The sequence below is a fragment of the Prosopis cineraria genome, unplaced genomic scaffold (assembly GCF_029017545.1).
Source record: "Prosopis cineraria cultivar Desert tree isolate PC_DT_omini unplaced genomic scaffold, ASM2901754v1 PC6, whole genome shotgun sequence".
NCBI lineage: Eukaryota > Viridiplantae > Streptophyta > Magnoliopsida > Fabales > Fabaceae > Prosopis > Prosopis cineraria.
The window spans coordinates 21632972-21705060 of record NW_026555337.1 but is presented as its reverse complement, the minus strand read 5'-3'; the positions used below and the strand labels follow the sequence as shown (position 1 = coordinate 21705060).

Genomic DNA, 72089 nt, shown 5'->3' with positions numbered 1-72089 from the left:
TAATTAATGAAAGTGTGTTGTATTTCCAAGTCATATGTCCTTGGCATGGAGGAAGTGGGGCAATAATTATGTGGCCTTTGTGTCTTTCCAACAAGTTGATAACTGCGCCAATATCTTCTCCAACATTGTAAATGCAAAGAGTTTCTTGTACGCTTCATCGTTACATTCATATAATGTTAATTAGCCTAATTCCTATCATTTTCTTAGGTGATATTTATTGATCTGTTGAATCAAAGCTCTCATAATAACAAAAAGAATAAATGGTATGTATTTGATCAGTTGGAATTGGTCAAAATGTAGTTTTGATCAAAATAATGAGAGTATAATTATTATTATTATTATTTAAAATATTTCACATATCATTTTACAAGTCAAATTTTCAATTAATAATTAATTTTTGTGCAAGAAAAAAAAAATACTGATACACTTTATCCATTTTAAGGGTCTAGCATATTTGACCACAAATTTCAGGGAGTTATTGCTACAAGTAGAAACTATAGAGACCTATTTCATAACTTTTCTAAAAAATTGAAACCAAAGATTTAATTTTTCCTATGATTTTGTTGGGAACTGGAAAAAGAACCGGCCGCGTTGGGGAGATGCCCATCAAAGTAATTAAGTTGACAGAAGAGAAGATAGTAGACGTAAGTCAAAATGTTCATATATTTTTTTCTTCATACCTTTTCCCCAATTTTTTTTAACAATTTCTCATGGAATTCACTCACAGAACTTGCGCTTGAAAATATGGTTCTAGTTTCATGCGGTAATTATGCATATTAAGCTTCATATGATCTAATCGGTGATAAATATAAAGGGAAAAATATCCACATCCCCAATAGTGAACCAATTATTGTATCTAATTATAAGTCTAACTATTATTTTTTGAATTATATTTTTGGTATACTTAAATATTTGTTATTTATGATTGGAAAGTTAAATAAATTTTTAAAATCCTTTTTAATCTTTGTAATTCTTTTGGGCTATGTTTTGTGGAATTCTTTTTGTAATTAAGTTCATATATCAATATATATTATAAAATAAAATAACATTTTCTTTCATTAATAGCACTATATCAAATTTAATTTTTTATTGGGTTAAATGATATTTTTTAACTCTCAACTATTCACATAAGAGGCATGATGATATCCCAACTTTTTGTGGCATAATGTACCGTTCAACATTTAGAAAATGGTACATGGCAAAGATTCAAAAAATTATAAACAAGGACATCAACAATTACAAAAAAAAAGATTCAAAAGATTGTAAATATGTATCCTATAATAAAATTAATATCAATTAAATTTTCTAAATTATAAATAAATCACAAAAGACTAATGTTATTTCTTACCCATGTAAAAGATAAAAAATATCATTTTAACCGGCTCCTAGGTAATTATTTAATCATCATTTCAGGCAAAAACACTAGTAAGTGATTCAAAAATATTATATATTTTAATAATATCTTATTAATTCAAATATTAATACTTAAATATTTAATAATTTAATTATTAATATTATTTTATAATCTTCACATATACTTTACAATTTAAATTTTTATATTTATATATTCACCATAAATTTATAACTGAACTAATATTTATGTGATTTATAAATAAATACATTTTTTAACAAAAACTGAAAATTTTTTAAGGATGACTTATAAACTTTTCAAATATATCACTACATGGAAATTGTTTTCCTTCACAAATTAACTAGAAGAAAATCACTAGAAATGATTATAATTTTGACAAGTTTTTCTTTTATAAATTTATCAAATTTCACTTACAATTTATTGTTTTTATGGTTGTAAATTATGGGATAAAAGTAGCGAATTTTTAGATCCATTTACTAAAGTAACTTTGGTCCTTATTTTGGATTTCCAAATCCTTTTGGTCCTTGTTTAAGCTTGATTCAATCTTTTGGTCTTCTAATTTCATTTACCCATTTTATTTCTCTTGCAAATAAACTATAGTTGATTTAAAAATGAGTTATAGATTTTTTTTTTGACTGGCTTAAAGGTAAGTATGCAATGCATATTAAAATTATTTCGTTAATGGAAAAATCATTATGTTCTATCAATGAGATTGTTGATTATTTTCACAACTCATTGATTTGGTGAAATTTTTTAAGTCATTCAATTCGTATGCGTGTTAAAATGGCACAATAATGCAGAGTTGATGAAATATGAAGAGCATTCAGAAATATTGAGGTTCAGTAAATGCAGAAATTTTGAAGTCATATGGATTGTGATAATTTTTTCATTTGTCTATATATTTTTCTTCGTCAAGCCAAATCAACTCAAATACCCACCACATCGTGGAAAAATGGCACAATAATGATTCTTTGTTAGAATTTGACTAGTTGGCACATTATTTTTCCCAACCAATACTTAAAATATTATCTTTAAATGGAGCAAATTTGTGTTATTTAAAAAAAAAAAAGCAACATCAAAATAAGAATTAATTTTCCAATTCCAATTACCGCTTGTTAAGCATGCAAAACTCATTGATGAGAAATTTCCTAGTCATTTTACAACTCATTGTAGTGACCACAAGGAAAAAATATCCATAACATTAATACAGTGGCAAAATATAGTCTTTCATAGAATATAATCTGTCCATATTTCTATTAAAGAACTCACATATGTGGTTGTATTTTATTAAAGGGTAAAATAGATGTTATTTCATATGTAAATTAACCAAAGCTAATTCAAAATTTATTGCAAACCTATATATTCACTTTTTTTTCCTGGGCCAATTACTAACTTATTTGTTCACACCAAACATAATTCTATGCTGCAGGAGAATTTCATAATAAATTTCCCTATTTGAACATGCAATTAAATATGGAAAGATAAGATATAAAATCAAGTAAAAATCTGTGAAATATTTCAATTATAATCTCGAAGTCACAACCATTTAAATGAATAAAATGTATTTATCAAGATGTTTCTCCGTTTGTATGTAAATAATTAAAGATTTTAAAATTATTACATGTCTTTTTAATGAAGATTTGGGAATAAATCTTTTTGAGGAGATCTGAGTGTGAAGAAATTTCTTGGCTCTAATTGGATCAACCTACTTTTATTTCATGAATGAGACCTCTCTCAGTGTTTCATTTTCAATTGTTGTTTCTGTACAGAAAAAAAAGGAGACATTTAATTTGTTTTAGTCATTTCAATGATAATGTGGAGGTTCTATGAATTGGGGTGTTTTCTTGTCTTCTTACACAACTCATTAATATGGTCAAAGAGAAACACAAATCGTGAATGGCGACAATTCATATTATATACATAATTTTCCCAGTCAAGATGATCCATATACTTATGTTGTGGAAAAACAATACACAATGATGTGGATTGATTACTTTTTTGTTAGAATAATTTGACTATGGCACACATTAGTCTTTAACAATTCTTTGCATAAATTTAATTTTATATTCAAAGAGTGTTGTATTTCAAAGTCAAGTAAACTCATGTCCATGACATAGAGGAAGTGGCGCAATAAAATGTGGTCTTTGTATCTTCTCCAACAATTTGATAAATGTGCTAATATCTTCTCCAACATTGTGAATGCGAGTAAAGAGTTTCTTGTATGCTTCATCATTACATTCATGTAATGTTATTTAACCTAATTCCAACAACTTCCTTTGGTGACTTCATAGCTACTTATTGGTTTGTTGAATCAAAGGCTCTCATAATAACAAAAAAAAAAAAAAGAAATGGTATGTGTTTGATTAGCTGGATTTGGTCAAAATGTAGTTTTGATCAAAATCGTAATGTGAGAGTTATAAAATGTAAAATCACCTTTTTATGTATAGAAAATAATGGGAAAAATTAATTTAGTTTATATGATAAAATAAAAATAGAACAGAAAAAAGATAAAAACATATAAAAACAATTCTTTAACATAAAAAGAAAAGAAAAGAACGGAAAAGAAAATTATATTATCTTATTGTAATAAATGCCTAAGAGAAATTATGAAAATTCAATTTATAGCTCTCCTATTATACGGATATAATATGTGTGTGTATACACACACACATATCTATTTCATGTGGCTATGATGGAAAGGCATGGAACACTATACGGAAAAAGATACATTGAGAAATTCCATCTTCAATAGACTACCAAATTTGACCCAAAGGTCCTTTAAGTGATTAGAACTTAAAAGTAAGATTATCTAAAATCCAAATAAATTCGGCATTAAAAGTTAATTTTCATGCTTCCCACTTAAATTTGAAAGGTAGGTTCCAAATTATTTTTTAACAGGTGACAACTTTTTAGAAAAATCATCATGCTAGCAGCTATATTTGAACTTACATTCTTATAGAAAATAAACTAACTCCTTATTAGTTTGGATCACCTTAATTTGTTGACTTTGATCACCTACTAGAGGCAGAAAGAAGTGATCGTGATGTTGGCTGATTTTTATTTTTATTTTTATTTTTTTTATGTTCTTCTTTTGTTTGATTTTGTTTGTTTCGAGCTGACTATTTTGGGACTTGTGTTTAGGGTTCATCAATATGAACGGTTATTTCTTTGGCAAAAAAAAAAAAAAAACAGAGAGCCAACATGTTATTTCCCCAAAATTTTACGTTATAACTACAAACCATCAAGCCCTTTCCTTGCCATCCATCTTTGGTCATTCTTCAACAGTTTTACTACAATTGCTTTCTTTCATTAATAATCTAAATATGCATTTATTTTGAGCCTATATAATAAGAAAACATTGAGGTTTTAAATACTCTAAGTCGTGAATGATAATGAAAGTTTATAAAATAGGCCATAAAATCCCTCTTCCAAGTGTCTTACAAATATAAATGGAGAAGTAAAATTTTAAATAATGTGATAATGGTTGTCATATTTTTCTATGCTGATGCATAATTTCAAAGTCTAAGTCAATTCATAGTGTAGAGAAAATGACACAAAAATAGCATAAAAATAAGAACAAGTCATGTATATTCAAGTCATTCCATTCTAACCATTAAGATCACATAGAGAAGACGGCACAATAAAAGCAGTCTTGCTCTTCCCAGCCCATTACTGAAGCCAGCAATAACAAGAAGCTATTAATGATGATAATTAATCCTTTTAGTCAGTGTCCACATTTTTCCTTGGTCATGCCAGCTCAAGTTTGTACTTATCTCTTAGGAATTGAATAGTTGGGACATTATTTTTGTCAAGTTAAAATATTTAAAATATGATTTTATAAATGGAGCACAGTGATATTTAAAAAAGATAACCATTTAAAATAATAATAATAATATTTAATTTTCAAATTCCCATGCATGTGTGCATCTATATATATTAAGCCGTGCAGACACTTTATTCTATTTTGTATGTGTAAAATATTATTAACCAATTCATATAATTCCATTGGGCGAGTTTGTTGAATGGTGGTGAAGAACTTGTGGCTTATCGACGGGTAAAGAAAAAGAATCTCATCATTTTTATTCATGCTCATTTATTTCCAAGATAATTTTAAATTTTGTTTTTTTAAATATAGTTTCAAAATATTTGATTTGTGAAATGTGTGATGATGTAGACTTACAAATGTACAGGGCAACTGTAGTAATAGTACTTTAAACCATCCTTCCCTCAAGAGATTCCACCCCCACCTATCCCTAAACACTATTGAGTTGTTATCACATCAACATTGTTGGTTAGTCAATGTTTTAAATTAATAATTAATTTCACACAAATTTATAAGTCAATGTTTTTAATTTGTAATGAATTTTCATGCAAGAAATAAAAAGGAAAAATTAATAATTAGTCCTTATAGTTTTGACTTAGTTATAACTAAATTATTAAATTTTAACTCGTCATAACTCAATCTTTCTAATTTTAACTCATTATAACTCAATTTTTTTGACTTGGTACAACTCAATTCTTATAATTTTAATAATTTAAAATATTAGTCCTTATATTTTAAACATAAAATTATAAATATTACAATTATTTTAAAATTTATGAACTAATATTAAAATCCTTGGGCTGATGCAGAGAGCTTGGCAAAACTTTTAATTTTTACAAATATTATAAAAATTAAAATTTTAAACTAATTAATAATAATTTATTATTTTCTAAAATAATTTTAATATTAATAATTTTATTTTTTAATATATAGACATATATTTTAAATGAATAAAACTATAGGGATTGAATTGAGTCAAAGTTTGAGAAATGAGTTGTAATTGAGTTAAAACTATAAGGATTGAATTACAAAGAGTTAAAATTCAAAAACTGAATTATAACTAAGTCAAAATTTCAAGGATTAAATCATTAATTTTCCCAACAAAAAATATCACTAAAAATGCATATATAGATACACTATATCCACTTTAAGAATCTATTTGGATGGAGAGAAGCTAGATGAGAGAAAACAAAATCTGAAGAGAAATATTTTTTTTCCCTATGTTTTAGGGCTCATTTATTTAAGATTAAAAAAATAAGTGATTTTTAGATACTTTAGAGATTATATAAAAAGGGATTAATTTTGTAGAGATTTTATAAAATACAAACGTTATTTTACCTTTAGTTACAATAATTAAAGAGTGATTATTAGTTAGTTATTTATAATTTTATTATATCTTCTTTTTTGTTTTATAAAAATGATATATTATTTAATTATTTTAAAATTTTATGACATGCATATCTTGTCTTTTAAACATTATCTCTTATCTACCGCATCAAATTATTTTTAGAAGTTACTCAGTGTAGCATCTTAAAATAATTAAAAATTTATTTTTTTGGATTTTATTATTTTCAAAAGTTTAAACAACATAATAAAAACTTACAAAATAAATTTCTTAAAAAAAAGTAATTTTTCATAAAATAAGCTAAAATAAATGGGCCCTTAATCATTGTGATATTTGCTTATTTTCTTTTTCTTTATATTTTTTTCCTATTCATCCAAACACACAAAGTGATGACATTTTTTTCAGTTCACCATTCACTCCATATTTTCACCTCTCCTTTTCTTTCCTTCAACTTCTCTTCCCATCCAAACAAAAGGTATGGGATTAACGCATTTGGCCTTACAAACTTCAGGGATCATTTCTCAAAATGTAATTAACCTACAAAGACTTAGTAAAATTTGCCAAAAGATTGGCACCAAATATTCAGTTTTTCCTATAGTTTATTGGAAGTGTGGAGAGAATCAAGGTGGGAAGATGCATGGTGAGTACTTAAGCCGACAGGAGGAGAAGATATATCTGAAAAACGCAAGTTATATTATAAGTCCTATTTGTTATTATATTTAAAATTATTTTTAAAATTCAATAATGACCAACCTCCTATATATTTTTTAATTACAAAAATTGAACTGAAAACATGCATCCACCCAAATACTAAGTAATTGTTAATAAAAATTATAAATTATGTTTTCTTTTTCTTATATAAATAAAAGTTTAGGTGAGTTGAATTCTGAATGGTCTTCCTTCCATTATTGTAATTCATAGAAAGATAAATCTTTCTATCAATACAATTCATATCAATTCATATATTCACTGCACAAAGAAAATGGCACAATGACAGGTCAATGGAATAAAAATAATTTATGAATATTAATTCTAGTCATCATTTCATTGATAATGTGGAGGTTCTATGAATTTGAGTGATTTCTTGTCTTTTACACAATTCAATAATATGGGCAAAGAGAAAAAGAAGCGAATGGTGACAATTCATATTTGATCAATAATTTGATTAGTCAATAGTCAAGATAACTCATATATCTACATTGTGGGAAAAAAAAAATACACAATGATATTGATTTTTTTTTTGTTAGGATTTGACTATGCCACACATTATTCTCTAATAAGTTTTAAAATAATTTTGATTTTTACAATCAAAGAGTGGTGTATTTCAAAGTTAAGTAAACTAATATGTGCTTGGCATGGAGGAAGTGGGAATATAATATGTATTTGTCAATGTATGAGTGCAATTCATGTGTTAAGTAAATTCATTTCAATTCATATACTTATTGTATAAAGCAGGGGTGGAACCGACTTTTGAACTTAAGGGGGGCCAAGTATAATTGCGAAATCAATATATATTATTAATTAAAGTTTTTTATAACTTAAAAAATCAAATCAGAATAAAAAAATCAAATATTTAAGCTTATACATACATTGTATTTTAATAAAATCATATTATATTTTCTGGAAAAAAATGTATGGTTTTTTCACCCATCGCTTAATCTATAACTTTCTCTTATCATTAACATTTTCTATTTTTTATTTAAAATCCAATTCTACTTATTTGATTGAAAAATGCATGAAATACATAAATTTAATACCTGGGTTTTTCCTATGATAAATTATGTAAAATTTTGAACCACTAGAATATTCATGATTTGGGGGGATAATAAATATTTAACATTTGTGAAAAAATTAAATCAATATATATTATGAAAATTTAAAAAAAATATCGGGCATGCTTATAATAATATTAATTAATATTATATGAAAATTAAATAACTAAACAAATCTATATTAATGAAAAAGATAAATATTTATAATAATTAATAATTTTTTAGAATAATTTAATTAAAATAAAAAAGCTTTTATGTATATATAAATATTAAGTTTCACTGTTTTTTTATTGATTTAAAGTTAATGTTAATTTACAAAATTATTTTTATAAACTAGTAAATTATATATTTTTATAATGTTCAGAAGAACTATATAGTTATTATATATATAACATGTACAATACATAAGGAATGGATCACCGTGGGATGGGGGTGCTAAACCAAATAGGGAATTAATAGGAACAAGTCATAGGAGCCTAATTTCACAGGTCTACCCCTAGCATAAACAAAATAGTATAATGACAGGTCAATAGAACAAAAATAATTTATGAATATTAATTTTAGCCACTTCATTGACAATGTAGAGGTTCTAAGAATTTGGGTGTTTTCTTGTCTTTCTGCACAACTCATTAATATGTCCAAAGAGAAAAGGATGTCATAAATGGTAACAATTCATTTAATTTTATTAATAATTTTCCTAGTCAAGACAATTCATATACCTATATTTTGAAAAACATTACACAATGCTGTAGATTTTTTTTTTTTGGATAGAATCTGACAATGACACAGTAGCCTCTAAGAATTCTTATAAAAAATTTTATTCTATAGGTAAAGAGTGTTGTATTTCCAAGTCATGTAAACTCATGTTCCTTGGCATAGAGGAAGTGGCACATTTACATGTTTAAGTGTCATGGTTTTTTTAAGATAATAGCTCTCCCACTTGTCATGGGTTTGAATTGACACTAACAATGGAGAAGAAAATAATTTTATTTCACATGCAAACTAACAAAAATAAATAAATAATTGCTCATCTATAATTTGTTTGCTCCTAATGTAATGTTATAGTAATTTCAATGCTCCAAAGTCAATTAATATTATCGAAATATTGAAATTATGTGAATTAGATGCTCGTATGTCATTTTAGGGTTTCATTGACGTTGCAATCAAAGAGGAAATTAGTTATATATCCATAATCTTTTAACTGGCAACATTATGGATTTTTCAGGAATCTGAATAGTATGCGCATTAATTCATAACGAATTTATTTTTAACATCCAATTTTGTAATTTGTGTAAAATAAAGGTTTATAAAAATACTTAAAATTGATTTTAAAATGATTCTCATTCATGTTCTTTTTTATGTTGTTGTCATCATTTCAAAATTGCAAAAAGGGATGATTTTTCCCTAGCCAAGGAAAAGAAAATGAATCCCTTGCTAGAATCTGATGAATAGTTCATATATTCCCATCAAAAATAACTCTAAATCATTAATAAAATATGGCAACAGCAATGCAAGTCAATAAAAAACTTCTCAACAGCATATGGATGAACATTCATAAGTAGAGACCACTATATTATAAGTCCGATTTGCTATTATATTTAAATTCATCTTTTTTTTTTGTAATCTATTTAAATTCATCTTTAAAATACACAAATGAATGACCTCTTATCTATTTTGTTTTAATTACAAAAATTTAATAGAAAACATGCATCCACCCATCTACTAAGTAATTGTTAAATCATATTATTAAAAAAATATAAATTATAAATGATGGTTATTTCTATCAGTATGATTTATATCAATTCAAAGCATAAAAAAATGGCATAATGATATATGTGTGTGTGAATGGAATAAGAACAATTTCTGTACATTTATTTTAATTGTTTCATTGATGATATTGAAGTTCTATGGATTGAGTGTTTTTGTTTTTTTTTTGTTTTTTACACAACCAATTAATATGGCCAAAGACTAAAAGAAGTGATGAGTGGTGACAATTCATGTTTTCAACATAATTCTCCTAGCCATGACAACTCTATATTGTGGGAAAAAAAAACATAATGATATAATTTTTTTTTTGTTAGGATATGATAGTGCCACTCATTATTAACTAACAATTCTTATAAGACATTTTTTTACCATGAATCCGTATAATAAATTTGATTTTTATAATTAATGAGTGCTGTATTTTCAAATCAAGTCAACTCATAAGTCCTTGGTATACAGGAAGTGTGGGCAAATAACATGTGGTCTTTGTAACTTCTTTAACAAGTTGATAAATAAGCCAATATTGCCAATATTGTCAAGCTCACGACAAGAATACTAATTAGTTGTGAAAAGTTGACATCAGTCAAAGACTAGTTATTGTTAAAACTCAAATGAAAAAAAAAAGTTTGAATGGACTATTGTTAATTTAAAATAGGTTGTTATTAAAATTCGAATAGATACTTATTTCTAAAGACTAACTTGAATCAATAAGTATCTATTTTGATTTTGACAATAAGTAATCCTTAATTGATATAAATTTTTTTCAGTTGTCCTTGATTGATATTTTCCCTTATTTTTTTTGTAGTGACACTTTCAGGATCAATATACAAAAATGGAGGGAGTGTAACCAGTATATTATGTTTGTTAATAGTATGTACAACATTAAAATGTTTTCAGATGTTAAAAGAAGAAATTTCATTACAAAAAATTTAAAACACTAAACACTTTATGCAAATAATTGTGAGGAAAAAATATCTTTATTCAAAATAAATTTTCTGTCATTTTATTTGAAATTCACTTCGATGCATGCATATTGATATGAGGTCTTGTCTTTTCTCCCCTCATTATTGCAGTTATGGAAAGAAAAATAAGTCATGAATGGTGACAGTTTATTTTTCTACTCATGTCCATGTTTTTATTAATCTAGTGAGAACTCAAATACTTATTCACGAAAAAATGGCACAATCAAGGAGATTGTTTGTTTTGAAGCAGAGAAAAATTTCCCCATCTTTTTTAAAAAAGAATCTCATCACTTTCCATATCATATGCTCATAGTCCTCTTATATATCCATGACGTAAATAGAGTGGCACAATAGTTAATAATTAGAGGAAGATAACGAGTCATCAAATGATTTTTCAGTTAACGTGTAAAATTAGAAGATTATTTCATCTTTTTTTTCGTTACCTTATAATCAAAATCACTTTTTATACACATAAATAAGATAAGTGTAGTATAGTTTTAAGAACTTATGTTTGTGATTATATTTTTTCATTATTGGAGAAAAATAAATATTATTTCACATATACCAGTTTATAAAAAATAAAATGAAAATGATTACTGATGCATTTATATTACCATTTTTTAAACAAAAATTTAAGTAAATTGGATTATTGAAGTTCTCCCATTTTAGGGCATGTTTTATGGTTCAAGCAATGCTCACAAATATAACTATAAATACTTATAGATTACTTTTTAACAAACTCTACTTCAAATCACTATTTAGTTGGATCAGTCTTGTTGACCTCAATTTTTCTATTTTATCAATAATATTAATACCAAATAAAGTTAGTATAAATGGTAAGAGCTCTCATCTAGAGTCAATTATAAATACAGTAATTTAGTTGGGAGAAATCTACATGTGAAGCTTATTTGTACTTTAAAATAATAATGATTATTATTGATGATAATAATAATAACAAATAACCATTATTGTTGAAATTTTGTGTATCTAGTTGTTGCCACGTCTTTTCACAATTTATTGATATAGTAGAAGAGACAAAGGATTTATGAATGGACATTCTTATATTTATTTTTTATCATCTATATAATTTTTGCTAATGAAACTACATATTTTCCCACAAAAGAAAAACATTTCCAGGGGCAATTAGGTAATTCTAAATATCCATGTATGTGGAGCCAGTATATGCAATAAGCTGTGATAGTGATTTGTCATCACATCTTTGCAGAGAAGACATCTCTTGCCAGCGTCCTTCATACGCACATGGGACATGGCCTTCATTAGAGACACATTACATGACAATAAATCCATCAATAAATTCTTGGTAGAGGTGAAATGAAACAAATCCTTTCTTTTCTTTTTTGCCAACGAAACTAGTGCTTTCTTTCTGGACCCTGTCAAGAGAAAATTAATGTGTAAAGAATTATAATTTATGTATGTTTTAATTTCGTGTTTGGAATAAAGAAATTTCTTGGAGGTAAGAATAAGAAATGGCATTGTGTTTGGTTGGCAACAATTTGATAAAGTTAACTTAATTCATTTAATATTGCACCAAAATAATTAGATTTTTAATAGATAATGCGTATATAGATATATTATTTTGTCATTTTTCTTTATTATATCAAAATATATTGAGGTTCTATAATTGATGAAATTTCCTAGAGATTTTCCATATCATTGATGTAGCCCTAGGAAAGGAATTTCCTCTTATTTTTCTATACCAACGCTTTAAATCAAGTCAACTTGAATATCTTTAGCGTTGAGAAAGGGGCAGAATAATTCCAATCTTACATAAAAATATTTCTGTAATTTATTATTCATTTTATTCTTTATGTTCTCTCCCTTAATTTCTGATTCCTTTTATTCCGTTTTTTAGAAAATTTATAGAATGAGAAATATAGGTGAATTTTATAATAAAATTTCCTATTTAATCCTGCAACTCACTTGTTTTAATCAGAAAAATTTATTGGCTCCCTTCTGTTTGGCTCTAATTGCATGGACCTACTTTCATTTCATGAATAGGATCTCTCTTAGTATTTCACTTTTAATTGTACTCTCTACTAAAAAAGATTACATTTAATTATTGACTGAATTTGAATAGTCCACTTCTTTTCCAGCCATAAATATGAATACTTTTATTAGATTCACAATTTATTCCACTTTTATTATTATTGAAGTTATTATCGAAGACCAGTGCTAGCTTATCAATATATATATATATATAGCATGACCTTCTTGACTATCCACTTCAATGTTAGAGGCCTTGAACCAATTCATGATGGCGAACCTTTGGTTTCGGTTTCATTTTTCCTTCTCCATGTTCTCACTGCTTTGCTATCTCATGGTCTGTCCAACTTTATGTCACACCGATTTCACCAAAAATGATGAATTGGCACTTCTTGCTCTCAAAATTTTTGTGAGAGACCCATTCAACCACTTGGCTAACTGGTCTAACTCTTCCTCCATTTGCAACTGGGTTGGGGTTACTTGTGATTCTGAAGGCGAGAGAGTAAGTGTATTGAATCTTGCTCACATGAGTCTCATGGGCACCTTACCATCACAATTGGGGAATATGTCCTCCCTTGTTGAACTTGACCTTCATAATAACAACTTTCATGGTGAGTTACCGAAGGAGCTGCTGCAGTTACACAAGTTGAAAATTCTCAACCTTAGCTATAATGAATTTGATGGGAAAATTCCAGCTTGGATTGGAAGTTTATTTGCTCTTCAACACCTAATCTTTCAAGATAATAGTTTTCGGGGTGTTATTCCTCCAAGCATATCAAATTTGTCAAAATTAGAGACCTTGGATTGGAATAATAATTTCATCCATGGATCTATTCCACTTGAGATTGGAAGGCTTCAATATTTAAAGATTTTTACGTATAGCAGAGAATAATCTTTCAGGAAATATACCTCCAACTATTTCTAGCTTATCCTCACTTGAGCTGATGTCTTTGTCATGGAACTCCTTAAAAGGTATGCCTTTCACAGTATCAGATAAATTTATATTTGCTCCAAGTCATTTCAAACAATTTTGTGTTGGTGTTAGTGCATCTTAGGATAAGCTTTTAATTACCGTCTCTTGTTTAACCTTCATTTGCCCAATTTTGTTCATTATTCAAAAAGAACACACACACACACACACACATAAAGCAAATAGATATATAATAGGAATGAAGGGAAGCTCCACTAAAGAATTATGATAATGTTTGGATTGGTGGATTTGAATTTAAATTTTAGATTTAAAATCTTGCATTTCAAATCTCACATTTAAAATTCATGTATTTAAATTCCTTGGTTTGGGTAGTTTAAAAAAAATCAAATGAGATTAAAAAAAAAAAAAGACATGAGAGTCATAGGGACATCAATAGTAAAACACGAAAAGAACGATATGTTTGAAGTGGCTAGAATTTCAAATGATTAGGATGTATAGGAAATTTGAAATTACAAAGAAAATATAATAAGAAATAGATTTGGATCTATAAATTTTTTTATATCTAAAAGAGAAATTTGATCCAAATCTAAATCCTTGTTAATCCAAGCACAACATAAAAATAAGACTTCTATAAAAAGCCAGTGGAAACAGAGAAACATGTATTGAGTGTAAATTTTTAGGTGAATTCTATGTTTGTTCTTATTGACTATAAACATCATTGTAATTTTAACTGAGATGCATAAAAGGTGTAAGGCACATAATTTTCAGCTTCTGATTGGATGGTGACTAATGTTTAAGAGGAACCAGCTTTGGATATTATAATTAACTATTGTATAAAAAGGTGTAGGTTTGTGGGCTGTATAGATTGATTAGTGTGTGGCAGTAAATCAAACATGATCGCATGGGTATAAATTAATTAAAATTAAATATTCATTATGGGCTTCCAAGGTTGTTTTTTTCCCCTGTTCCTTGAGTTAAAATTTATTATCTATCCCCCAATAGTCCTTATTATTCTAACTATATCCAATTGATAACTCTTGGCACGCAAGAATTTTATGGATAGGTTGGAAAAAAAAACATTTTCAAAAGTAACTACATTTTCAGGCTATCTTCATTTGAAGCAGGACAGCAGTTAGAATCAAAGATGGGTGAGAGATTTTTTTTAATATATAGATATATACATTGCCTATGGTATTTGAATTTTCATTTTTAATTTTTATTATCAGTTTTGAAAAAAGTTATTTTATGATTACAGAGAAATGTTATTAGATAACTGATGATGTATAATAATATAAAACTGAAAATGCAATATTTAAAAATATAATATATTAACTTTACAAAAGTACTTTAATATAAAAAACTATGTAAAGAGCTCGACCATATATCAAATATGATTGCCTTCAATAGGAAGATATCTGTGAATAAAAAAAAAACTACGTAAAGCATATAAAAAATTAACATTTAAATGATTTAGGAATGGTAAAGACACAAATTCAACAAAGTTAATATTTTATTCATATTTTTGTATAATATTATATAGGAAGTACACTATTTTCATCTGTTTTTTATATTATAGTTATTGTTAGCAATTCTAAATTTGTTCATATATGTTTTGTGAGTTTTGATATATATTGTTAAAAACTTTTCATATTATTTATGATTTATTTTTAGAGTAAAATACATTCAGCAACACGGCTTTGGCTTTTTGGTTAGTGTACTGCATTCTGTATATCTAACTAAAAAGTTGGAGGTTCATACTGGCACCAGAGAGAAGAATAAAATATATTCATTTATCTTTAATTTTCTTAATATTAATGAAGCCAACCCATACTTTTCAAAATATACACTTTAGTTTCATTTTTTTAACTTTGTTGAAAGTAATTTATCAAAGATTCTCAAAGGTGAATCATGGCAATTTAAACTTACTAGTATACCCTTCACCCAAACCATTAATTCCATTCCCAACCATCTCACTCTCCCGTGCCTTTGCACAAAACAACGCTTGCAACACATGACATAATGATGCACTTTGTTTATTTTATCCAATCATTTATGCACCATAATAAATAAGTACAGTTCCAGCATGCAAAAAAAAAAAGTACAGTTCCAAAATTTATCTATTTATGCTAATGAAATTTTTGGTCCAATAATATTTGGTTGAAAATTAATTAAAAAAGAGCTCAAATTAGCGGCTACACATAAAATAATTTGTTTGGTTCAAGAGCTTTGTCATTTTTCCCTTTTTTTTTAATACAAAGTGAGGAGTGATAATATTTTGATTAAAATAACCTTAAAAGAATGTATTCATAAAATTATTATTGTCACTTATTTTTCTTTTTTATCATAATCATTTTGTGCACGATAACTCATAATAATGTGGTTTTCTCATTATCAAAATGTAAGGATATTCCCGAAACAATTGGTGATCTCAGAAACGTGAAAAATTATATACCTAGAAATTAACAAATTGTCTGGCCAAATACCAAGAAGCATTGGAAACTTGACTATGCTTCAGGAATTATATCTTGATGATAATATGTTAGAAGATATGCTTTCAACCAATCATAATGTATAACTTTGGCAAAAAAAAAATCATAATGTATAACTTTTCATCAATTTTGTGTTATTTTTGTATGTTATTATTGGTCACGTGGTCCCTCCATCAACTATATTTGTTTGATATTGTTTAGAAATATTACTTTGTTTACCTCTATTTTTTTGTTAAAAATAGAGATGTGCATACAATATTGTTATTGATTTTGTGAAGATTTGCATTTTCAATTCCATGTTCTCCTATATGGGTATTCGAATTATCAAAGTTAGCACAATTTATTCAAATTAACTTCCCTAAGAAAATTAATGTTTGATAATTCCTAGATTACTGTTACTTTTCAAGGATATATACTAATTAAGATGCATTGGAAATTTGATTTTTCTTTGAAAATTTGATCTTGGCCACAATAATTTACAAGGTATACTATTAGTAAATTGTAATTTTGTATCGTCAATTTTTTGTTTCCTTTGTGTTGTTTTGTGTATTGAAACTTAATAATTATAAACTTAAATGCTAATAGCTTTCTAGTCAAAATATCATTAATTATATGTAATATTAGATTTGAAACATATTCATTTGAGTGATAATATTAATATGGAGTACATCAATATTAAAATATAAAGTCTCCACTTCAGTTGTTTCTCTTAGATTATAAATAAGAAGTAAAAAATTGAAAAAATATAAAACTTTATCACTATAGTTTTACCAATTTCAAAGAATCAGTCCCTAAAGAAAATAATGAATTATGATTCTATTTATCTCTGTTTTAAGAGCTAAAAATAGAGGTAAACATATAATGCTATACACAGTGCCAAATTTTATTTATTTATATTTAAAGTGCTGGGCAAAGGTGCAAGAAGGAGAAAGAGACTTTGAAATTTGGTTATTGATTTTTTTTTTAGTAATTCTTAATAGTTAACCACATCATCTATCATATAAGAATTCATTTGCAATATTATCACTTTCCCGGCATTTCATTGGTTCTATCAGCAGGGCCATGTGTAACACTAGCCCGTTATGACTGTGGTCTTGGGCCTAAAAAATGTTCACTTATATCCTATATAATCGGTCATTCTTTTTCTTATCAAGCAATAATGAATTTTTTTTACTAAGAACTTATTGCTTACTTTTATCTTAGATAACCAATAATTAGTTTTTTTACTAAGCATTAATGTTAATTATATCTCTTTTCACTAAAAATTCATGGCCAGGTATACTCTACCACAACCACTTTGTCATTTCATCTCTTCTTTTCTCTCAACCAAATCATTTCTTGCTCTACCATTACTTTCTTATTAAAAAATATACATAGCTCTTGTATAGCCGTTTCCATGGGCACGGCTTGATTGATAACTTGATTTTCCATTTGTTATTTTGAAATCCACAAATCCTTTTATTTGTTCATAGGAGTTGTGCACTTCTATTAAAAGAATAAAGAAATCTAATCATAGATGGCCATATATATTAGGTGTGTTTGTTCCTCTTTTACACTTTATTTGTGTTTATTTTAATTTTTATACAATTTGAAGTGGTAAAATAACTATACATTAGACCTCTAAAATAATTTTTCCTTAGGCCCTAAAACTCTTTCAGATATTCCTGTCTTTGAGTGTTTGGTTTCGAAGGTTGTAGAGGACTGAACCAAGAGCCAATTCCTAATATAACAAGTGGAATTGGATGGCCCAATATGTTTAGAAAACCATGACTTTTCTTGTGGTTATGTCATCATTAGTTGCTATTGGTATCAAATATGTCAAAATTAGAGACCTTTGATTCGAATTAGAATTCTATCCATGGATCTATTCCACTTAAGATTGGACGGCTTCAACATTTAAAGATTTTACGTTTAGCAAGGACCAATATTTCAGGAAAAATACTTCCAGCTATTTCTGGCTTATTCTCACTTGAATTGATATCATACAACTCCTTAATAGGCGTGTCTTTAATAATATCAGATAAATTCATATATTTTCTCTAAATCATTCCAAAAACTTTAATACGGGTTAGAATGTCTTAGAATAAGCTATTTACAATATCATATTCGATGTTGATTTTGTTGGAGAGGGGAATGAGATATATATATATATATATTGATTATGTTGAGTAGGGGTGCAATAAATGAATCTACCAATTATATATAATTTTAATTTGTTGTGACATTGGTAACTCCGTCATTATGCTTTCAACACAACATAGTGCATTAACACCATTTAGTATTTTCTGCACTGCTAGGAACAAATATTTTGCATGTTTTTTATTAGTTTTTGTCCTTTTTATTTGGGTTCTTGGAGCCATAATGCAAGATATACTTTTTTAATGGTTTTTAAATTTATATGATTTGTTATACAACATATGTTGTCCATGATCATCTCCATAAAGTTATATTGTATTTCTATGATTTTCTATAATATACACACAAGCGCTCATATTAGTGTTTTTAGTTATTATTGCAATAGTGCAGGAGACATTCCAAATGAAATTGCCATTCTTACAAATCTTAAAATTATGTACTTGGCTCAAAATCAACTCATTGGCTACATACCTAGAAGCATTGGAAGTTGGGTTTCGCTTCAGGAATTAGTGATTGGTTCCAATAATTTACAAGGTATAATTTTAATGCAAATTATAATTCACTATAGATTATTTCTTTTTTCTTGCAACTTGAAATTATAAACTTTGATGCTAATAGGTTTCGTCAAAATGCTATATATATCCCAAAATGTATAAGTCTAGAATAAACTTTCTTTTTCTCACAAAACAAATTAAAAATTGGATTATATTTTTATACATAATTTGTAATATTTTATAATGTCATTGAGAACTCAACCCGTTGCAAAGATTTTAAATATAACAGGGGATAATTTCAGTTAGGTCCGTTGTAAGAAAACTTTCATTAAATTTCAAAGGACTTTTTTTTTTTCCCCAACTGCTGATAAGGCAAATAAACTAGTACAGTACAACTGAAATCGCAAACAGCAACAGAGCAAAAACAGAATCAGCAACAACATAAGAGAGATCAGCGAAATAATTTTAACTAATAGATTAGACAAAGGAAGTGATGGTGAAGATACCCATCCTATTAGAACCAGCAACAATATGCTTGATTTTTAACTTCAAATGACTTTAATAAAATTAAAAATCAAGCATATTTACTAAATTCAATTTTAATAAAGCCAGTGTCTCTTTTTTAACTTTCCCAGGCTAATATCTCTTCAAATGCAAACAAAAATGACATTGTACATTAGGTAATAGAAGCATGACCCCATCACCAAATCTATCATTGGTAGATGCAGCTTTTAAACATATATATCAACACTTGTAGTATTGTACCTTTTATTTTGGTATATTGATACACACACATAATTATATAAAAAGTTAGTTTATAACTTTTGAATTTTTTTTGATAATTCTATTGTCACGATTGTAGTCTTACCTTTTTTTAAAAAAGGTTCCAATTACTATAACCCCCATAAATCTCAATGACAAAATATATTTAGATTAAATATTTTAAAGTATATCATATTTCATAGTTAAATTTTTGATTAAACATTTAGATTAAATATTTTTAAAATATATCATATCTTTACATATCCAAAATATTTACTCTTTTTGCTTCTTTTTTTTTTTTTGGATACTAGACCGCCTGGTATCCCAGAGTATCCTAGGTTTATTGCCCGCTCTAGAATAATTTGAACCCTTGCTTAGCTGTAAGAATTTTAAGAGATAAAGGGCCTGTTTTTTTATCTTATTTTATGAAAAAAATCACTTTTTTAAAAAAAATTATTGTGATTTTAACATTGTTTAAATTTTTGAAAATAATTATAATAGAAAAGTAAATTTTTTTATTATTTTAAGTAAATCTTTGAGAGAGAATGTTTTAAAAATGTGGGAGGCAAGAAGATATAATATGATTTTAAAATAATTAAATAATAAATTATTTTTATAAAAAAGAAATAAAGAAGGATATTATAAAATTTAAAAATAACTAAATAATAATTATTTTTTTATTATTGTAACCAAACATAAAATAATGTTTGCTTTTTGTAAATTTTCTACAGAATAATTCTTTTATAAAATCCATAAATGATCTAATAATGACTTATTTTTTTAATCTTTAACAAATGGACCAAAAAAATACAAAGAATACATAATGTTAATATGTAAACAAAAAGTAAAATCTGGATGGATCCAACGTCTAACTCAAAGTTGGTTTATCAAATTTTGTTACTTATCAATCACAATCAATTTTGCTCTTATTGGCTATAAACATTATTAGAATTTTAATTAAGAGGAATAAGTGGGTAAGAAATCAAATTCTGATTGGGATTTAAAGAATGATTAGAGTGGCAGCATGGCATATCTTGGCTTTATTTGAACAAAAATTAATCTTTGGTATAAAATACCAAAAGAACAAGTTCAAGCTATATCATATATGGATCCACCACTAAAATAAATCAAACATATGATGACTGATCTTAAAATGTGTAATCAATATATCCAGCCGAAAGGTTTTCACTCGCAAGAATTTTATAGGTGGCATGAAAAAAAAAAATTTCTAAAGATAACCAAATTATTAAGCTATCTCCTTTATTTTGAATTGGGGCTGAAATGAGAATCAAAGGTGGGCAAGAGATTTTTTTTAAAATATATATAGATATATAAATAAACTATGGTGTATATATGAATTTCCATTTTTAATTTTATTATAGACATTTTTAAAAGTAATTTACTAGTTTTATTATTTGATGGTGTATAATAATATAAAACTTACAAATACCTTGTTGTTGGGTGATTTGTAAGTACATCTGTAAATAATTTTTGAGGGAGGCCTATCCTAGCCTTGGTGAGCCTCCAGACCCAACTCACCTAAACTTTCTGAAAGCAAATATAAAACTTATAAATACAAATATAAAAAACATTAACAGCACATTAACTTGGGAAAATGACAATAAAATCCCATCTAAATATAAAAATAACAATCAGGTCTCCCAAAATGCCATAATTCCTTTGAAGTCTTTGGGTACCTTTCTAGCATTAATGATTTCTGTTTAGCTGTGAAAAATTTATAAACTTTATGTGATATAATTTGTAGCGGTGATGAAATCTATTTAGCTATTTAAAAAATAAAAGAAAAAATGATTTACTCTTTTTATGGATAAGTATGTTGCATATATCCAAAACACATTTTTTTCCTGTTATTGAATTTTTTTTTGAAGATTTTCCTTTCCAACTTCTTGCCCTCCTCTATGGGTATTCAAATTATTAAAGTTAGCTCATTTTGTGCATTGATGAAACCAACTTTGCAAAAGCTTGCTTCCTTGTTCAAATTAATTTCCCCAGAGAATATTATTTATGTAACTGTTATTTTTCAATGACATATTGGAGATAATAATTTTTTTAAATTGGTTAAGATAAATAATCCAATGTTCTTTGTAATCCTCTTTTAGCTAGCTAGACAATTTGTCACTTTAGATGATTTATAGAATTTCTTTTGTAGTTACGTTAAAACCATGTAAATTATTTTAAACAATTACTACACAATATGTTGCTTATAATTTGCATGTGTTGTTAGACTTGTTCAAAAGATTCATTATACATGGACACTTGTAGGATTAATATGCCATCTTTTTTGTGTACTTATCACATACGTGGGAAGTATTCTCAATAGATATACCTGTGACCAATTCAAATTCAATATCTTTAAGGGCCTTTTTTTTTTTGTAGGTGATATACCAGAAGGTATTGGAACATTGGATATGCTTCAAGTGCTAGGTCTTGATCATAATAATTTTCAAGGTAAATTTTTCATCAAATTATGATATTCTGGCTACTATAGTTTTTTTCCCTCTTTAGTTGCTTGCTTATTATTACTATGAACAACCATGCATTTTCTTTTCCTACTTTATCTTTTTTTTAAATAAATTTGTGTATGGGTGAACTTTTCTTTTCTAACAATTCTTTAATAAATTTGTGTATGGGTTAACTTTTAACAAATGTTTGCCAAATTAGGGCCTTGAGTGTAATTTTTCCCAAATGAATTTTTCCCAAATGAATTTGCCGGATATTTCTGCACATGGCAATATCCGATATGGCATTGATAGATAACGAAACAAGTTCACAATGCAACAATATAAACATGTTCATTATCCCAATAGTGTTCTTCTCTTGGGAATAAATGCTGGATGTAGATGCCTCTACAGTCCGTATATATATATATATTTTAATTTAATTTATTGTTTTTTTCAAATATAAAAAGAAGAAAGTAAGTATATTTTACATATAATTAAGAGATAAGAAAAAAATATAAATATCAATTAAATAGGTATGGAATATTAATAAATTTAGCCAAATATAAGCCAAAATCCATACCTATTTAACTATAAAAAATAACACTTATCAAAGAGGCTAGCACAAGTGAAGTTACAACCAACTTTTTTCTCTTCTTTTCACATGGGTTCGTTGTGCATCATCACAAACAATTCTGATGACTATGCTAATTAATTATCGCACTATGAATTTATGATATGTTTGTGATGATTAAATATTTTCAATTAAATAAATATATTAATCATATGTTCTTTGACAATCTCTTGCACGATACATTAATATGGAATTTCATTGTAGTTATGTTTTATGTTTGTATTATGCAGCAATGAGTATTTATATACATCACATCTCCATGTTTAATTCTCTACCTCATTTAATTTTCTTTCTTTTTCTTCATCAAATAATATTGCAGGAGATATTCCAAGAGAGATTGGCCATCTCCAAAATCTAAAACTTCTATAATCATTTTTAGGGATTTTTTCCTTGAAACACCTATCCTAGATGTGTCACATCTAATTATTTTTTACGACAGAATATTAACACCATTTAAAGGCTTATACATAAATTAAATATGCACATATGGCCTACAAAAGATATCATAGTTGCTCCCAATTTCCTTATTTAGTCGTCTCTTTCTCTTCTGCACATGGCAATATCCGATATGGCATTGATAGATAACGAAACAAGTTCACAATGCAACAATATAAACATGTTCATTATTCCAATAATGTTCTTCTCTCTTGGGAATAAATGCTGGATGTAGATGCCTCTACAGTCCGTATATATATATATATTAATTTAATTTGTTATTTTTCCTGTCAAATATAAAAAGAAGAAAGTAAGTATATTTTACATATAATTAAGAGATAAGAAAAAAAATAAAATATCAATTAAATAGGTATGGAATATTAATAAATTTAGCCAATATAAGCCAAAATCCATACCTATTTAACTATAAAAGATACACTTATCAAAGAGGCTCAGCACAAGTGAAGTTACAACCAACTTTTTTTCTCTTCTTTTCACATGGGTTCGTTGTGCATCATCACAAACAATTCTGATGACTATGCTAATTAATTATCGCACTATGAATTTATGATATGTTTGTGATGATTAAATATTTTCAATTAAAATAAATATATTAATCATGTTCTTTGACAATCTCTTGCACGATACATTAATATGGAATTTCCATTGTAGTTATGTTTTATGTTTGCATTTATACAGCAATGAGTATTTATATACATCACATCTCCATGTTTAATTCTCTACCTCATTTATTTTTCTTTTATTTTCTTCATCAAAAATATTGCAGGAGATATTCCAAGAGAGATTGGCCATCTCCAAAATCTAAAACTTCTATATTTGGGTGGAAATAAGCTTTCTGGCCAAGTACCATCAAATATCTTCAATATTTCAGAGTTACAAGAGATTGATTTAAGCTGGAATAATTTGTCTGGAAGTATTCCCTCCAGTATATGCCATGGACTTCCAAAATTACAAGTGCTACATCTTCAAAAAAATGCATTATCCGAAGCCCTGCCATCCAATTGGTTACAATGCAAAGAGCTCAAAGACTTAATTTAGGAGACAATTCTTTTTACAGGTATTTGCTACGGCCGGCTATTTTGAATCTTCAAATTTAATTTCTTTGCCAATATATTTTAATTGCACTTTAATGATTGCAATAACAGTGTTAGTACTTTTTGTTTTGTTGCTATTTTGCAAGATGCATTCCTAAACAAATTGGTGATATCGCAAGGCAGATTTTATTTTAAGTTTACCTTTTAATAAGACTTTTGGCTCCATATCTATGCTTCAGTCATTTTAAATCCCCACTGGCCACTGCGCCAATGAATTTGTCTTTTGTACGCAATCTTTACAAATGTCATAGTAGCAGTTTGAAAACATATGACTAGATGCTAAATTACAAATCTATAGAATATTCTACTTTTAGTATTTAAATTCTACTTATAGTAGGTGAGATATCTGAGTTTTTTTTTATAATTTTTATATTTTGTTTTAAATTTTTATATGTTTTATTGGGATTTTCATATAACCTGAAAATATAGAAGATATTGCTCCGTCTTTAAACAATTTTTTATTCTTTCGTATTTCTATATATATTTTACTGAGCTTTCTAAACTTCTTTAAATCCTTTAATGTTTTCTCGTGTCTTTTAGTAAAGTTCAATACAAAACAAGCACAAATGTTTTTTTTTCATAAAATTTTAATCCATCTCCATAATTTCCAACCGACATTTTTTTTTTTGAAGAAAACTGATAATTGTGAGGAACCCTTGTGGACCTACACCGTTCGATCTTAAATATTTTTGAAGCCAAGAAGCGTAATAAAATATATATTGAAAGATTAAAGAGTATATTTATATAACCCAAAAGCCATACTTTTCTTTTAGTTAGCTTATTACGTGTTGAAAAAATAAGCATAATATTTTAAAAATTATTTCAGTATTCAAGTTATGTAAAAAATATAGTCTATTTAGTTATATTATTTTTTTCTTGCTGCATATAACGTGTGATGTTTAGAGTGTGTAACGTTTTCACCAAAAAAAAAAATTATAGTGTTGGAAAGGAAAGTTGTGTGCAAAAGGCACAGTAGGTGATCCTCTTTCATGTGTCATGCGTTATAATTTGACAAGTTAGACCGTAATCAACAAATTATAAGAATTATTAATTTTTTCCTTTTCACATTTTTTTTTTGGGTGAATAATCACAAACATCATACTTTTTGTTAGCACTTTCCATGAAATAAAAAATTATATACATAGTGGATATACATACTAAAGACAAGACTATGCTACACTTTTATATTCAATTTATATACTTTAATTTCTTAAAAAATTAATTTTAATTAACTATATATTCAAAAGTGTTTGTCTTTAAGTGTTCATCTTCTTTCATATACCAAGATGCATTCATTGGAAATTTGACTATGCTTCAATAGTTATAACTTAATTGGTGCCTAAATTATATGATGTGCTAACTTCTATGCGTGCACACATTACTTTTTGTATGCTTTTTTATGCAATTGCTCTGAGTAATAAAGCATTTGTTTTTGGAAGAATTACATTTAAATCCCCCACAATATAATTAAATACTACAATGTTCATTTAAGCTGGATGTTAGTGTTTGTATTACATGGAATCTAAGATTAGTTTCACAGCCCAAAGCTTAATTATGTGACTTTCTAAAATACTTTAAAAATGTTCATCATAAATTTTTATTTAAATAAAAATATTATTGTTAAAATTTGCGGATCAATTCAACAAATTAAAAAATACTATAATATTATTTTTTTTTGTTTGAATGAATTACACACGATGTGGAGGTAAAAGGTTTTATGCGTTCCTTAAAAGAGAAAAAAGAAACAATAGCCAAATTTGCTAGCATCACCTCAACTACAAATAAAAATGGCATACCTATGTATCACTAAAACTAACTATGATCCAGATGTAATGTTTTCACACATCAATGCACATAATAATTTTCTAAAAACAATGATGAGTTGCTTTCAATAACTCATAATGCATTACCGTCATATTTTTCAAATGGTTTTCTTTGCATAGCTAGAAACAACTACAATGCTTTTCTTATAATCTTAAATAAATTAGTCATAGTTGAGTTTTCAAAATTATAAGCTCTTAGACAGTAAGGCTCTCTCATCGCAAATACAGACAATAAATATGCTACTTAAGATTCTTGTTCCACATTTACTTACCCCATTTATTTAATATTATACACAAGTATATACTTAACATTTAAATTATAAACAAGAATGAAAACGAAAATAATAAATGTGATATGGCCTATGGTGTATTCAATTTATCAAAGTTAAATATATACATTGTGTGAAACAAAAATACTATATTTGATTAACATGCTAAAATTAAGATATTACATTATAGGTGATTGCCCTAGAATATTATCTCCTCGATTCTACATAAGCCATTTTTTGTTGTCACAGTGGAAGAGATACTGTAGGAGATATTATGAAAAAATCAATCATCTTACATATATTAAAATTATATACCTAGTTACATTTCTTTAACGTGTCTTGCCACATCATCAAAGAAGCATTGAAAACTTAATTGTTCTCTCAACAAATCATAATGTTATACTGTCATATTGTTCAAATAGTTTTCATGGAGTTGCTTGAGACAACTTCTATAAATGACATGTTCAGATACTTTCTCTAAGCCTATTTATAAGAAACAAATGATAGTTAAATATTTTAAGGTCATACAGGACTTTCAGGTCACATACCAAGAGGCATTGGAAACTTGACTATGCTTCAAAGGTTAAGGCTCGATCGCAATACTTTCCAAGGTATTTTTTCATCAAATTTATGATATGCCATCTGCTCTGTCCGTGTTACTTTTCATATGCTCTACTATGAGCAAAAATGCATTTCTCTTTCTTTCTCTCTTTTTTAATTGTGTCATCTCCTTTGGTGTCTTTTTTGGTAATTACATTTTAGGATATGTTTCTAAAAGGATAAGTGAATGTCAACATCAGAAAATTATATACGTGAATTCTGATAAGCTTTCAATCGTCAAAACCATAAAAATATATAAGCACAGACTTTGCAGCCACATAAACATGTTTTTTCCCAAAAAAAAAAAGAAGTAAAATAATCAACAACTGAATAGTCTATATGTTATAATCATTTTTTTCTTTCAAAATGGTTTTCTTTGCACCAGTCAAAAAACTATATTGCTGCTTTTTTTTTTTCTTTATCATATATAGAGTGTGTAATGCTGGAATGCTGGAAGCAAAGTTGTGTGCAAATGGCACAGTAGGGGATCCTCTTTCACATGTCATGCGATATACTTTGACAATTTAGACTGTAATCAACAAATATAAGAAGAATCACTAATTTTTCCTTTTCACATTTTTTTTGAAAATCACAAACATCGTACTTTTTATTAGCACTTTCCATGAAACATTTCATATGAAGTGGAGGATTTTTAAATAAAAAATTATATACATAGTGGGTAGCATACTAAAGCCAAGACTATGCTACAGTTTTTATATTCAAATTTTCTATACTTTAATTTCTTAAAACTTAATTTTAATTAACTATATATTCAAAAGTGTATGTCTTTAAGTGTTCATCTTCTTTCATATACCAAGATGCATTGGAATTTTGACTATGCTTCAATAATTATATCTTAATTAGTTCCAATAAATCATCATGTGCTAACTGCTATGCGCACACCCATTACTTTTTATATGCTTTTTTATGCAATTGCTCTGAGTAACAAAGCATTTGTTTTTGAAAGAATTACACTTAAATCCCCCCACAGTATAATTAAAAACTACAAGGTTCGCTTAAAGTAGATGTTAATGTGTGTATTACATGGAATCTAAGATTAGTTTCACAGTCCAAAGCTTAATAGTGACTTTCTAAAATAATTTAAAAAATGTTCATCATATATTTTTATTTAAATAAAAATGTTACTGTTAAAAATTTTGCAGATCAATTCAAAAACTAAAAAATAAAAAATACCGGAATATAATTTTTGTTCGAATGAATTACATAAGATGTAGAATTAAAGAGTTTTATGCATTCCATAAAAAGAAAAAAAGCGTCAACAGCCAAATTTCAAAACTTTACCCTTTTTTCTCCTTTCTGCTAGCATCACCTCAACTACAAATAAAAATGGCGCACCTATGTATCACAAAAACATATAGAGGGTTTAGATGTAATGTTTTCACACATCAACGCACATAATATGATATTGGATAACTTTTATAGTTGTTTTTTCAACCATATCCCTACTTCATTTATTACTCTTTTTGAAAAAAATCATGCATTTAAATTTTAATTACTATTATCAAAGCTCTTATATAGGATATTTAATGATAGTATAAATGGAAAGATAGGACATTTTTTAAGAATTTAAGGTTTCAACTAACAGTGTTCACAAACCGTGAATTAGTTAACTATAACCTATATTGTTGTCGAAGGGAGTACACTATAATATCATTTCAATTCTCTCTCCGCTTGAAGGGTAATATTGAAAAAATATCATTAATGAAATATTATTTCTCTCAAATTGCCTTATTTTTTGGGACACAAAATTCTTTCGAAGTTGTCTTATAATTTGGGATGGGGGGAGTTTCAATAAAGTTCAATACACTTGATAATTATAAAATTAAATTCTAATAGCTTTCTGGTCAAAAAACCATCAACTATATGTAATATTAAAGTTGAAAAATATTCATTTGAGTGACTGTGTTAAATATCTACATCAACGTAAAAATTTTAATCCCTATAATTTTACCCAATTTTCAAAGTCATAAGTTCCCAAAGCAAATAATGAATTACTTCTCCCTGTTTTCTATTTGTAGGAAAAAAATATTATATCACACAGTTTAAGAAAATCAGTTAACTATATTAATTGAGTATGAAAATAAAAAAATTAGACTATAATACCCTTCATTAATTGCGTTAATCAGTTTAAGCAAAATTTTGTTTTTATATTACACGTAGCTTTTAATTAGTTTAGGAAAACAGCTAGGCTTGTAAGAGAAAAATATAAGAAACACTTGCGTAATGATGTATCATACATTCACACATCACATCTTCATCAAAAAATGATTTTGTTTTCTTCTTCAAGTTGCCATATTAATTAAAAGGTGCATCATAGCAATTTTAAACTTGCTAGTATAATGCATTGACTTTCACATCCAATTAACTGATGTTGTTTAGAACATGTCTCAAGAAGGTTTTTACATATTTGGAAAACAGTTTCTTTGAAAAAAAAAAATGCAAGAATACTAGTGTGATGAAGCTATATTTATAAAATTTCTCTACTTTTTTAGTTTAAATTCATTTCTACTATTTTTATTTCTTCAAACATATTTACAATTTCAGCACCTTGAAAGATATATATGAGCATTTTTTCATCATGACATTAAAAGCTTATATTTTGATTCAATCAAAACCACAAACTTAATTTGAGGCGAAAATTGCAATGTTAACATAAAATATGGATAAAGTGCAGAGGCAATTAGAATAATAGAGTAAAACAGAAAGGGATCACATGCAGCAACCTTAATTAATTCATTCCTACCCAAAACATCCCTCATTTATAAAATTGCATCTGCATGATTTATAATGCATCGCCACTCTTAATGATATGTTTTTTTTTTTTTTCTTGTTGTCATGCACGTTGCAAGAGATATTCCTAAAACAATTTGCAATCTTACAAGTCTGAAAATAATGGCCTTACATGTTAATATTTTCTAGAATTTTAAATAAATTTATCAGCACATTTATTGTAAACATTTGTTTTTCCTTTTTTTTCCCTTTTACATTGGGTTTTTTTAATCATATCCCAAACAATAAATCTAAGGAAATGGATGACCTTCTAAATTTAAAAATATGAACCCATTCACATCAGTGCCCCTGGTTTTCTTTTTTCTTGCTTTCTACCTTTTGGAGTTTTAGTGCTCTTAAAAGCAATATGGAAGCCATTATTTACATTTATATCTTCACTATCTTTTATCGTTGTATTTTAGATTCCCCAACTACATATTCATACTTGTGGTTCGCATGCATAAGGATTGTGTTGTGAAATTTGCAACACTTTGGTGTCCATCAAATAGAGAAGTGTTAGTTTGCTTCCGCTTTTTGGGCTAGAAGGGTATATATGCTTTCAACCAATCATATTGCATAACTTTTCATCAACCTTGTGTTATTTTTGTGTGTTATCATTGGTCAAGTGGTGACTGGTGCGTCCCTCAATTAGTTGCATGATATTATTTAGAAATATTATTTTGTTTACATATGTCTTAAGACCTTTTTTTGGCTTAAAAACAGAGATGAGCATGCAATATTGTTATTGATTCTATGAAGATTTGCATTTTCAACTCCATGTCTTCCTATAGGGGTATTCGATTTATCAAAGTTAGCACATTTAATGCATTGGATGAAAACAACTTTGCAAAACTATTGTTCCTTATTCAAATTAACTTCCCCTCAGAAAATTAATGTTTGATAATTCTTTGATTGTTATTTTTTTAATGATATCTTTTGTGGTAATAAATTTTTTTAATTTGAGCAAGACAAAATAGTTGAATGTTCTTTGCAATCCTCTTCTAGCTAACTGGACAATATTCTCATGTCACATGTTTTATAGAATTCATTTTATAATTTCGTTAAAAAAACCAAGTAAAACTGGTCAAATAATTAATATTTTGATATTTTTCTTAATTTGCATGTGCCGTTGGGTTTTGATTAATTGTGTTCTTATTGGGGACTTGAATTCCCCCGATATCTTACTTTTTTAATAGTTTTTTTTAACAAAGTAGTTTCTTAATAAGTTAGTTATTTGTCTTCAAATTAATATCATCATCATTTTATTTTAATCCGTATTCAATAGGGCGTCTTACTTAACAATAAAAGGTTGAGTTGTTTACTTATTATAATGGTATTTTTGAAAATATCATTAATTATACATTAAAAAACTAAAAATGCCATACACTTTGAACATCTAATTAACCTCAACAAATACATGACATTTTTGGCAATTCCCATCTACTTGGAACTTACGTATATGCTTCAAAGACTTGTACAAGCCGCCATTTCAGAGCCTAAACATAAAACTTGGTCTCATATGCTTATTTGTAGGTTCAAAGTATGCATATTATGTGCATGAAATTTTGCTTCCACGTATAAATGATTATCCAAAAGTAACCTATTAATTATTGTTCTTTTAAGCGATGACAGTAAGGACATGTGTCTAATATGTAAATTTTGTTTTTGACTAATGCATAAGATGACTTGCTAGCCCATGTTTAGCCCTTCATTCTATTTTTGCCCACTCTTATGTTACCCACTTTTCACGCCCATTCTTTATTTCCTTTCATACTTAACTATTTCTTCACATTTTCATTGGCTATTTTCATTTTATTTATTCCTTTGTACTTGACTATTTTATTCAGCTTTCAAGAAAAATATCTCCAACTATTTCTAGCTTATTCCCACTTGAGCATGTGTCTTTGTCATACAAGTCTTTAATGGCTATGTGTTTCATGAAACCAGAAAATTTCATATTTTCTCCAAATCATTTCAAATAATTTTGTGTGTCTTAGGAGAATTTTAATTTTGTTGCGATATTAGAAACTTTGTCACTATGCTTTCAACACATCATAGCACGTTACCGGATTAGGTTTTCTCTGCATTGTCAGGAAAAACTATTTTGTGTCCTTTTATTAGTTTTTGCGCTGTTGATTTGGGCTCTTGGAACCATAATGCAAGAGATTTTTTTTTAAATGGTTTATATTTCTATGAATTTCTATACACCATAAGGCGTCAATCATCTCCAAAAGATATTTTTTAAATCATTTGCACTCCTGTATATTCCGCCTTTTTCCTTTGGAGTGTTTTTACATACATGCACTCTAAAATGGGTGATCCCATAGGTCTTTGTTGTAGTAGTTATTATCTCACTTTAGCACTTTTCTATGATTTTCTAAAAACAAGCACTCATATCCGTGTTATGTTCTTTGTTATTGTGATATTTGAGAAGATATTCCCTAGGAAAATGCCAATCTTTCGGATCTTAAAATTATATACTTGGGTGTTAATGAACTTTTTGCCTGCATACCCAGAACTATATAAGAAGCATTGGAAGCTTATCTTGCTTCAAAAATTTAATAGAGAATGATAGTTACGTACGAAAATACTAAATTAATACTAATTAAGTTCTCAACAAATTTTTCTCCAAAATGAATTATATATATTAATTCAAACAGTTACAAATGAAAACTTTTGTTACAATCTAAAAGTTACATTTGATATTTAAATACTTATTTGTAATTGAAGCTTTTGGATTTGTAAAATTTGGATCGATATTTTCAATTTATTTTTCAAAAAATTTTTGTTGACTTAACTGGTATTAATTTAGTGTTTTGGGACCTAACTTTTATTCTGCTAAAATTTAATCTTGGTTCCTATAATTTACAAGGTATAATTTTTTACGTAAATTATAATTTGCAACATTCATTTCTTTCTTCTTTTTATGCTTATTTTTTCTTTTGCAACTTGAAAATTTTGATCTTAGATGCCAATATTTTCTATCAAAATGAAATCAATTATATGTCACAAATATTTAAGGCTAGATTAAGTTTACTAAAATCAAATTTTAATAAAGGAAGGGTATTTTATTAAAAATACGAGTATTTTAGTAATTTTTGCTTTATTTCTAATTTTATAAGAAATTCTTGGAATTTAAATGAAAATTTCGTAATTTAAAATTTAAATGAAATTAGGTACTGTAAGACCTAACAATAAATTCCCTAAAATATTTGAATACAGGCATTGTTTTTTTTTTTTCCTTTTTTCTTTTGTCTGAAAAGGTAATGGTTTTCACTTGATCCACAAAACTCAATCATCTTTTGAACTTTCATTTTTCTCATATTTTCTATTTATTTTTATAACTCTTATATAATTCAAAAAAATTAATATTTTAAAGTACATATAGAATATTTTTTAAAAAATAGTTTAAAAGTAAAACATATTTAAATAGTTAAGTATACATGCTATTCATTTAGGATTGAAACTATTGTTATCAGTTTTAAATTATTTTTAAATATTTATAAATTATAATTTTTATTTAAAATTAATTTAAAAAATTAAATAAATTTTAATTATTAAACGTTGAACCATGAATGTTACATAAAGTGTAAGGTGAGCTGTACTTTTATATTTTATGAATTATAGGGCTTTATATAAATTTTATATTAGTAATTTAGAAATCATTATAAATGTTCAGACTTTAGGGCCCGTTTGTTTTAGCTTATTTCATAAAAAGCTTACTTCTTCTTTTATTAAAAAATTTATTTTGTGAGTTTTTATAATATTTGTCTAAACTTTTGAAAATAATCAGAATATAAAAAAAAGTAAATTTTTTATTATTTTAAGAAGTTACTTTGAGCAAATTTTGAAAATAATTTAATTTTGTAATTGAGAGAGAGTGTGTTTAAAGAGGTAGAATATACAAAAATATCACAAAATTTTAAAATAATATAATAATAAATTATTTCTGTAAAATAAAAATCAGGAAAATATCATAAAATTTTAAAATAACTAATTAATAATCAATTTTTTATTATTGTAACCAAACATAAAAATAATGCCTGCTTTTTTAAAATCTCTACAAATAAATTTCTTTTTGTAAAATCTCTAGACTACCTAAAAATTACTTATTTTTTAATTTTAAACAAACGGCCCTTAATCTGAGAGGTTTTAACACTATAACAAAAATGTGCAATTCAAATATGATACATTTGAATTTTTTTTAGTGGAATCAGTGTTGGAATTTTTGTTTGAATGAATTACTTGGTGAATAAGGATGTGGTGCTAACGAGTTTTATGTATTGAACTTTCCCATACCAATATTAATATTTTTAATTTTTAAATACATTTATCAACACCATAGTTAGAAACATTTGTTTTTCCTTGTTGTTCTTTTTATTTGGTCTTAAATTTAAAAATATGAACCCGTTCATGCCACCAGCCATCATTTTTTGTCGTCTTGCTTTATCCCTTCTAATGCTCTTGAAAGCAACATGAAAGCCATTATTAATATTCATATGTTCACCATCTTTGATCATTGCACTTCAGATAAAAATGAACTTCTATTTACAAATATTTGTTTTCGCTCTTTAAATTTACTGGTACTCCTAATAATTAAATCCAAACAGTTTTTTCAGACGAATATATAAAAATCTGATTATATCCTTATAAATATATATGATAGTTTTAAAAAATCATCAACACTAAAAAATGAGGGATTTTGGAGAGAAAACATTAAAATCGTCCCAAATGAGAGGAAAAGAGGCATAGATCCTGCACCATTAGATTAATCAATTTTTTTTTCTTTGTAGTTTTTTTCTAGAGTTGTAAATCTAACTGGAGAAAACAATTTCTCTTCTATTTTTGCACTGTCATTTTCTTGCCTCCCATTTAATCTCCTCATCCAAAAGCAAAGCATAGTTTCTTAAACAATATTGTTTTATATTTTGTCTGGTCTATTTGCTTGGACAGATCTCAACTTTCTTCACAACAAAAGGAAAGAAAAACAGAGCTGTTTTCTTTCTCATTAGACATAGATGAAGCAAATGATACAAAATCCAATATATAATAAATTGAAATGAAAGGTCCTATTTGGTGTCCAGGCATTTAACAGGATAACCATGAAAAAATTTGAAGCAAAGCTTGCCGTATAAAAACATAAAATACAAGTATTGTCATAAATGGTTCTAACTTGCCCCAAACGAGGGGAAAATATCTTAGTCATTCAGATTGGTGGCTCATATGCACAAGAATTGTTTACTCTATTTACCTCTATATTTTGGGCTAAAAAACATATGTAATCACATAATACTGTTCATGATTTTATGATGATTTTCCTTCAACTCGATTCATGCTTTTTTCTTTTTTTTTTAATCTCACAATAATATCTTTTTCTTCTATTTATTTTTCAGTGATTAGTTCCATGAATAGTTTCCTTTTAATTCTCTACATAGAGAGATGCCTGAGAGATATTGAATCAAATTATGGGTTGTCCTATGTCTTTGTGGCTCTATCTCTACTATTTTTGTTCAATGGCTTTGGTTATCTTATCTTCTTTTGACTTCACTTTCCTCAATTTCAGAAGCCATTCTTTGTTGCGTGTTTGGAAATCCAATTTTTAAAAAGAAATCTAAAAAATAAGAATTGTGGAATTATATTGAATAAATAATCTTTTTATAAGTTTTGCCTGAAGTGAAAATTTTTAGTTGATTTATATAATCTTTTTCTTTTCCACACAAACATCATTATGATCATTGAAATGAGTTTATGCCTATGCCATAATTAATTCTTCACCTTGTTTGCTAAATTTATGATTCTGAATCATTTTTTGGTAGACATGTAAATTTAAATAGGTCAATTTGTTGAAAGTTATGTTTTACATTTACATCACTATTATTTAGACCCTCATTAAAATTTCAAATTGAGAATAATACTTGAAATATGTGTATATATATATATATATGTTGAAGTACTGTAAGTGTCCAATCATTATCATAGTTGTTTAATCGAGATAAAAGTTTTTTTTCGCAACATAAAAACGATTTTATGTTTACCAGTTAACCCCGTAGTTTTTAGTTTGTTCAATAAATAATACCATCTGAAAATTAATTTTATCTAAAATTGAATTTGATTTCACAAAAAAAAATTAAATATGTGAATTTTCAATGCCTATTTTCTTTGACAATGTAGGATTTACAAATCGCAAAATCCAATAATCAAAAGCTATAAAATACAAGTGACATATATATATTGACTATGAAATTAGTTATTATATATATGAACATTTGCCTTTGAATATTAAAACTTTGAGCATCATTGAGCTAATAAAATTCTTTCGGTCTTATAACCTCTCATTAATTGTCATTTGCCAACACTGCACTGCACCAAACCAAAATTTTTAAGATATAAAAATTTGCAACTTCATAATTGGGGTCCAAAAGTTTTACAACCTTTTCTCTTTTTATTTTGCAACTTCAGCTTTTTTAGTTAAATATTAAATTCAATATGATCAGCAAATGCCAATATTGAGGGAAAACTCATTTATGAGAGAGCCAAAGGTGCAATTGGCTTTTATACTTCCTGTACACTATCCTAATTCTGAAATTGAGGAACCATATGTTATCAATAGTTTCAAAAGTTATCTTATTGTTGACTTGTTGTCTTTACACAAGTTTCTTATATTTTGAGAGAGTGAATTAGGGAAAAGAAAGTTTCAAGTGAGTCTATATTCTTTTTTTTTCTGGCCTTTTTTTAATATTAAAAAATAAATAATTTTTAGATATTTAGATATTTATAAAATTGATTTATCTTTGAAATTTTATAAAAATAATTTATTGTTTTATTTTGGTTAAAATAAAAAATAGTTGTTATTTAGTTATTTTTAGATTTTAATATCTTTGTGGATCTTTATTTGTAAAAATAATTTATTTGTTTATTTATTTTAAAATTTATAATATCTTAATATATTTCCACGTTTTTTGGTCATTTTCACGTAGCTACTGTATCATATTATTTTAAGAAGCTATACAAAGCAGACTAATTAGAAAAATATTTTTTTGTTTTAGAATTGTAATTATTTTAAAAATTTTAAATAAATATTATAAAATTTCACAAAATATATTTTTGTCAAAAACATAAGTGATTTTTTTGAAAAAAAAGCTTAAGAGCCCATTTGTTTCAGCTTTTTTATGAAAAATAACTTATTATTTGCAAAAAATCTAATTTATGAGTTTTTGTGGTTCTTTTTACATTTTGAAAATGATTAGAATAAAAATTTATATTTATTATTATTATTATTTTAAAAAAACTACTTTAAGTAGCTTCTAAAAATAACATGATATTGTAGATGAGAGGGAATGCTTTAAAATTCTAGATATATGAATATATCCTAAATTTTTGAAATAATTTAATGATCAATTATTTTATAAAATAAAAGTCAAAGAAGAAATCATAAAATTTAAAACAACTAACTAATAATCACTTTTTTATTATTGTAACCGAACACAAAAATAATTTTTTTCTTTTTATACAATCTCTATAAAATAAATCTCTTATAAAATCTCTAAACTATTTAAAAATCACTTATTTTGAATCTTAAACAAAGGGGCCGTAAATAAATTGGCCTTTAATGTCATTTTGTTTGGAAAACAACTCCACATCCTGTAAATAAAATAAATTAAATGAAGTAATAACTGAGTGGTAGGGCTCTCATCACTGAAAAAATGGTTAGAGGTTTGAATTCCAACTCTTGTGCATGGAGCAACTTACTTACAAGAGGTCTACCTTTTCTCCTTATTATCTCGGGAGAGATAATATTTGCAATCAGCGAAGCCTTCTCTTTGTGTTAGAAAATTAAGAAAGAAATAAATAGAGGGAGAGTGGAGGAAAGAGACTTTTATTTTTTTTTTTCATTTTTATGTAAATGAAATTAATTTTCTAACTAACTAACTAATTATATTATATTCATAAAAGATAAAAAAAAGTAAATAGCCTTTAAGAAACTTGTTTTAAGAAAAATAACAAATTAAATAAGCAAAAGCTCAATACCCCACGCGTTACTACCCACTTTAAGTGATTTTTATATGCGCCATTTTAAATAAATATATTTAATTGTCCATTTTCATTTTCCATTTGTGTTTTTTTACTATATTGTTGGAGATATTCCTAAAAAAAATCTGCGGAGATCATGGAAATTTTAAAATTATGATCTTGGATACTAAAAATTGTGATGCCATATAGTATTCTATTCCATGCTACGATCTCTCCCACTCTCACCTCTGTATTAAACACTTGATTAGTTTAGCTAACAACTAGATCTTGTTGTCACACAATGTACATCATCATCATCATCATCGAGCATTACATTTGTACCATATGCTATGCCATAACATAATATTGGGATGTTGGACTTGGGCTGAGATATAACGCCAACGAACATTATTTTTGTAATAATTATTTCTTTCTTCTAGAATCATTCCATTAGTTAAAAATGATAAAACTGGAATCTTTGGATTTTTAACAAGGTGAACAACGTAATAACATTCTTAAAGTGTGGTAAAATATTGCAAATATTTTATATAAGAATATGAGGAAGTATGTTATTATTGTTGCGCTAAAGGCTCTCACTATAGATTTAGATTTGTGAGTAAAAAGTTTTTTCAAATAATGTCTTTTGCATTGGATTAATTCTTTAACTGTTGTTGATAACTAGTGGTAGTTAGAACATGTTATAGTAGCTGTTTACTCTAGAAAGCCAGCTTTACCGGGGGAGATCTAAGAAAGAGCAATCGTGCAGTAATGAGGTTGAATGCATTATCACTCAACGTTGGAGTGTGCTTCAATGGAATTAGACAATTAATGTTTTAACTAATGTGTCCCTAATGTGTCAATCTTCTTTCAGGCCATATGCCCAAAAGCATCGCAAACTTGACTATGCTTCAACGGTTAACTATGCATTCCAATAACTTGAAAGGTATTCATCCAACAAATCATAGTATTATGTTGTTGTGTTTATTTTATCTGTTGTTAAATTACAAGAAATGTTCATAATAAAATTGGTGATCTTACAAACCTAAACTTTGAAGATATGTTTTAATAGCTTAATAAATTATATGTAATTAAATTCTTTTAGTTTTTAATTTGTTTGTTAACGCTAAAAATATATTTCATAAGAGATTGTGATAGTTGAAATTGAGAATTTAAAAATTATTAAATATAATAGGTTTTCTCAATTTTAACCATTAAATGGTATGCAATGGGTGCACCTTTAAGACCTCAAAAACTTGAGAGTATGATTGAATTTCTATATTTAGAATAAAATATTCAACTTCTCCAATGATACGAATAAATAAAAAATCTTTATCTTTTTTTCTAACAGAATTATTTTTTAATAAATTGAATTATATTTATAAAATCAATTTAAAGGATCTATGTAAAAGATAAATGTCTATCTTGTTATAATATATATGAATAGAAAGGCAAAATCTAGATGTAAAACTTGACTAACTTGACATAAAAAGGAGTATCAACAATCATACATCACATTAGCTAGATATTTGTCTTATTCACTATTTTTAGTATTCATTTTTGATAACTTCACTAAAACTAATCTTTTTTAATACAGGTTTAATACCTATGGAAATAGGCAATCTTCATAAGCTTGAGATCTTAGAATTGTCAAATAACAAGTTAAGCGGTTCTATATCATTGAACATTTTTAATATTTCAACTTTACAATTCTTACATCTTGAAAGAAATTTTATATCTGGCAATCTTCCATCAAATTTTGAGAATCTCACTAGTTTCTTCGAACTATCCTTGGGAGAAAACATGTTGATAGGATCAATTCCAAAAGCAATCGGTGGCTTATTAGATCTTCAATATTGGATCTTCAAGGCAATGAGCTACATGGCCTAATCATCAATGAGGTTTGTGAAATCATAAAGCTTATCTACTTATCTTTAAGTAGAAACAAGTTTTCTAGAGGAATACCCTCCTGTTTAGCAAATGTTACCTCTTTACGAGACCTTTACTTGGACTCTAATAAGTTAATTTCAGAAATACCCCCTTCCTTTTGGAATTTGAAGGATATATTGAGGGTAAACTTATCTTCCAATATTGTAGTTGGAAATGTATCATTGAGGATTGAAAACTTAAATGCTCTTGAATTACTAGATCTGTCAAGAAATCATATTTCAGGCTTTATTCCAACAACTCTAGGTGGCTTGAAGAATTTGCAAGATCTATCCCTAGCACATAACAATTTGCAAGGAAATATTCCTGAATCATTCGGAAATATGTTGAGCTTAGTAAAATTGGACCTTTCTGAGAATGATTTGTCTAGGCAGATTCCTAAATCTTTGGAGTTCCTTAGTGCTCTTAAGTATGTCAATCTCTCCTATAATGAACTCCAAGGAGAGATTCCAAGTGGAGGAGTTTTTAAAAATTTGACTCTTGAATCTTTTATGATGAATCAAGCTTTTTGTGGCAAGCTGCAACTCAAAGTGTCTCCTTGCAAAAAAAGAAACAAGAAAAAGATCAATGACAATATTGCTTTTATTGAAATGCATATTACCCATAGTTGTGTCAATAATTTTGATTGTCTCAGGCCTTATCCTTTTAAGGCATAAACGATGACAAAATTCAAGGGGTCTAGTTGAAAGGAATTTATCAATTTTAGGAGTGCCTTAAAGAATTTCTTATTTTGAAATCCAAGAAGCAACCAATGGATTTGATGAGAGTAACATACTTGGAAGGGGTAGTTATGGTTCTGTGTTCAAAGGAAAACTTTCCAGTGGAATGATCATTGCAATTAAGATCTTCAAATTTGATTCACAGGTAATGTTAAGGAGTTTTGAAAAAGAATGTGACATGTTGTGTAATGCATGCCATCACAATTTGGTGAAGGTTATAAGCTATTGTTCAAATGTTGATTTCAAATCTCTGGTGATAGAATTCATGCCCAATGGAAGCCTTGAAAAATGGTTATATTCTCACAACTATTTTTTAGGTTTTCTTCAAAGGTTGAATATAATGATAAATGTAGCAACTGCTTTGGAATATCCCTATCATGGGTTGTTAACACCAATTGTTCATTGTGATTTGAAGCCTAGCAACATTTTAATGGATGATGAAATGGTTGCTCATGTTAGTGACTTTGGAATTTCCAAGCTTTTAGATAAAGAGGAATCTAAGACAAACACAGAGACAATACCTACTATTGGCTATGTGGCACCTGGTAATTATTCTAAACATAATGTCTCAATTTTTTCTTCTTCTTTTGCATTCTAACAACATATATCTTTAACATATTATATTCATAAAGGCTTATTACATATATTGTTACTAATTATTCAGATTAGCAATATTATATAAAATTAGTGCATGGAAAATTAATTAATATTTATGATAGATACTACATGACTTCTTAATAAACATATTAATGTTATTGATTTGATTCGATTATTAAATATGTAGTTTAATTGATAAACTACAATTTATCAAAGTTATCATTGTCTAAAACTTGGTCCCTTAATTCTTCTATAGAGAGAAATGTTCTTGGATATTTCCTTCTAATTTGTTCATGAGATAGGCTCTTCTATTCAAATAGAAAATGAAAGAGCTATTTTATGAATTTAGCAATCGTTGAATGTAGTTTCATTTGATCATTTTATATGCATATAAGATTACTAAACTAATTAACATTATAACCTTAAGATGAATGTGTATTTTGAAATGTCTGTGCATGGGGTGTGCATGCATGTATTCTTGGATATGGGGGCTAGGAGGGTGTGTGTCTTTGCTTCTTCTACATAAAAATTCTTTCGCTTATGATCATAAAATTTTCCTATCAATCTTGAGGGTTAATAAAAGTATACATTTAAAAAATTCAAAGACTACCACCAGGAAGCACAACATAACTCATTTCTCAATTCCTTGTTATCGCATCTACTCTAAATGACTAAGTGAATAGTCTTATTCAGTCATTAGTTTTATTTTATTACTTGAATTCAATTATATACAGAGTATGGATCTTTTGGAATTGTTTCAACAAAAGTATATGTGTATAGCTATGGAATTATGCTATTAGAGGTGTTTACAAGAAAAAGGCCCACAGAAGATATGTTTGTCAAAGGATTGAACTTGAAAAGCTAGGTAAGTGAGTCAATGCCACATGCAATAATTCAAGTCATGGATTCCAATTTATTAGGAGGAGATGAACATCATATAAAAAATATATTGGCATCTACATCCTCTATTCTTGAATTGGCCTTGAATTGTTGCACTGATCTTCCAGAAGCATGTGGCAATATGATTGATGTTGTAGTATCATTAAACAAGATCAAGGGCATGTTCATGCATAGGCAAGCAGCATCATGTCTAAATTAACATTAAGTTTCTTACAATTTGTGTGGTTAATTGTTCCACTTTTTTTATTATCTACTTTTAGAATATGTTGGACCCATTATTTGTTATATATATGTGTTCTTATTTTTACCCAAACATAAAAGTATAAACCACTCAGTTGCTTTTCTTCTCTCCTTTCCTCTTACCATAAACATTCTATAGAGTCTCTCAAATTTCTTCTTCCCTCAATTATTTTCTTCCTTAAAATAATAATTAAAAAAAGGCACATGGTATATAATAGCGTACAACTTTTATCACGAGTTGGAGAGTGATCATTTAAACTTTATATAATGCCAATGAAACTCCATTTCCTTGTACACTTTTGCAATAGTATGTTGTAAGAAGCTTGAACCCAAAACCATCTGTACTATACTATATGTTCTTAGTTATTAAACAAAAAACTTTAATTGGCCATAATCTTTCACTTATCACATTACACAGTGTCCAATCGTAAAAATCTAGGTGTTTATTTTCATCCAAGCATAAAATATGTACCCTATCACGATCACCCTTCTCAATCAATAAAATTAACATAGAACGCAGGGGAAGAACAGGGAAAATATCATTGTATTGGCCTCCTCAAAGATAATGAAATTAACAGCCACAATTATTCAGTCTCATAGCAGATTACAACTACAAATAAATCAGCAACTATAGTAGTAAATTTCACAAAATTCTCCGTTCCCTTTCTCACTCCCTTTTTTTTTTTTTTTTGCCTTATATTCTCATTCCCAAGCTCTAAGTGATTTCCATCGATTCAAGGCCATTTTGTAAAGCTTTGGGCCCATGATATCCATTAGCCCCATTCATGACATACTTTTGAGTGTATAGGTGGATTCATGCTAAGTTAAAAAATATGAATAAAATAAAAAGGGAACAGTGAAAAAAGTCAATAATTATCAATCATTTTTTAAGCGAAAGAGCACTAGTGTAGGTTTGTGCTTGATGCCGAGCAGGCTTTTCTTGTTTACAATATATAATCCTTTGTTTTTCCTGCCAAGCAAAGTAGACATAATTTGTGAAGACACAACATCATGAAGAAACATGAAATAGAAGCTTCACACGTGTTTTTGACCATCCTTCACCTTCTTGTTGTAAGGTGGTGAATGATGAAAGGATGAATTGATTTGTTTGGGATGTGGCTCTGTTCTCTTGTGTTTACTCTTGATTGTATCATTCCTGCAGTTTAATTATATATAGTTATATCCTTGTTTATTAAAAAAAAAACAAAGTTTCATACATGTGAAGTTGTTTCACTCCATTTTTCACAATAAAAGCAAACAAAGGTCATACAGAGTGAGATAAATAAAAACAAATAAAAGTTATAATATTGTCGTGTGAAGTAGAAACCCATAATAGTGGCTAGAGCACTATTACATCCGTCCTTGAGTACCGCAAGAAATGAGATTGAGATAGTGTTTGGGATTTTTTTTGGGGAAGCTCTTTGTGAAGTGATATAAAAGGAATTCATGAAAAAATCCCTCCGTATCTCTCAAGCACCCATTTTTGAATAGCACAAAAAATCAAAATTCAATTAGCAATATATATATATATGGACATACGTGAAGAAAATGAAGTTGATTAGAAAAGAAAATGACGCGTAGTTACTGAAGTCAGAAAAATGGAGTGAATTATTGTTTGGTAATGAAGCGTCAAGTAGCAAGCTAGTTCATTTTTTTTTTAATTAGGCAAATCAATCTAGGGCTACTTTGGTTCAGCTGTTTTTTCATAAAAAAGATAATTAATCTTTTAGAAAAATCATTTTTTATTTTATGATATTGTTTAAGCTTTTAAAAATAATCATAATCTAAAAAAAATGGATTTCTAATTATTTTTTAGGAACTACACTGAACAGCTTTTTAACATAATTTGATGGGTAGATGAGAGAAAATGCCATAAAAATCCGGAGATATACAAAAATATCATAAAAATTTAAAATAATTAAATAATAAATTATTTTTATAAAACATAAATCTGTAAAGATACCATAAAATAACTAACTAATAATTATTTTTTTATTACTGTAGCTAAACATAAAATAATTTTTTTTGGAAAAATCTCTACAAAATAAGAGCCCATTTGTTTTAGCTTATATGAAAATAACTTATTTTTTGAAAAAAAAAACCTATTTTGTGAATTTTTATAATGTTTGTTTCAACTTTTGAAAATAATCAGAATCTATAAAAGAAAGTATATTTTATTTCTGATTATTTTAAAAAGCTACATTGAGTAGCTTCTAAAAATAATATAATGTTGTAAATCAAAGAGAGTATTTTAAAGAGGCAGGATACATGAAGACATCATAAAATTTTAAAACAATATAATAATAAATTATGTTTATGAAGCAAAATCAAGGAACATATCATAAAATTTAAAAATAACTAACTAATAATTACTTTTATTATTGTAACCAAACATAAAAGAATGTTTACTTTTTATAAAATCTCTACAAGATAAATTTCTTTTTATAAAACCTCTAAACTATCTAAACATCACTTATTTTTTAACATTAAACAAATGGTCCTATATCTCTTTTTTATAAAATCTCTAAATTATATAAAAATAACTTATTTTTTAATCTTAAACAAATGGGCCCTAATTGCTTGTTTAAATGTTAGCAACACATTATGCTGCACAAATGAAGTACGTGAATAAGATACGATATGTATATGATATGTTTGTGATTTTATTTAAAACAAAATATAGGATTTCAATATGTATCTGATATGTGCACATATATGTATAAAAAAATACATAAAAAGCATTAAAAACATAATTTCAATTAAGAAAATATCCAAACTAGTATATTTATATAGTCCTTTATAGTATGGAAAATAAAATATAATTATTAATTGTTATTTTATTATATGTTAACCTAATTGCCTACTACCAGCTAGTCCCTACTACTTGTTCTCTACATAGGGTTTCTATGCCAAATGATGCCATTCCTACTATAGTTAACAAAAATATAATTTTTATCTTTTTATTATATATATCTAAAATTTATTTCATAGGAAAAACTAATATTTGAATTTAAAAAAATCAAAAAATATATTAGGAACCAAAAAGATTAATACCACAATATCCAACAAAATTTAATTTTTTAAAATAGCTTTAAAGCATCAGTTTTGAAGTATCGACTTGTAATATAGAAGTATCAGAGATATATTGACAATTTAAATTTTATTACAATTAAAAAGTAATATTTTGATACTCTACAAGTAAGTATTGAATAAGTGTTGGCAATATCGATATCGGATATAACAAATTACAAACTTACAATTATACTCCATCCTGCCCTTAATATAATAAGATAAAGTTTAAAAGCATTTTTTTGATCTTTAATATAAGATGAAGTTAGAGTAATTAATTTTGTCCAAATTTACCCATGGTTTATTTATTGTTACTTGAATTCCTAAACAACAATTTATTATAGTTATTAATTGAAAAGAAAGGTAAAATTGGAATAACAAATAAATATTAAAAATTTACAAATTATTAATATATGATTATATTTTAAGTTTTCTATGATTTCAGGATTGAAAGTTATTTATGTATTTAATTTACATAGATTATATGTGACCATGCGTATCTCTACAAGAATTCCCCTACAAAAGATATCTATATACTAATTTTCATGGAGGCCCATTTATTTCAGCTTATTTTATAAAAAAATCACTTATTTTCTAAAAAAAATTTATTTCGTGAGTTTTTATGATGTTTTTTTAAACTTTTGAAAATAATTAGAGTCTAAAAAACATAAATTTCTAATTATTTTAAAAAGATACTTTTAGTAGTTTCTAAAAATAATATGTGATATATGAGGGATAATGTTTTAAAAAGGTCGGATACACAAAGATTTTATAAAATTTTAAAATAAGTAAATAATAAATTATTTTTATAAAATAAAAAATTAAAGAAGATATCATAACATTTAAAAATAACTAAGTAATAATCACTTTTTAATTATTGTTATCAAACATAAAATGATTTATTTTTTTATAACATCTCTACCAAACAAATCTCTTTTTATAAAATCTCTAAACTATTTAAAAATAACTTATTTTTTAATCTTAAACAAATGGGCCCTAAAACTGTGATAGTATGAATGCAAATCCCACCAAAGTTTCTTTTCCCTTTTCATGTGTGTGTAAGAGCCTCGACCCCAGAGAATAAACACCAAGTGATCTCTCTTTCATCTCAAAAAATTCTAATTTGAAAGGCATCACATATACAAAAAAATAAATAAAATAACTTATTAACTTAATTAATTATAAAAACACATAATAACATGGTCAATGAACTTGCAAAGCATTGGCAAATTTGCAAGTACTCTATAATCAACCAAGAAGTGCCAAGGATCAAGGTTTACTAATTGAGACTCCCTTACTCTATCACGCCCTAAAAATAAGGGGTGATTAGTACAAGACGTGAACCAAAACACATCCCTCAATCCTTAAATCAAGAAATTGTTCCATTTCTAAAACATAATTATATTTGTAGTGGAATTATGACACCCTTGATAATTCTAAGAGTTAATGAGCAAATAGGACCTTGAACTCTTGCTTGAAAATTGCCCTAGACTCTGAACTCTTAAAATATACAAAATAAACTTGAAACTTTTAAATTCATAGCAAAATAAACCTTGACCATTAACTTTTTTAACACATTTATTGTCCGCTAGGGTACTGTAATAGTCAGGGTTAAATTCATAGGAAAATAAACCCTGAACCATACTTGCGTGGATAGCAACAGTGTTAAAAAGTTAACATTCAAGGTTTATTTTGCTATGAATTTAAACCTTTAGGGTTTATTTTGCATATTTTAAGAGTTTAGGGTCCAAGGCAATTTTTGAGTAATAGTTTAAGGTCCTATTTGCTCATTAGCCCTAATTCTAATTCAAACAAAAACTTTAATATTTTTTTAGAAATTTCAGCAAAACCTCCACTGTAAATAGGACCTTCTAAAAATTCTACAACATAATGTCTCAAACAAAATATCATAACAATTATGAGCTCAACTCCTTTAAGCCTGTAGACTGGGTATATAACAAAATAAGGACTTTAGTTATAGCTTATGTGGAACGCCTAGAATTAAATTTATAAAATACAATTTCATGACCTAAATTTTATAGCAAACGAAAGCTTAATCCACAGCTTCTTCATTTCCATTAAATAATAAACCGTTCATTTATCAATAGAAGGTTCATCATCACCTAAAGTATCTGAGACCAAAGATAAATTTTCAATGAATAACATCCCAATTTAAATTTAAAGAAGGTAAAAGAAGAGAACCTTTATGAAACAATTAATATTTCAAAGAAAAAAATAGTCATTAACATAATATAGACACATATTGCAGAGTTTGAACAATCACATGTAAATATGTAAACCAAGTGCGCGCGCATGCACGTGTGTATAATTATAGATGATTTAACTTCCAAATTGCAACCTTTGCTTTTAACAATTGAAATTTATATAATTCACCTTGTAAAATTCAAACTCAATCAAGAAAACAACTAATTAAACAAACCAATTTTAGAGAAAATAAGTTTCAAAACTCATGTTTTGTGAGACTTTGTCAGAATGATTAACGAGTATGGACTTAATTTGCAGTATTTTTTTCTGAGAATACACCCAATCATGTTCGAGATTCGCTGCATGGATCCCTTGGAATTGTTGAGGTTGATGATCTAGGAAAATATCTTGGCATTTATAGTATCTGGGGAAAGACCAAAACTCAAGCACTGGCCTATGTCAAAGAGAAAGTTAGTAGGAAAGTCTTTGTTGGGAGAAAACAGCATCTATCACAAGTATGAAGGGAAACCATGATCAAAGCTATTATTAACACCATTCAACGTACCTAACGACTTGCTTCTAGTTTCCTGTTGAGACCTACAAAGAGTTAGATAGTCTCATATCCTAATTCTAGTAGAATGATAATGCTATAGGTAACAAACTTTTCATTGGGTGGCCTAGTCTAAAAGTTGCGATAGTGGGATAGGATTCAAAGATTTTGTCAACTATAATAATGCTTTACTTGTTAAATCAGTATCGCGACTGATTTATAGTTCAACTGAGCTAGGGGATGCAACCTTGAAGGCTATTTATCTTCCTAAATACCATTTTCTTGATGAAAAAAAGGGGATCTAAGGCATCTTGGTGCTGGTCTAGTTTGTTAGCTGGAAGGGAATTTACGAAAGATGATTTATGTTGGCAAATTGGTGATGGAAATTCTATTCATATATGGAACGATCAATAGGTCCCTTTTCTTCCCCATAATATGCTTCCTACAGTGAACCTAGAGCTGCACAAATCAGATACACATGTTTCTACTTTAATTGAAGATAGACATTTTAATTTAACAAGCATAATGTCCCTTTTTGATGATAACATAGCTAATGTGATAGCTTGGATTTCCCTCCCTCAAAATGACAATGCAGACAAAATATTTTGGAGTGGTGTCAAAAATGGAATCTATATTATGAAGGCAGGCTGTATTCAAGCTATGCAAAGAAAATAAGGAGTAAAAAAAAAAAAGGCTTGTACTTCTTTTTGTATCGCAAAGTATATGTGGAACAATGTTTGGAAAACAATAACTTTGCCTAGAATTTTGCATTTTCTATGGAGATGTCTGTGAAAGGCCTTAGCCACAAATGAGGTGCTTACATGCAAACATAGAGGATACTAGGTGCTTTGCCCACTGTGTACAACTAAACTTGAAACCATTTAGCACTTGCTTTTCCTATGCCTGTGGGTTTATTGCATCTAATTTTGTTGTGGACTATCTTTCAAATTTTAACCTTCTAACATCATAGCTTTGAACAATGGTATGAGAACTTCTTACCTCCTAGAAGCCTCCTATATGATTTTGATATTTCATTAATTTGTTAAACTCTTTAGTTGATTTATAAGGAAAGAAATGATTTGATCTTTAAACATAGTCTACTAGACCCTTGTTCCATCATTAAAGCTTCATGTCAGGCTGCTTTGGAATTTTGGGACACCAACTAGCTTTTTAAACAAGATTTAACACCTATTATTGATCATATTGATCATGTGGTCACCTATTGGCAAGCTCCCCCTCTTGGGACTATGAAAATTAATTGCAATAGGGCTTTCTCAATGAAAATTAGAGGATGCTGCCATTGGAATTCTAACACGGGATGATAGAGGTCGCTTCCTTTAGGGCTTTATAGATAAAGTCAAGTTGATCTTAGCATTCATGACAATAGCCCTTGCTCTCCAACGAGCTCCCTTGTCTCTTGCATTCAAAGAGGCCAACCTAAATTCGGTGAATGTATGTGTAGAGGGATTATTGAAGATATTACTTCTTTTTTGGTGTCCAATGCTGGGCTTTCACTTTCCTTCATTTGTGGACTCGATAGGGTGGGTGGGCACTCCATTACTTTCTTTGTCGCTTTTACTAGTAAAGGATGCTTCAAGTTACTATTCATCTTATATAGACTAATGCACACCTGATATTCAGTGTGGTGTTGGTTGAATTCTTCTTTAATTTGATTTCTTTCGCTGTTTGTATGTTTTTTCTTGCTTTCTTCTTTGGCTTTTGTCTTGGTTTTAGCCTTAACTCTTGTATTGTTGCTATATGTTGGGAATATATTCAGCATATTTAATCCCAAAAAAAAAAAAAGATAGGAACCATTTCCTTTCCAAATAAAAAATCTTGTAGTGAACAAAGATAGGCAGCAGTTAGTTCTACACAAACAAATAACAACTAAATATTAAAAACCAACACATTATAAATATATGATTATTTTTTAAGTTTTCTATGAATATGATTGTAGGATTGAAAGTTATTTATGGATTTAATTTTCCCAGGTTATATGTGAACATGAATGTCTCTTCGAGAATTCCCACCAAAATTTCAGTACACTTTTCATGTGTGTGTGTGTGAGCCTCGACCCTAAGAGAACAAACACTATGTAATCTTTCCTTTATCTCAAAAAGTTCTCATTTGAATGGTATCACATATACAAAAACATAAATAAAATAACTTATTAGCTTAATTAATTATAAAAGCATGTAATAACATGGTTAATGAACTTACAATGGCAAATTTGCAAGTACTCTTTTTGATTCTTAATATAAGTAGGGCAATATTAGGTCGATGTAGTGTGCCATAAAATATCATAAGTTCACATCTCCCTAATGGCAAACTCCCATCAAGATCATGCTTCCTATCCTTTTCTACCTTCCCTAAGTATTAACTACTTCAATACTTTAAGGTGGTATAACACTTCTCTTTCCTCCCTTAAGCAGTTCCTTATTCTATCTAAGGTACCTAACCTAGTTACACTTAAATGCAACTTTCTGTCTGTATAATCACAATGGATGCTAAAAATTCTTATTTTCATAAAGGATATAATTATTAAATAGATAGGAAACATAGATACATTATTATCAAAGTAAAACCCCATAGACCCTTCTAGAATATATTTGTTTGTATTTGATTGTTTAAAACATGTAATACATGCTAGACAGTATTATCTACTCAAAAATAGCTAAACAAAGCAACAAGAAATATAAATTTTCTTGTTACTTCAACCCTTTTAGTACCAAAAGAGTTTCACTTGTACAAAAAAATAAGACTTGGCTTGTTCCTTAACATTAAAGCAAGTTCCACTAATAATTCCTACAACACATAAGTGATCCACATCACTTATCACAGCAAAAAGCATAAAAAGGCTAGAACTCATACCACACAACTTGGATCAAAACCCCATAACGCATCCCAATGGTTGAAATATCAAACAAACAATTTACATTGCATCATTTAACTACTAAAATTATTTGTAAGCCTGCATTAGACTAATATCCAAACCATACATCTTTTATTCAATCAAAAACCAACACTTAGTATTACTAACTTTTACAATTAGCCATTATAATAATAACAAAAGATTAATTTAAACCTTATTGGCTTCAAATAGCACAATTATAACCAAATAAATAGGCTTAAACTATTGAAGACAAAAACCCAATCTCCTATGATCTAAATTTTGTCCAAAACACCCTTTTTTCATCAAATTGCTCACTCAAAGTAACCAAGCACCATACAGAAACTCAAACAACATCCTTAGGACCCAACAAAACCAAAGCTTACATTAACAAAGCTATTGGGATCAAAATTCAAAAATTTCTCCTTTCAAAAATTGAAGAAAACCTAAGAGGAAAGGAAAAAGATTGAAGTAGGGAGTTTACCCAACTCATAACCAAGCTTACAACCACCGTAAAACCTCGAGGATCTGAGCTCTAGCTTCGTTCTCTCCTTCCTCTTCTCCACAATCACTCTCTTCTTCTCTCTTGGTCTCTCTCTCTTCTCTCATGATCTCTTCCCTTTTCTATGTTTCTTTGTTCCTTCCTTTCTTTTTAATAGCTGAATTCCCTATTGTTTTTAAGCATGCCCATAAACTAAGAGCATTTGGTCCAATCTTTAATTCCCTGTTCAGTTCTAATCTGACCCAAACCTTGACCAAATTATTCTAGGGTTTAAAAAAGCCCACAAACTCATCCCATTTCGCTATCAACTTAATGAAATTTCATATTATTAATACTTAATTTTTTTTAAATTTAATATATTTATTTTTTAAAATCCAGCTTTAAAAAAATTTTAGGATGTTACATCTGTTTCCAAAATTCTACCACTTTTTTTCTTTCTCTTATGCATTGTCTTTTGTCTTCTCTTCCTCTCAATGTCAATGATGTTCTTCTTCCTCTCCTCCGGTCTGCTTCTATCTGTCCCATCTTGCCAACTCTCCAAGGTTGCCCCCACCCCTTCTTTTTCACCTACTGATGCATACCCTTCTCATCCTCACAGCTTAGAAGAATCCTCTTGAGCTGCAATTTGTCAAGCCGTTGGAGCTATGCTTCCATTTAATTTTCAACCATAACTGCTCAGCAAAACCAATTCATATTCTTGACACTTGCCATTTTCTTTCTCTAGAGAAACTTCGTACTTCATCTAGTTGAGATTCTTATGTTTTGAGAAGAGAGCTTCATTGCAGAGACCAAATTTGGAGCAAGATTTGATTTTGACTGGTCGGTTGGACGATAATAAAAGGGTCTCAAGGGGAGAGGAAGAGAAAGATGGGGTCAATACTACAAAAATCAGATAGTAGCACACATTTGGTAGCAATTAAAATAGAAACATTTCTAAAATGAAGCCAAAAAACATTAGGTGGCATTTCCAACTTGAAATGCTTCGGCTAGTCAAATACTTTTTATTTATAATTTTTAAAAACGAACAAGAGGTAACGATTTTGACAAGAAATCTCACAGCTTGATGTTTTTGAACAATTAGGTAGTATTTCAATGTTAGGAGTAATAATTAAGAAAATTATAGAAATAAAAAACCCTCAAAAGTAAATTTGAAACCTTTAAGTATTTTTACCTAATTGTTTAAAAAGATTACTCAAGAAAATATTAAATTCCTCAAATTCAACTTGACCATTTATAATTAGACAAGTTAAGAGTAAAAAAAAATCAATTAAAACTTTATCAGGACTATTTAAAAGTTAATTGAGAGTTATTTCTAAAAAATTAAATAACCCTCACCTGAGGATTATTTCAAAAATAATTAAATAATCCTCAGGTGGCTTTCCCCAAGGAAATAGCACCTAAGAGTCTTATTAAAAACTACTAATTAAAATAATTATAGTTATTATAATTATTATAATTGTATTGTTTATAATGATATTATTATTATATTAAAAATAATTAGATCATAATTAATAATAAAAATTATATTAAAAAATAATAATATGCATTATAATTATATTAATTATTTTATTCATAGTAATGTTAATAATAAATATTATATATATAATTATTAATAAATATAATGTTTTTGTTATAATAATTGTCATATATATTGTGAGATGTGGTTTTAGAATAAATATGAGTTTTGATTAACGGTAATTTAGTATTTTTAAAATTAAAATTTTGGCATTCGGTCTTTCTAAATCATTACTATTTTTAAGATCCTTTACAATAAAAATTATTTTCTTCATTATAATTTAAGGGTTGTTTCAAAAATAATTAAATAACCCTCACCAGGAAAACGCTACCTAAGGGTCTTATTTTTCAAAAATATACTAATACAAATAAGTATATTATTTACCTTAATTATAATAATAATCATTATAGTTACTATAATTATTATTTATAATAAAAATATTAATAATAATGACAATAATATTAAAACAATAATAATATTCATTATTATTACTACTAAGAATTATGTTAATAATACAAATAATATTAATATTATAATAAATATTATATTTATTATTATTATTAATTTTTCAAATTAAGAAATTAAATGCCTAAATTTATTCAAAAAAAAAAATCCTCAGCCACCTCTTTTTAACTGAGGTTTAATTAAATAAAAAGGAAACATTCAGGCTTATCTAAGAGTTTAAGAGCTAGCGTTTAAAAAATCGTTATCTCTAGAAGTCTATTATCTATGTCCCCTCTTTTTAACGTATTCCAGAGGTGATGTATACATGGTTAAATGCTACAGCTTATTTTTATATTTTTTAAACTTATTCAAGAGGTGGCACTTACATGCTACAACTTGGTTTTATTTTTATTTTCTTAATTCCATTGAGACTAGGGTTAATAACAGCTCCTGGGACTCCTTCCGCTGCTTCGTTCTTCCATTTCCTGGTTCGAATCAACAAAGCGCCATCACCTGTTTCTTTGGGCTAGCTCCTCCATCTTCTTGCGCGTCGTCAAGCATCCATTGGGAGCTTTTCGTGGCTTCTTCATTTGCTTTTGGGTTTTGTCGAATCAGGGATCCCTGGAAGAAAATGCTAGCAGTCGGATATCACTATCAAGTAAAACCATATATTTTCATCTTATTTCTTTTCACTTCATCCCATAATATACATGGGATCTATTGGTTTTGACTGACGCATAGCTTAATTATTACCAATTAAGCTTAATATTCTATGCACATAATATTAATATTCTGAAAAGAGATAATCATTCCATTCATTTCTTGTCTTCTACTCCAAGTTGAATTTGAATATCCATTTTGGAAACTTGTCAAATAAATTTTGTCCTTGTTACACCTTTTCGTTTACTGATTTGTTTAATTCTTTTGCGGCCAAAGTACTTGTCCAGCTTCATCAGGTAATAAAACCTTCTAATAATTTCTTGATTATTTCTTATCTTACTATGTCATTTAAATCTCCATTTACGTCTTGCAGAAAGCAGTCAGAAACTGGTGTCGATATAGTTACAGGAACTCGTTATGTTAATGGCAGTGGTGTGCATGGATGAAATCTTATGTGACAATTAATAGGCAGAGGGGTAAATGTTCTTGCACAAACCTTTTTATGGCCTGGTGTTTCTCATTTGCCAGGATCTTTTAGGTATAAAACTTGATAACTGCTATTATATAAGTATGACATTGGAGTGGCCCCGTTGTTTTTATGGATTTCTAAGAATGAGGTTGTTAGAAAATAGAAATGGAAGATAATTAAGAATTAATTAATGCTACGGAGAAACATTAGTTAAGAAAATTGAAAGAGATGACATGTAATTGGAAAAAGGGACTTTCTCATGTTGATCTACACCTTCTAATGGTAAAGTTGGGTGATGTTTGCATGCTCTTCCATTGTAGGTGTGTAGCTGAAAAAACCTACCAATTTCTATTTAATTTAACTCATATTTCTCAGGCTTAACCAAGTTGGAATCTCTCAATTATGAATTTGAATATCGTAAATAAGAAATATGTCTAAGAAGCTTTGGTTTCCATTTTGGGGGCCTACCAAACTTAAATTCTGATTAATTGATGAGAGTATCAAAGATTAAACAATTCCTTCAAATATATATATTGTTTCAATTAACAGAGTGCATAGTCTACTCTTCTATAATGACCTGAAAATTTAAATAGTATTACCTCAACAATATGAAAATATAAGATGATGAGTTTGAGGCAATTAAACATTTTTTATCATGCTAAAAATTTAATTTTTCTATAGACAAAACAAAGAGAACTTGAAGACTAATAGAAGCAAATAAATGACATGCAAGGCCCAAAATATTTTGAAACACTTCTGCATGCCCAAAGGCCTCAATCACCTTTGCCAAAGCCAGACCACCAGTGGGCCGACCCCTACTGTGCCGGATGCTGGACCTCTATCATTGGCTGCCGGAGCAATTGGTCAATGGCTGGTCAACTCAAGAGATATAGAAATATATATAATATATATATATATATCTTTTTTCAAGCATTTATGTGACTTGCTATTAATCATGGACATGTTCTTTATATTTGAACAATCACTTGTAAATGGTCAGACATAACTTGTTATACATAAAAAACAGTTGCAAATTTATAAAAGCAAGCTTGTTCAATTTTTTTAACAATTTGTTCCTTCAATGTTGAGATATTATAAATATTATAAATATTATGCTAGATAAAAAACTATAAGTTGTAAATTTATTTTTCAATCATTTTAATGGTTTTGATTAATCATGAACATATTATTGTTCATATCTAGATAATCACTTGTAAATATTTGAACATCATTTGTTCATACATAAAAAAGTTATAAATTTTTAAAACCCAGCATGTTTGATTGTTTTTTTAACAACTTGTTCTTTCAACATTAACATGTTATCATTATTATCTTAATATATATATATATATGTTATAAATTTATTTTTCAAGCGTTTGCATTGTCTTTGGTTAATCATGGAAAGATTGTTATTCATATCCAAATAATCACTTGTAAATATTTGAACATCACTTATTCATAGATAAAAAAGTTGCAAATTTTCAAAATCCAACTTGTTCAATTTTTTAACAACTTATTCTTTTAACATTTGCAGCTTATCAATATTAAGGTTAATATATATATATATATATATATGTTATAAATTTATCTTTTCAAGTATTTTCACGGGCTTTGATTAATCATGGATGCATTGCTGTTTGTATCCAAACAATCATTTGTGTGTGTCAACATTTTTTATGCATGACAAGTGATATTCAAATATTTACAAGTGATTGTTCAGATATGAACAGTAATATATTTATGATTAATCAAAACCTATGAAAATGCTTGAAAAATAAATTTACAACATATATATTTTTTATTTAGTATAATATTGATAATATGTTAATAATGAAGGAACAAGTTATTGAAAAAATTGAAGAAGCTCGCTTTTAAAAATTTACAACATTTTTTATGCATGAATAAGTTATGTTCAAATATTTATAAGTGATTATTTAGATATAAATAACAACACATCAATGTTTAAAAATAGTTTATAATATATATTATATTTTGCCACAAATAACCAAAGTTGTCCGCTAGATTAGTGGCAACATTTTTTTTTTAAACAGCCAATGGGTTAAGGGATCAAACCCTCCTTTAACCCCTTTCTTGGATTGACTAGCCATTGATCACTTGCCGACACTGAAGCAGTAGCGAAGGTGAGGATTTTTTTTTTTTTTTTGGGGGAATCAAGGGTATTTTAGTAATTAGACAAAAAATTAATTGCAATTGCAGAAGCATTACAAATTTTTTTGGGCCTTGCATGTGATTATTTCCTTTTGAGGGTCATGATTGAGAGTCTCCCTAATTTTTAATTGTATGATCGCTTTGACAACATAAGCTTGTTTAATTTTGTATACCAAAAAAAAAAGGCTTGTTTTTTTTTTTTGTTGGGCTGCTAGGATTCTTGGAGCAAACATGTTTAGTATTAGGGGCATATTTTATTTATATGCATATTTCTTTCTTTCTTTGGGTTTTTTTTTTTTTTTTTTGCGGGGGAATTTCGGGAGGCTATAAAACCAGTTCTTAATGCTTGCACCAGGAGTGTTGGAAATTTACACTCTAGCTCTTATAACTCACAATGTTAATAAGCGTATATATTCTAGAATGAAATAAGATAAATGGAAGTTTTTTATCCAAAAATAAAAGAAAAACAAAAAATGAAATGAAAAAAAAAATTTGAGGGAAGTGAACATGTGTCTTTTTTTCCCCTTCTCTAATAATAATAATATTATTACTATACTCATTGTGTGGCCAAAATGCACAGTCATATCATGCAAATGATATAAGAAAATTTATGTATATTCATTTTAGCAATGCCATAGATAAATTGAGGTTTTATAAATTGGGATGTTTTCATGTTTCAACTCACCAATTAAAAAAAGACACTAATTTTCATAAAAAAAATAGGTCGTTAATGGTGGGTGGAAGTAGATGAAAATCTATCTCTTATTATTCATAATTTTCTTATTAGTGGTAGCCTATCTTTGTTTCTTACTGGTTGCTTCTGATTGTATGTCTCTTCCTTTGGTTTCTGATTCTGTATTTGGGCCTTGGGACTCCATTATGCCAAAAAAAAAAAAAAGAAGAAGAAGAAGATGATGATGATAGATCTTTCATGCAAATAAACTGACAAAAAAAAGGCAGCTTATATACCTAGTGTTGAACAAATGCCACATTAATGATGTGGAGTTTTTGTTAGAATTTGAATATGCTACATATTCACTAACTATTATTATTTTTTTATTTTTATAATTTGATGAAAATAAGTGTTGTTACTTAAAAAGTTAGCAAAAATTAGATTAAGAATAATCAATGAAATACTTTTACACCAAAATAATTTTTCAATTCAATGATTTATAGGTATATTATATTGTCATGTTAAATGATAATCAAATCTATTATGTTTTTCATTGTTTTTGACTAGCAATCCATTATGTTTTATAAATGAGGAAATTTCCTATACGTTACGTAGCTTATTAATGTTATGGTTAAAGAAAAAGTCTTTTATATCATCTTTCTACTCACATGTCAAGTCAAGTCAACTTATGTATCGTTCGTAGTGTAGGGAAAGGGACACAAGAATATAGTCCTTCTTAAAAATAAAATAGCCCTTCTCAATTATTTTATTAAAAGAACAAACATTTATATTTTTTGTAATTATTGAGGTGAGATGAATGCTAATTATTTTACTAGTTAAAAATAAATTATTCTATATTTTGCAAAAAAAATCAAGTAATTAACAAATCATTTAAAATAATATAAAACTCAGAAAAAAAAAGACAAAACACAAACATAAAACGTATTTGCATTATCATTATTTTGAAAATAAAACACATATTGACTAAAGAGATGTAAATACATATTTGTTCAGATACTAGAATTATTACTTAATAATATTCTGAAAATATTTTGGCCAAAATAATTCTTCTTGTTAACAGGGAACGGATCCCATGCAGTGGATTTTGTTCAATGGCTAAGAAATGGGGCAATATTCAATATGTGTTTTATCCAGTAGATGGGAAGAGAGAGGTACATAAAAAGGCTTCTTATCTGCGAAGCATACAGTCAGGTTTATATGCTTAAAACATATAATCATGTTTATCCAAATTTAAAGTTTTTTATTTTTACTTTTCTTTTATATTTATTAAAGTAAAAATTTATAAAAATATAAAATTTTTTAATAGATCTGTTAATCACTAATTTAGATAGTACATATTTAATATAGATAGTCCAATTTAATATTAATTTTTAAAATTTTTTATAAATTAATTATTTAGATGCACTTTGGATAGACTAGATATAATATTAAATTTTCTTATAATTTTTAGGTTAAAGTATACCTTTAGTTCGTTAATTTTGCATAAGGTTTCATTTTGTTCCCCATGATTTCATAAAATATTTTTTAGTCCTTTAACTCTAACACTATTAGTTTCACACAAAAAAATCTTTACATTTAACTTTTAAAAAATTGATAAAACATCATCAAATGTTGACATATTAAATTTAATTATTTAAAATAACAATGATTGATACAAAAGATAATCATTTAAAACTAACAACGTTAGGGTTAAATGATAGAAAAGATATTTCATAGAATTAAGGGACTAACTTGAAACCTAATATAAAGTTAGAGGACCAAAAGTAAACTTTAGCCTAATTGTTATAAATTTTTAATTTGATAAATACAATATTAAATTTGTAAGTCTAGGAGTAAATTTGAGATAGTAAATTTATAAAAATTTTAATATTAAATTTGAACCATCCAAATTAAGTCTAGATTGTCCATATGGGTAATAAAATAGATTTATTAAAAAATTTATATTTATATTTTTTTAAAAAAATCATTTCATCCAAGAAACAAAAAAATTACAATACAATGGCTGCGAGAATTGAATTAATCATGGAGTTTAAAAGAGTTAAAATCATAGTGGATAAAACATGATTGTGTGATTTGCAAATAAGAAGCCATTTTATACACCTCTCCGTAACCACTGGATAAAACGCACAAGAGAATGCAAAAGCCACTGCATGGGATCTATTCCCCTTGTTAGCATGTTCAATTGATTATCCTTTCCTAACCAAATAATTAATTATCCTTTTCACATTCATCAATTAATTATCATTAATTAATGAGGTATCGATTTGATGCTATAGGGACCAAGTTAACAACTCTTATATATATATATATATATATTTTCTCACTTTTATTACTATTATTATTATTAATTCAATTCCTAGGACTTGGCATTGGTATCAATATGTAAGCACCGTTTTATTTGCTTCTAAATTCAATCAAATTTGATCCGCACTATATTCTAAGTCCTATTTGTTATTATATTTGCATTTATCTTTAAAATAACTTATGACCAACCTAGCTCCTCTCTATCTTGTTTTAAGGAAAAAATTTAAATACTTAGTTTTATATACTTAAGGTGTTTTTTTCCCAATAAAATCAAGACATCTTGATCTTTTATAAATTAATTATTTTATAATAAACATTTTTTATTAAAATTAAATTTCCAATAAAATCGAATGACACAATGATGTTGATTTTTTGTTAGAATTTAAATATGTTGCACGTTCACTAACATTTATTATTATATATATTGATTTTTTTTATAATTAGAAGAAAATAAGTGTTGTTACTTAAAAAATTAACCAAAATTAAATTAACAATGAAATACCTTTACGTCAAAACAGTTTTCAATTCAATGTTTTATAGGTATACTATATTGTCATTTTAAATGATAACCAAATCCATTGAGGTTCTATAAGTGAGGAAATTCCCTGCACATTACAATGCTTATTGATATTGTGAACGAAGAAAAAGAATCTTATATCATTTTTCTACTCACATACCAAGTCAAGTCAACTCATATATCATTATTAGCATACAAAAGGGGGCACAGTTATATAGTCCTCCTTGAAAATAATATTTTATGTTATAACTGTTGAAGTAAGATGAATGTTAATTATTTTACATACAAATTAGCCAAAAATAAATTATTCTGTGATCGGCAGAAAAAAATTTCACATAAGTAAAAATCCATTTAAAATAAAATAAAACTTCAAAAAACTAACTTGAGTTGGGTTTAGGGGAAGGTACTAGTCCCTCACAACATAGCGAACCAAGATTCGAATATCTATTAGAAGAGTTTCTCACATTTACTATCTAATCATATAGGGAGGCAAAACATAACGAATATTATATGATTATATGAGTGAATGCCCATAACTCCTAATGCTTAGAATTCTTCATCTCTCATAACTTCACAATGAATGATTTAGAAAGAGTTTATCAAGGTTAATGCTTTATAACCTCCAAAGGTTACATACTATGCTATTATGTCCTTCTTTATTCATTTGTAACATTAAGGTTAGGCTTAAATAGTTGAAAGCCTATAAATAGAGGCCATGTAAAAAGCATTGGGTACCCAAGTGAATGAACTATAACTCTTCTTGCCCTGCTAGTCTCTTGCCCTCTTTCTTTTTATTTTCATAACACGTTATCAATGTGATCAAAAAATTCTGAAAATATATTTTATTCAATTAATTATCCTTTCCTGACCAGATAATAAATTTTTCTTTTCACATCCATCCATTAATTATCATTAATTCATAGATAACTAGTTATTGATTCAACACGATAGACCAAGTCTACAACTCTCTTATATTTGTCATTTTTCTATTGTTATTATTAGTATTACCATTATTAATTCAATTCCAAGGACTTATCATTGATATCAATATGTAAGCGCTATTATATTTGCTTTCAAATTCAATCAAAGTTGCTCCGTACTATATTGTAAGTTCTATTTGTTATTATATTTGAATTTATCTTTAAAATATACTAATAACTGACCTCCAATCTATTTTGTTTTAAGGAAAAAATTATAAATGGTAGTTATCTTTTTTTTTGTGTATTCATATACTTAGTCCATGAAGAAAATTACACAATTATAGGTCTGTCAAATAAAAATAAGTTATGTATATTTGTTTTAGTCATTTCATTGATAATGTGGAGTTCTATGAATTGGGTTGTTTTCTTGTCATCTTACACAACTTATTAATATGGTCAAAGAGAAATAGAAGTCATGAATAGTGACAGTTCATATTTTATACATAATTTTCTTAGTCAACAGTATCAATATACTTATATTATGGAAAAACAATACACAATAATGTAGATTGTCTTTTGTTAGAATAATCCAACTATGGCACACATTAGTCTCTAACAATTCTTAGAATAAATTTGATCTCATAATTAATGAAAGTGTGTTGTATTTCCAAGTCATATGTCCTTGGCATGGAGGAAGTGGGGCAATAATTATGTGGCCTTTGTATCTTTCCAACAAGTTGATAAGTGCGCCAATATCTTCTCCAACATTGTAAATGCGAAGAGTTTCTTGTATGCTTCATCATTACATTCATATAATGTTAATTAACCTAATTCCTATCACTTTGTTAGGTGACATTTATGGGTCTGTTGAATCAAAGCTCTCATAATAACAAAAAGAATAAATGGTATGTATTTGATCAGTTGGAATTGGTCAAAATGTAGTTTTGTTCAAAATAATGAGTATAATTATTATTATTTAAAATATTTCACGCACCATTTTGCAAGTCAATTTTTTAATTAATAATTAATTTTTGTGCAAGAAAAAAACATATACTGATACACTTTTTGCACTTTAAGGTCTAATATATCTGTGCACAAATTTCTGGGAGTCATTCTAAAAGTAGAAACTATAGGGACCTATTTTATAACTTCGCTAAAAATTTGAAACCAAATATTTAATTTTTCCTATGATTTTGTCGGAAGTAGAAAAGCATCGGCTGGGTTGGGGAGATAGTTGACGTAAGTCAAAATGTTCATATATTTTTTTGTTCACACCTTTTCCCCAATTTTTTAACAATTTCTCATGGAATTCACTCCACAGGGCTTGCGCTAGAAAATATGGTTCTAGTTTCATGGGGTAATAATGCACATTAAGCTTCATATGATCTAATCAATGATAAATATAAAGGGAAAAATCTCTATATCCCTAATAGTGAACAGATTATTGTGTCTAATGATAAGTCTAACTATTATTTTTTGAATTACATTTTTGGTATACTAAAATATTTTTATTTATGATTGGAAAGTTAAATAAATTTTTAAAATCCCTTTTAAGCTTTGTAATTCTTTTGGGCTATGTTTTATGAAATTCTTTTGTAACTAAGTTTATATATCTATATATATACATATATATTATAAAATAAAATAACATTTTCTTTCATTCATAGCTCTATATCAAATTTAATTTTTTATTGGGTTAAACGATATTTTTAACTCTCAACTATTCACATAAGAGGCATGATGATATCCCAACTTTTTTATGGCATAATGTCCCATTCAACATTTAAAAAATGGTGCATGGCAAAGATTCAAAAAATTATAAAAAAAGGACATCAAAAATTACAAAAAAAGAATCAAAAATTATAAAAAAATATTCAAAAAATTATAAATATATATCCTATAATAAAATTAATATGAATTAAATTTTATAAATTATAAATAAATCACAAAAGACTAATGTTATTTTCTATCCATGTAAAAGACAAAAATATCATTTTAACCAGCTACTAGGCAATTATTGAATAATCATTGCAGGAAAAAACACTAGTAAGTAATTCAAAAATATTATAATTCTTAATAGCATCTTATTAAGTAAATATTAATACTTTAATATTTAATAATTTAAATATTATTATTATTACTATTTAATAATATTCACATATACTTTGCAAGTTAAATTTTGATATTTATATATTCTCCATTTACAACTTAACCAACGTTACTTGTGATTTATAAATATATGCATTTTTTAACAAAAGCTGAAAATTTTTTAAGGATGACTTATAGGCTTGTCAAATATATCACTACTTGGAAATTGTTTTCCTTCACAAATTAACTAGAAGAAAATCACTAGAAATGATTATAAGTTTGAGAAGTTGTTCTTTTATAAATTTATCAAATTTCACTTACAATTTATTGTTTTGACGGTTGTAAATTATGGGATAAAAGTAGCAAACTTTAAGATCCATTTACCAAAGTAACTTTGGTCCTTATTTTGGATTTCCAAATCTTTTGGTCCTTGTTTAAGCTCAATTCTCAATAGATATATCTGTGACCAATTTGAATTCAATATCTTTAAGAGTTAAATTTTTTTCGCAGGTGATATACTAGAAGGTATTGGAAAATTGGATATGCTTCGAGAGCTATATCTTGATCATAATAATTTACAAGGTAATTTTTTTCATAAAATTATGATATTTTGACTACTATAGTTCCCCCGTTTTTAGTTGATTTCTCAGTATTACTATGATGAACAACGATGCATTTTCTTTTCCTACTTTTCCTTTTGTTTATAATTTTGTGTAGGATTGAAATTTTCTTTTCTAACAATTCTTTAAACATAGCCAAATTTAAAATTTTTTTGTCTCTCTTTTAACTTTCCCACTTCTATGTGCGTCTACCAAAATTCAAGAGTTATTATATCATAATCACAATAATTTTAAAAAATGCATTCATAAATTTATGTTTGTTACTTATTTTTCTTTTATCATAATCTTATACATGAGAATTCATAAAAATGTGGTTTTTTTATTATCATATTGCAGGAAATATTCCTCAAACAATTGGTGGCCTTACAAACTTGAAAAGTGTGCACTCATTATTAGATAATTATTATATACTTAAGTTATAATAAGTTGATTAGCCTTATACCAAGAGGCATTGGAAATTCGACAAAACTTCAACCTCTTGAGCTTGATCACAATAATTTAGAAGGTATCATTTCAGTTAATCATAATTTGCAACATTCATTCAATTTTGTGTTATTTTTGTGTGTTTAGGTAATCTCCAAACATAGTTATAATTTCAAATGAGTCTATGTTAGCCTCCGTTGAAGGATTTATTTATTCCAAAAAACCAGTCAATTTTTGAAAATGCAAGTCTCATAGTTCTATCAAAAATTGTTTATTGCTATAGAAGACCAACTATCTTTCGAATTGGCCAATCAGTGAGTGATAATATTAATGTAAACATCAATACTAAAATATGACATCTCCATCTCACTTGTTCCCTTTAAATTGTAAACTAAAAATAAAAAAAATGGATATTACAGAACTGCAGTTCCAATAGTTTTTCCAATTTTAATTTTAAGTCGACATTAGATGCTATCATTATATATTGTCGTTGTGCATAAAATTTTGTTCCTACAAAATCATTATGTATGAGATCAATTAGTTAGTTCACGTCCATTATATATGTAGTAGGAATTAAAAAGATGTTCCCTTACAAAAACTTGGCGGATTAGTTTATTGTGACATTTTATTAGTAGCCAGAGGACTGTAATACACACGAAATGTGTGAGATATCTCTACAATCCTTTTTACCCACAGTTGTTTTTTATTGGATTTCCAAAATAATTTAAAACCCAACTAAAGCTCCCCCCACGTATATTAATGTGTGCTTGTGTGTGATTAATGTATATATGGAATTACATGTGATAGCATCTCCTAGAAGCCATCAGTTTTGAAGGATGATTCCTCAAATTTTATTTTAGATAAAATGGTAATCATTCCAGGGGTGATGCACAAACTCAAACTAAAAAAAAAATGATAATCCAACCCTCCGTGAAAAGCAACCTAGCTACTTATATGTAGAATTTCTTTTGTAGTTACGTTAAAACCATGTAAAATTTTTCAAACAATTACTGCACAATATGTTGCTCATAATTTGCATGTATTGTTAGACTTGGTAAAAAAGATTCACCATATATGGTCGCTCGTAGCATAAATATGCCATCTTTTTTGTGTCTTTATCACATACGTGGGAAATATTCTCAATAGATATACCCGTGACCAATTCGAATTCAATATCTTTAAGCGTTAATTCATTTGCAATATTATCTCTTTTTTGTTATTTCATTGGCTCTATCAGCAGGGCCATGTGTAACAATAGTCCATTAAGGCTGTCATCTTATGTCTAAAAAATGTTTACTTATATCCTATATAATCCATCAGTCTTTTTCTTATTAAGCATTAATCTTAATTATATATTTTCATTTAGAGTTTATTACCTACTTTTATCTTAAATAACCAATAATTAATTTTTTACTAAGCATTAGTGTTAATTTTTTCTCTTCATTAAAAATTTATGGCTGCATGTATTCTACCACAATCACTTTGTCATTTCATCTCTTCTTTTATCTCAACCAAATCATTTATTGCTCTACCATTATTTTCTTATTAAAAAAATATATAGCTCTTGCTTAGCCGTTTCCATGGGCACGGATTGATTGATAACTTGAATTTCTATTTGTCATTGTGAAGTCCACAAATCCTTTTATTTGTTCATAGGAGTTTTGCACTTCTATTAAAAGAATAAAGAAATCCAATCATAGATGGCTATATATATTTGGTGTGTTTGTTCCTCCTTTACCCTTTATTTGTTATTGTTTTAATTTTTATAGAATTTAAAGTGGTAAAGTAATAATATATTAGACCTCTAAAATAATTTTTCCTAAGGCCTTAAAGCTCCTTCAGATGTCCCTGTCTTTGAGTGCCTAGTTTCGCAGGTCATAGAGGACTGAACCAAAATACAATTCCTAATACAATAGGTGGAATTGGATAGCCCAATCTGTTTAGAAAACCATGAATTTTCTTGTGGTTATGTCATAATTAGTTGCTGTTGGTATCAAATATGTCAAAATTAGAGACCTTGGATTGGAATTTTAACTCTATCCAAGGATCTATTCCACTTGAGATTGGACCAATTAGCCAAGTGAGTATAAGGGTCCTTAACAGAAAACTTGAAAGCAAGTAGTGCCAATTCATCATTTGAATTAAAATTGGTGAGGCATAAAGTGAAATGAAAACAAAGTAGGAAGAACATGAGGAAGGGGAAATGAAAACAAAGATTTGCCATGTTGGATAGGTTCAAGGCTTCTTAGATTGAAGTGGTTGGAGAAGAAGGCCATACTATATATATGCTTTGAAATTCAGAAGCACAACTCGTAATTTATTTGACTGATGAGTACATGCATTTAAAACTGTTGATTATAATGTTAATGGTTGAGATTTCTTAGCTCAAGTGACGTCCGTCGTGTACTTTTCCCGTCAATCAGTGGCCCCTAGTCATGATATTCGGATGATGGGGCGTGTTATTACACGAATTAGCTTGCAAAGAAGTTTGGAAATGAGACATTGTTGATGCAATCTCCAAATTTGATATTGTAAATAGGGGGAAAAAAGGATGAGATTGTATGTGGAAATATTAATGAAAGGAATTATTTTATTTTACACTATATATATATATTGAGATATAAACACTGATTTATGATACAACTACGAAAAAATTCCATAAAACATATCCCAAAAAAATTACCAATCTTGAAAAGGATTTAAAAAAATTAATTTGTCAATCTTAAATAAAAAATAATTAAGCATCCAAAAAATATAATTAACCAATAATAGTTAAGCTTATCAAACACAATGATTTGTTCATTATTGTAGGGATGTTGAGAATTTTCCCTTTATATTTTTAACCGATTAGAATTTTTTGAATTTTTGGAGAAAAATATATCTTGATAATTTTCAAGTGTTGATGAAATTCAATAGTTGTAATTAGGATACTCATTAAGTAAGTGGATTTAAGCCACTCACTAGATCCAAATCCCTTAACTTGTAAATTGTTTGTGAATATTTAGAAGTAATAATATTTTAATTATTATATATTAAAATATTAATATTTTACTAATATATTATTAAAAAATATATCTTTATCAATGTTTGATTGTAATTCATATGTCAAAGTAAACTCATTTGTGATTATCTTTTAATTAGTGTAATTCATATCAATTCATATACTTAATGCATAAAGTAGGAGCAGAACCAACTTTTGAACTTCAGGAGGCCAATTATATTTTTGAGATCAATATATAGTGTTAATTAAAGTTTTTTATAACTTAAGAAAAACAAATCATAATAAAAAATAAGATATTTAATCTTATATATACAATTCATATTTTTTCAGAAAAAACATATGATTTTTAACCCGTCACTTGACTATAACTCTCTCTTATCATTAATATTTTCTATTTTTAATATAAAATCTAATTCCACATATTTGATTGAAAAAATACATTAAATACATAAATTTAATACCTAGGTTTCTTCTATGATAAATAATATAAAATTATGAACCATTAGATATTGATGATTTGGGGGAATATGATAAATATTGAAATTTTATAAACAAATTAAATCAATATAGATATGATGAAAATTTAATAACAATATTTGGCATGCATAGAATAATCTTAATTAACATTATATGCAAATTAAATAACAGAAAGATTATATATTAATTCAAATTATCAATTTTAATAATAATTAATATTTTTTAAATAATTTACTTAAAATAAAAAAGAAAAAGACTTACAATTATATATGAATATTAAGTATAATATTTTCTATTAATAAAAATTTAATGTTAATTAAAAAATATTTGAATGAACTAATAAATTAAATATTTTTAAAATGTGTAGAAGAATTATATAGTTTATAATGTGTTTGCATTTGTGTGTTTTTGTTCCATATAGTACGTATAGTAAGTATTATTGGAAGCAAAAAAAGAAAAAAAAGAAAAAAAAGTAAGGAATGGGTTACTGTTAGATGGGGGACTAAACGAAAGTAGAAATTAAGAGGAAGGAGGTGTGAGGACCAACTACATTTAATGTGGAATAGAAAGTTGATGTCTGCCCCTGGCATAAAGAAAATGGCATAGTATTGAGAGGTTAATGGAATAAAATTGATTGATGTAGATTAACGAAATTAATGGGAAGTAGGTGTGGGGACCAATCATATTGTGGAAAAACATTACACTATAATGTAAACTTTTTTGTTAGAATCTGACTATACCACACGTTATTCTCTAACAATTCCTGTAATAAATTTGATTTTATGTTCAAAGAGTGATGTCTTTCTAAGTCAAGTATACTCATACGTCCTTTGTATGGAAAAAGTGGGACAATAATACTTGTTTGTTGAAATTAGAATGGTCATGTGGACGTTTGAGCGCCTAGTTTCTTTCAAGATAACATCTTTCCCACTTTTTATAATTCTTCAAATAAATTTGATTTTTATAATCAAAGAGTGGTGTATTTCCAAGCAAGTAAACTCATATGTGCTTGGCACGGAGGGAGTGCAACAGTAATTTGTCTCTGTCGATGTTTGAGTGCAATTCATGTGTCAAGTAAACTCAAATCAATTCATACACTCATTGTGTGAACCAACTTCTAAATTTAAGGGGGGTCAAGTATATTTGTGAAATCAATATATGTTCTTAATTAAAGTTTTTTATAACTTAAAAAATCAAATCATAATAAAAAATCAGATATGCAAGCTTATAGATACACTTTGTTTTAATAAAATCAAATGATAATTTTAGAAAGATAAAATGTGGTTTTTTAACCCATCGCTATAATTTTAGAAAGAAAAATATGTGGTTTTTTAACCCATCGCTTAATCTATAGCTCTTTCTTATCATTAACATTTTTAATTTTTTATTTAAAATCCAATACCACTTATTTTATTGATAAATGCATTAAATACATAAATTCAAAACCTAGATTTTTTATAATAAATTATGTAAAATTTGGAACCAATAGATATTGATGATTTGGAGGGAATAATAAATATTGAACATGTATAAACAACTTAAATCAATATATATATATATATATATTATGCAAATTATAAACAAATATTTGGCATACTTAGAATAATCTTAATTAATATTTTATGAAATTAAATTAAAAAAAAATTCTCTATTATTGCAAATGATAATATTTTACAATAGCTAATTTTTTAAAATATTTTACTTAAATAAAAAGAAAAAAAGGATTTTATGTATATGAAAATTAAATAAAAAAATTCATATTAATGTAAATGATAAATTTTTATAATAATTAATATTTTTATAATAATTTACTTAAAATAAAAAAAGCCTTTATGTATGCGCAAATTAAATCACAAACTAATTATATATCAATGCAAATGATACATTTTTATAATAATTAATTTTTTAGAATAATTTGCTTAAAATAAAAATAAAAAAGGCTTTTAGTATAAAAAATATTAAGCATCATTGTTCTTTTATTGATGTAAAATTTATGTTAATTTACAAAATTATTTTAATAAACTAATAAATCATATATCTTTATAATATCCAGAAGAATTATATAGTGTCCGTTATATATATGTATATTAATTAATATAATATATATAATACATAAGGAATGGGTCACCATGGGATAGGGGGTGCCAAACCAAAGAGGAAATTAATGGGAACAAGTTGTAGAGGCCTAATTACATATAACTAGGTCTGCACTTAGCGTGAAGAAAATGGCACAATGTTAGGTCAATAGAATAAAAGTAATTTCTGAATATTTATTTTAGTCATTTCATTGATAATATGGAGGTTCTATGAATTGGGGTGTTTTCTTGTCTTTCTACACAACTCATTAATATGGCGAACGAGAAAAAGAAGTCATGAATGGCAACAATTATTTAATTTTATGAATAATTCCCCAAGTCAAGACAATTCATACACCTATATTTTGGGAAAACATTACACAATGATGTAGATTTTTATTTTGATTGAATTTGACTATGACACATATTAGTCTCTCTATACAATTCTTAGAATAAATTTGATTTTAGAATTAAAGAGTGAAGTATTTTCAAGTCAAGTAAACTCATTTCCTTGGCATATATAGAGGAATTGGGACAATATGTTTGTTGAAATTAGAATTGTCCACAACATTTCTTATTTGAGTGTTGTGGTTCTTTCAAGACAACAGCTCTGCCACTTGTCATGGGTTGGAATTGACATTGAGAAAGGAGAAGAAAATAATTTTATTAATTTCACTTACAAACTAACAAAAATAAATAAATAAGTAAGTGCCATTGAGAGATTTGTTTGGTCCAAATGTAATTTTATAATAATTTCAATGCTCTAAAGTCAATTAATATTATTTAAATGTTATTTTTTATTTATATATTAGTGATAGACTATACCAAGGATGAATAGAAGCCACGAAAGAACCAAATTTTGAAGGGCATTTTGGTCCCATGCATATGATTTAAGGTTCAAATGACGATGAGTGATTGAAAATGAAATACTAAAAGTTGAAGGGAGGTTTGTATTTCGTTATTATTAATTCTATAAGAGGTTTGTATATGTTTAAAAATAAAAGTGAGGTATTTGTAATAAAAGATAAAATAGAAGGAAGGTCAGTGTATTTTACTTTTTTTTATAATGAAAATATTGAGATTCTATAATTGAGGAAATTTCCTAGACATTTCCCACTCATTGACGTAGCCCTGGAAAAAAGAATTTCATCTTAGCTTCCTACACTCATGATTGAACTCAAGTCAACTTGAATATCTTTAGAGTAGAGAATGGGGCACAATAATTCCCATTTTACTTGAAAAATACCTTTGTAATTTATTATTCATTTTATTCTTTCAGTTCTCTTTCTCTTAATTTTTATTTCTTTTTTCTACCTTTTTGTAGAAAAATTGCATTATGAGAAATAAAGTAAGGAGTATCTTGAGAAAAAGAAAAACGACACAATATTGGGGATTTTGTTTTTGGCAAACAATATATACAGTAGATTCTACTTAGTACGGGTGTTTAAAAGATAATTTCAAAATTTTCAAAAAATTAATAATTTTTAATTTCTTTTATTATCAGAGGAACATCTAAGAAATTTTTAATTTTACTTTATCAAATATACATGTTTAATTAATATATTAACACACAACAATATTTAAATAGGCTTCTTATAAAAAATCCATGTCTTACAAATAAAATAAACAAAAATTTCTTTCTATGTAGAATGATATTGGAAATTGAATATTAGCTAAATTTGTTTTTCCAAGTTTAAATATTTAAAATATGATTTTATAAACAGAGCAAAATAAGTGTTACTTTTTGACACACGCATATACATATTTTGGATACTTACGGTAGGAAAATGTTTATTTTGATTGAGTTAGTACATCATAGCATAATTGTGTAAATTTTACTTTGATTTTGGTTATTTAGTAGCTCGTGGAAATATTTTCTTGTAAGAATAATTTTGGTTTGAGAATCAATGTATTAAAGTCACTTTCTGACCCATGGAAGAAGGAAATTTGATAACAAGAAGAAATCAATGCCTAGACAATATGCTATTTCATTGCCTGAGAAAGTATGGGCTCATTTATTTCGAATTAAAACTTCCCATTCATAATATTGGTAAATTTATTTCACCTCCTACAATCAACTATAATTGAATTTAAAATTGTATTTGGA

The 72089-nt window shown here is 27.2% G+C and overlaps 2 protein-coding genes across 2 annotated transcripts; both read left to right on the top strand.

Moving 5' to 3' along the window:
* The first annotated feature begins 13313 nt into the window (after nt 1-13313).
* LOC129313990 (receptor-like protein 31) lies at nt 13314-13934 on the top strand. Its single transcript, XM_054957372.1, has one exon. It carries the CDS (start codon nt 13314-13316, stop codon nt 13932-13934), a length of 621 nt encoding a protein of 206 aa, XP_054813347.1.
* Nucleotides 13935-39882: 25948 nt separating this feature from the next.
* On the top strand, nt 39883-54671 carry LOC129313989 (probable leucine-rich repeat receptor-like protein kinase At1g35710). Its single transcript, XM_054957371.1, has 8 exons — nt 39883-39887; nt 39929-40342; nt 40716-40797; nt 41068-41197; nt 47982-48133; nt 53996-54223; nt 54502-54521; nt 54599-54671. Exons 1-8 carry the CDS (start codon nt 39883-39885, stop codon nt 54669-54671), a joined length of 1104 nt encoding a protein of 367 aa, XP_054813346.1.
* Nucleotides 54672-72089: the final 17418 nt, after the last annotated feature.

Coding starts and splice junctions, on each gene's coding strand:
- LOC129313989 (XM_054957371.1), top strand. Junction 40,798..41,067: donor TCTTCAAATTTGATTCACAG/GTAATGTTAAGG, acceptor TGTGATTTGAAG/CCTAGCAACATTTTAATGGA. Junction 41,198..47,981: donor TATTGGCTATGTGGCACCTG/GTAATTATTCTA, acceptor CTTAATTTGCAG/TATTTTTTTCTGAGAATACA.
- LOC129313990 (XM_054957372.1), top strand. CDS start 13,314: ATGGCGAACCTTTGGTTTCGGTTTCATTTTTCCTTCTCCATGTTCTCA.